This window comes from Bubalus kerabau, chromosome 4, assembly GCF_029407905.1.
Source record: "Bubalus kerabau isolate K-KA32 ecotype Philippines breed swamp buffalo chromosome 4, PCC_UOA_SB_1v2, whole genome shotgun sequence".
NCBI lineage: Eukaryota > Metazoa > Chordata > Mammalia > Artiodactyla > Bovidae > Bubalus > Bubalus kerabau.
This window is the reverse complement of record NC_073627.1, coordinates 113,647,003-113,719,091: the sequence shown is the minus strand read 5'-3', so window position 1 is coordinate 113,719,091 and position 72,089 is coordinate 113,647,003.

The following is a 72,089-nucleotide window of genomic DNA, read 5'->3' as shown; positions in this document are numbered from 1 at the left end:
GGAGAATCCCAGGGATGGGGGAGCCTGGTGGGCTGCAGTCTCTAGGGTCGCACAGAGTCGGACACGACTGAAGTCACTTAGCATTATGGATCTAGATGAGTTTAATACTTTTGTCTTTTAACTTTCTTACTAGCTTTATAAGTGGTTGACCTACTAGCTTTACTATATATATGCCTTTATTAGTGAGATTGTTTTCTTTTGTAATTTTCATATTTCTAGTTGTAACCATTTGCTTTCTGTTTGGAGAAGTCCCTTTAACCTTTCTTGTAAAACCAGTTTAATGGTGCTTAATTCTTTTAGCTTTAGCTTGTCTGTAAGATTCTTTATCTCTCCTTCAAATCTGAATGATAGCCTTGCTGAATAGAGTATTCTTGGCTGTAAGCTTTTTTCCTTTTATTACTGTAAGTATATTCTACCACTGCTTTCTGGCCTGAAAAATTTCTGCTGAAGATTCAGCTGATGGGATTATGGTAGTTCCCCCATGCAGGACTGGTTTCTTTTCTTTTGGTGCTTTGAAGATTCTTTATTTTTAATTTTTCCATTTTAATTATGATATACCTTGGTGTGGCTCTTTGGGTTGATCTTGTTTGGGACTCTCTGTGATTTCTGCACCTGGATGTCTGTTTCCAAGTTAGGAAAGCTTTTATCTATCATCTTTAAATTCATTCTCTGCTCCTTTCTCTCTTTCTTTTCCTTCTGGGACCAGAAGGAAAAGAGTACTGCAAGAATGCAGTATTCTTGCATTCTTCACCATGCAAGAATACTGGAATGGGTTGTCATTTCCTTCTCCAGCGGATCTTCCTGACCCAGGGATTGAACTCGAGTCTCCTGTATCACAGGCAGATTTTTTACTGTCTGAGCCACCAGGGAAGCCCCTAACAATAGTTTGTATCTCTTAACCGCCATCCCTATATTGCCACTCTCCCCTCTCTCTCACTGCCAGTATATATAAACTATACTATAAACTAAACTATAGTATAGTTTATACTATACTGTCTATAGTATAAATATGAGTATATTTCATGTTGTCCCAAAAGTCTGTCCTTATTGAGAAAAATTATTTTTTATTCTTTCGTCTCAGCTTGGGTGATTTCCACTACTCTGTCCGCTAATTCACTGATCTGTTCCTCTGTATCATTTAGTCTATTTGTTTGTTTTGGCCACATGGCTTGTGGGATCTTAAGTTCCCTGACCAGGGATCAAACCCAGACCCCCTGCAGTGGAAGCTTGGAATCCTAACCAATGGACCACAAGGGAATTTCCTCATTTAGCCTATTATTGATTCCTCCTAATACATATTTTAGTTATTATATCCTTCATCACTATCGTTCTTTATATTTTCTAATTCTTTGTTAAAAATCTCACTGTGTTCATCCATTTTTCTGAGTTCATTGAGCATACTTATGATCATTACATTGAACTCTTAATTGGGTAGATTGCTTATCTTTATTTAACTTAGTTCTTTTGGGGTTCTGTTTTATTTCTCTTTTTGCAACATAGATCTCTGTCTCTTCATTTTGCCTGATTCTCTGTGTTTATTTCTTTTAATTATTTAGTTATTATAAAATATGGGCTGTTTTTCTTATGCTTTACAATATGTCCTTGTAGCTTATTTATTTTATACATAACAGTAGTTTGTATCTCTTAGTGAAAAGCTGAAAGTGTTAGTCACTCAAGTCATGTTCGATTCTTTGTGATCCCATGGACTGTAGCCTGCCAGGCTCCTCTGTCCATGGAATTCACCATGCAAGAATACTGGAGTGGGTTGCCATTTCCTTCTCCAGGGGATCTTCCTGACCCAGGGATTGAACTCAAGTCTCCTGCATCACAGGCAGATTTTTTACTGTCTGAGCCACCAGGGAAGCCCCTAACAATAGTTTGTATCCCTTAACTGCCATCCCTATTTTGCCACTCTCCCCTCTCTCTCACACCACTGATAATAGTTTATTCTTTATATCTCCCTCCATTTATTCCTATGTATGTTGTAGGTCAGTTATATTTTCTGATCACTAGAGAGATGGCCTTCTGTACAAAACATCCTATGGGGCCCAGCAACACACTCCCTCTGGTCAACAGAGCTATATGTTCTATGGGTGTCTGTTTTGTGGGCTGAATGAGCTGTTTTGTTGTGGCAGGGATGAATTCTGTGGAAGCATTGGTAGGCAGGGCTAACCCCCAACCCAGTTGACTGCCAGGACCTGCCTCATGTGGTGGTTGCCAGGCCACTGGTGGGTTGGGCATGTCCCTGCATGGCTGGCTGTTTGGCCTGAGGGGTGCTAGGCCTGGTGCTGCCTACTGGTTGATGGGTAATCCTCCAGCATGAATAGGCTAGAAGGAAGAATCCACATTGGCCCTTGTCAGTACCCATATCCTTATGGTAGAATAAGCTCCCTCAGATGGCTGCTGCCAGTGTCTGTGTCCCTAGGCATGTCACAGTTGCCTTCTGCCTCTCTAAGAGGCTCTCCAAGGTCAGCAGGTAGATCTGAACTAGGCTCCTTACAAATTACTGTCTTTGTCCTGGGACTAAGAGGATGTAAAATTGTGCTTGTGCCCTTAAAAGCTGAGTCTGTGTTTCTGTGAGAGAGTCTGTGGCTCTCCCGTATGCAGACCCAGCCATTTTAGTAGCTTATCTTCCTGGTGCAGGACCTCTGGGTTGTGGAGCCTGATGTTGGGCTCAAACCCCTTGTTCCTTGGGGACAACATTTTAAATTGTGATTATCCTCCCATTTGTAGGTCACTTAACTAGTGATGCAAGTCTTGACTGCTCTATCTCTGCCTTTCCTACCTGTCTCAACTGTGGATCCTTTATATCTTTCAGTTCAGTTCAGTCGCTCAGTCGTGTTGGACTCCTTGCAATCCCATGGACTGCAGCACGCCAGGCTTCCCTGTCCATCAAAAACTCACGGAGCTTACTCAAACTCATGTACATAGAGTCGGTGATACCATCCAACCATCTCATCCTCTGTTGCCCCCTTCTCCCGCCTTCAATCTCTCCCATCATCAAGGTCTTTTCCAGTGAGTCAGTTCTTCACATCAGGTGGCCAAAGTATTGGAGTTTTCAGCTTCAGCATCAGTCCTTTCAATGAATATTCAGGACTGATTTCCTTGAGGATGGACTGGTTGGATCTCCTTGCTGTCCAAGGGATTCTCAAGAGTCTTCTCAAACACCACAGTTCAAAAGCATCAATTCTTCAGCGCTCAGCTTTCTTTATAGTCCAACTCTCACATCCATACACGACTACTGGAAAAACCATAGCTTTGACTAGAAGGACCTTTGTCAGCAAAGTAATGTCTCTGCTTTTTAATATGCTGTCTAGATTTGTCATAACTTTTCTTCCAAGGAGCAAGCATCTTTTAATTTCATGGCTACAGTCACCATCTGCAGTGATTTTGGAACCCAAGAAAGTAAAGTCTCTCACTCTTTCCATTATTTCCCCATCTATTTGCCATGAAGTGATGGGACCAGATGCCATGATCTTCGTTTTCTGAATGCTGAGCTTTAAACCAACTTTTTCACTCTCCTCTTTCACTTTGATCAAGAGGCTCTTTAGATCTTCTTCTCTTTCTGCCATAAGGGTGGTGTTATCTGCATATCTGAGGTTATTGATATTTCTCCTGGAAATCTTGATTCCAACTTATGCTTCATCCAGGCCAGAATTTCTCATGATGTACTCTGCATATAAATTAAATATGCAGGGTGACAATATACAGCCTTGATGTACTCCTTTCCCAACTTGGAACCAGTCTGTTGGTTCCATGTCTAGTTTTAACTGTTGCTTCCTGACCTGCATACATATTTCTCAGGAGGCAGGTCAGATGGTCTGGTATTCCCATCTCTTGAAGAATTTTCCACAGTTTGTTGTGATCCACACAGTCAAAGGCTTTGGTGTAGTCAGTAAAGCAGAAGTAGGTGTTTTTCTGGAACTCTCTTGCTTTTTCGATGATCCAATGGATGTTGGCAGTTTGGTTCCTCTGCCTTTTATATCTTTAGTTGTAGAAAACCTTTACTGCTGATATTCAGGTTGTTTTCATAGATATTTTCTCTGAAATAGTTGTAATTTTTGTTTGCCTGTGGGAGGAGGTGAACTCAGGGTCTTCCTACTCTACCATCTAGGCCACCTGGCATTTTCTTTTCTAAGCCTCTGAAACAGTTCTAAGTCTCTTAAGGTTTTCCTTTGTAGGCAAATGTAATGCTCATTTCAGCTACTGATAGTCAAACAATTGCTGGTGAGGTTTAAGGTACCTCATTGAAGTTTAGAATGTATTCAGAAAAAATTTCCTAACCTCTAGGACATACTGATAAACAGAGTTAAAATATTTAAATCTGATTAACCTTGGACCCATTTCCTCTGGACATACGTTAATTGTCCCCACCATTATTAACGTGTTGTCAGAAAGAGCCTCTTGCCTTAACATTTTTTATAATGTTTGAATACTGTGGAATCCTACGTGTAGTGGCCTTATTCCTTTACCTTTTGATTGCACTGTGGTTATGAGATGCTGCAGCTGTCAGCACCGTTTATACTATGGGGGAAGCTTCATAAGTCTTGTTGATTTTTTTCTCTGATTCTTTCTTTAAAAATGTTGTTCAAGGGAAAGAGGATGATCATATTGAGTACATAATGTAGGAGGGTGGCCGGACAAGTGTGATGGGGAAGGTTCGGGGGGTGGGTGCAGTGGGGAGTATGTGAATAGATGAGGGAATATGGGGGCGGGAGTAGAGGGTTTTATGAATTTGGAGTCTGGGATCATTACAGGGCAGTTTGTCCAATCATAGTATTGTGCATCACAGTTTCTGATGTGGTCATAGATAAAGAGTATAATATTTAGGCCTTATGGGGAGAAGAAAAAGAAATATTAAAACTCAACATTCAAAAAACTAAGATCATAGCATCTGGTCCCATCACTTCATGGCAAATAGATGGGGAAATAATGGAAACAGTGAGACTTTATGTTTTTGGCCTCCAAAATCACTGCAGATGGTGACTGCAGCTATGAAGTTAGAAGACATTTGCTCCTTGGAAGAAAAGCTATGACCAACCTAGACAGCATACTAAAAAGCAAAGACATTACTTTACCGACAAAGGTCCATCTAGTCAAAGCTATGGTTTTTCCAGTAGTCGTGTATGGATGTGAGAGTTGGACTATAAAGAAAGCTGAGTGCTGAAGAATTGATACTTTTGAACTGTGGTGTTGGGGAAGACTCTTGAGAGTCCCTTGGACAGCAAGGAGATCCAACCAGTCCATTCTCAAGGAAATCAGTCCTGAATATTCATTGGAAGGACTCATGCTGAAGCTGAATCTCCCAATACTTTGGCCATCTGATGTGAAGAACTGACTCATTGGAAAAGACCCTGATGCTGGGAAAGATTGAGGGCAGGAGGAGAAGGGGATGACAGAGGATGAGATGGTTGGATGGTATCACCGACTCTATGTACATGAGTTTGAGTAAACTCTGGGAGTTGTTGATGGACAGGGAAGCCTGATGTGCTGAAGTCCATGGTATCGCAAAGAGTCCAACATGACTGAGCGACTGAACTGAACTGAATTGATGGGAAGAAGATTGTAATATTTAGCCCTCATGGGGAGAAGGTGCAATTCTTATATTCCATGGATGGATCTGATAAGGAGCTTGAAAAAAAAAAGCCTAATTTCACAAACTTACAATGAGGAAATGGTTTAATATTTTTTTAATATTCAACAAACGTCAAGCAGTTTCTTTTATGTAATGTATTACAGTAGGCAAAGGAATCATAGGCAAAAGGGCCAAGAATGCTATGTAAGTACTGATTTGCTGACAGTTCAGCACCTCTTAAGGGATGGCCAATGGAGAAGATGGTGCAGGATCCTGAATTTTGACTCTTTTCACTTTTTGACAGTCAATGGGGCAATGCCTGATGCCACTTGAGGATAAAAAGTGCCTCAAGCCTCATAACCATTCATAATGGAGCAGTGGTAATTCCAGCTTTCTTTATGTCCAGATGTTATGAGAATTATATTTAGTGGCAGTACTTTGCAATCCATGAGGTACTACATGGATGTCAGTAGTCATTACTGCTATGATTATTCTCTGTAAGGCTGTCTGAGATCTTATCTGGAGGAAAATGTAATTTCATTCTCATAACAATCCTGAGAAGAAGGGAAGAAACTACAGTTGCTTCTTGAACAACGTGGGTTTGTGATGCTTAGGTTCAATTATATGTGGACTTTTTTTGTGTGTATACTACAGTACTACACAATCCATAGTTAATTGAATCCGTATATAAGGAACTGTGAGCACAGAGGGCTGACTGTAAGTTATAACATGGAGTTTTAACTGTGTGGGGGTCAGTGCCCCTAACCCCTGTGGTGTTCAAAAGTCAACTGTATTTTAACTTTGCAAAATGAAAATAGCTTTGTTTGGTTTGATTGTGAAAATAATACCTATATAGCATATCCAGAAAATAATATAAACCAAAGAAAAGTTCTTTAATAAAAGTTCTTGATACATATCGCCAAAGAACTTTTCAAAAAGATTCAACCAGTATGCTTATCAGATATGTATGAGAGAAGCCAAAACACAAAATACTGTGTTTTGCTCATCTTTTAAATTATAGCCGCACTGTTATTTTATTTATATTTCTTTGATTACTAGTGAGACTGAACATCTATTCATATGTTTATTGGTCCTACTTTTTGATGGCTATTTAAATCCTTTACCCATTTTTCTTTCTGTTTTGTGCTGATTTATAAGAAAATTGATGCTTTATGCCTATATACCTTTCCCTGGTACATATGTTGCAAATATTTTACTCTAGGTGTTGTGTTATAGCCTTGATTGAAGTATTTTTGTTATTAAAAAAGCTTTATGTTTTATATAAATAAAGCATAATTAATTATATTTTCATAATTAGCATTTGTATTAATAATTTGAGTTAATAAAACACTATTCATATTAATATCTTCATTTATGGTTTCTGGTTTTGCACCATACATGGAAAGGCTTTCCTCATCTAAAGATGTAAAATTATTCACCTGTATTTCCTTTGAAAATAACATTTATTGGATGTCTACATGTGCTTGGAGCTGTTTTTGCCTTATTACATGTATAATCTCATTAAATTTTCACCAGGATCTTATGAGTTACATTTTATCATCATCCTCATTTTGCAAATGAAAAACTTTCAGGACAGAAAGCATGATTTATTCAAGGTCACTCAGCTGAGAAGTGATAAATTCACAACTAGAGGACAGATATATAACTCCATAAAATATGAACTTTTCAAGTATTTCATATTCTAGAGATGACCCTACCTGAAGATATTTAATTTGAATAAATTCATAAGTTAAAAAGCAGTCATTACAAATATTTCCCTAGAAAAAAATACCCGATTGTGAAAAGAATTACTTTACTAGCTTTATGTAGGCCAGGATAATAATAATAATAATAATAAAGAAAGAGGGATAATGGCTGGGAATTCCAGGAACTAGTTTACAGAGTAAAAGTTATTAATTTCCATAATGTAGATGGATGGGATATTTTGGTTATTCAAATATTCTAGTTAAAATGCAAGGTAGTCTCTGTGAGTCAGTGGATGAATATTCTGAGGTCCTTCCTGGTCAGAAATTGTATTCTTCTGTAATAATCGGGAAGAAATGAATGAATGTTATGTCTCCTTAACAATATGACTAACCACTGGGTAATAAAACTAATTTCTTTTTGGGATGACCCATATGTAATCTTCACGACCAAGACAATCACTCACCTAGAGCAAGACATCCTGGAATGTGCAGTTAAGTGCGCCTTAGAAAGCATCACTACAAACAAAGCTAGTGGAGGTGATGGAATTCCAATTGAGCTGTTTCAAATCCTGAAAGATGATGCTGTGAAAGTGCTGCATTCAATATGCCAGCACATTTGGAAAACTCAGCAGTGGCCACAGGACTGGAAAAGGTCAGTTTTCATTCCAATCCCAAAGAAAGGCAATGCCAAAGAATGCTCAAACTACCACACAATTGCGCTCATCTCACACGCTAGTAAAGTAATGCTCAAAATTCTCCAAGCCAGGCTTCAGCAATAGGTGAACCGTGAACTTCCAGAGGTTTTAGAAAAGGCAGCAGAACCAGAGATCAAATTGCCAACATCTGCTGGATCATGGAAAAAGCAAGAGAGTTCCAGAAAAACATCTATTTCTGCTTTATTGATTATGTCAAAGCCTTTGACTTTGTGGATCACAATAAACTGTGGAAAATTCTGAAAGAGATGGGAATACCAGACCACCTGACTGGCCTCTCGAGAAACCTGTATGCAGATCAGGAAGCAACAGTTAGAACTGAACATGGAACAACAGACTGGTTCTAAACAGGAAAAGGAGTATGTCAAGGCTGTATAGTGTCACCCTGCGTATTTAACTTCTATGCAGAGTACATCATGAGAAACGTGGGGCTGGAAGAAGCACAAGCTGGAATCAAGATTACTGGGAGAAATATCAATAACCTCAGATATGCAGATGACACCACCCTGATGGCAGAAAGTGAAGAGAAACTAAAAAGCCTCTTGATCAAAGTGAAAGAGGAGAGTGAAAAACTTGGCTTAAAGCTCAACATTCAGAAAACTAAGATCGTGGCATCTGGTCCCATCACTTCATGGGAAATAGATGGGGAAACAGTGTCAGACTTTATTTTTTTGGGCTCCAACATGACTGCAGATGGTGACTGCAGCCATGAAATTAAAAGACACTTACTTCTCGGAAGGAGAGTTATGACCAACCTAGATAGCATATAAAAAGCAGAGGCATTACTTTGCCAACAAAGGTGCGTCTAGTCAAGGTTATGGTTTTTCCTGTGGTCATGTATGGATGTGAGAATTGGACTGTGAAGAAAGCTGAGCACCAAAGAATTGATGCTTTTGAACTGTGGTGTTGCAGAAGACTCTTGAGAGTCCCTTGGACTGCAAGGAGATCCAACCAGTTCATTTTAAAGGATATCAGTCCTAGGTTTTCATTGGAAGGACTGATGCTAAAGTTGAAACTCCAATACTTTGGCCACCTCTATGGAGTTGGCTCATTGGAAAAGACTCTGATGCTGGGAGGGATTGGGGGCAGGAGAAGAAGGGGATGACAGAGGATGAGATGGCTGGATGGCATCACCGACTCAATGGACATGAGTTTGGGTAAACTCCGGGAGTTGGTGATGGACAGGGAGGCCTGGCGTGCTGTGATTCATGGGGTCGCAGAGTCGGACACGACTGAGTGACTGAACTGAACTGAACTGAACTGACTGATATGTAATGGGCCTTGACTCAGTGGTAAAGAATTCGCCTGACAATGCAGGAAACCAGAGTTCAATCCCTTGCTTGAGAAGATCCCATGGAGAAGAGGGTCCTCGTGTCCACAATGAGTCGGTGATGCTATCTAATCATCTCATTCTGTGTCGCCCCCTTCTCCTTTTGCCTTCAGTCTTTCAAAAGGAGAAGGGGATGGCAGAGGATGACATGTGGGGTACCTGAACCCTTGGTAGTAAATAGAGGAGACAGAGACAGTATGTAAAAATACAAAAAGAAGGGAAAAGATGACAGAATCCTACAACCCACTCCAGTATTCTTGCCTGTGAAATCTCATGGACAGAGGAGCCTGGCAGGCTACACCATGGGATCACAAAATCAAACATGACTTAGTGACTAACTAACAACAACAAACTTAATGGATAGGGAGTTAAGCAGAGTGAAAGATGATGACTTGAATAATTGCATAGATAATGGTTCCATTTACTAAGATGGGATGGCTATAGGAAGCAAGCCTGAAGGGAATTGGACATAGATACATGTGAAGTTCATGACGAGGATCTGGACTGGAGATACAGATGCAGGAACCATTTATTTATTTGGTCAGCAAATATCTATGGAGTACTTACGATGTGCCAGGCATATATGGGAAGCACTGTTCTTTGTTCACTATAACTGTAGGCCATAGGTAATTGGACCATTTGAGGAAATATTAGGGAGGGTGCTCTGTCTCTTCTTACATCCTTCTGTTCACTCTTTACTAAGGGAGAGAGAAAAGGTTCATCAGTAGCTCAGAACTTGAAGTTAATGGACTGCATTTCACTGTGGGCTGAGCCACTGCATTAATGGTGAGTGTTATTAATGGCGATAATGGTCCTCTTCTTTCATCTGCTTCTGGATCCTTGCTGTTAGCAGTTTAAACTGTCAGAGACTTTCCACTTGTGTGAACTATGGTTATTCCCTTTCTCTGATCTTCCCCCATAGGTCAGACTGGCTGGAAAATCAGTGGGGGCCAGGTTGGAACTACAAAGTCAGGTAAGCTCTGAAAAAAGCTTTGGAGTTGAGCTTGCTCTGTCTATGACCGTCTCTCTTTTCCTCTGTGTTGTGGCCAGTGAGGTATGCCTCTGATTCTTATCCAGGTGAGTAGATATGTGAGTGGATTTGAGGTTGCTGTGCTGTTCTGGCCTTCCTTGCTCACTAACTCCAGGTGTAGCCCAGTCTTAGGTCTGAAGGCTGGGAAGCAGTGGATCTCACTGTGACCTAATTGAGCCTGAGTTGTGTTTCCCATACTAGCTTTTGCTAGAGCTCTGCTCTGCTAATGCCTTAGTTGTGTTTGGCTAGTGAGCTCTTGTGCAAACTCCATTGGCTAGGTTTTAAAGGGAAGGAGGGAAGAGTGGTAATTCCATTCAGTTCAGTGTGACTTGATTCTGAGTGTATTTAAATAACATGTGAGGTTGTTTAGTTGCTAAGGTGTGTCTGACTCTTTGTTATCCCATTGACTGCAGCACTCCAGGCTCCTCTGTCCTCTGCTATCTCCTGGAGTTTGCTCGAATTCATGTTCCCATTGAGCTGGCATTGCTATCTAACCATCTCCTCCTCAGCTGCCCCCTTCTTCTTTTGCCCTCAGTCTTTCAAAAGGAGAAGGGGGTGGCAGAGGATGACATGTGGGATACCTGAAGCTTTGGTAGTAAATGGTAGAGACAGAGACAGTATGTAAAAATATGAAAAGAGGGGAAAATATGACAGAATCCTAAAACTCACAATATGTAAGGGGACAGGTATTACATTATATAACTGTACTGTGAAAGAAGAACTAAAAAGTCAAATAGAAACATGCTAATACTGCCTGTGTGGACATTGGCGCCAGGGAAAGTTTTGGTATTTCTCTTGTTTTCACTTTGTGTGCCTTTTTTCTTCTATCTTAACAATGAGCAGTAGCTACTTTTATAATAATAAAATTAAACTTTAAAAAATTCATATGGAGAAGGAATTTAGCAGTATGATTTAGGCAGTGGAAAAACTGCTTGGAATAATAGTGTTTTAAGATGTTAGTTGATTCTAAAATACTGCTATTTCTCTATGGTCTCAAGGGAAGAAGAATCTTCCTTCCATCTGAGGTTATGATGAACAAATGCGCTCTTTGATTACATGTGCATTATAAGTGTGCATCTATGGCAGTTAACAATTGTATGAAGCAAATATGGATTTTGAGGAAATTCATTTTGTGAGGAGCCATCTGGGGATAGTAAAGTCTAAGGCCGGAAAGCACATACTAAGACTGGAGAAAGTATGCAAAAGGAAAGACGTCTGTTCGAGTAGAAGGAATTTATTCTTCTGTTCAGCTAATCCTCACTGAGGGCCTGTTATGTGTCAGGTTCTGTGAGAGGTGTTGGGAATACAGTGGTTAGTGGTATTAATGTGACTTCTGTCTTTATTAACCTTCCATATTAGCAAGGGTACAGGCAAGTAAGGAGGGAGTTATAACAGAGTGAAAATAGTGTGATGAGGCATTAGGAGCACTTGAAAGCATCTAAAACAGCCCTTGGTGAGAGATGAAGGGGGTGTTGGTGGTGATGTGATGGTCATGGTGGAGAGAAGCAAGTAACTGCTGAGGACCTATGCTTTTCCTAGCTGTATATCTGGAGATTCCTCCCCAGACAAGAAAGTATCATTTTCCTTCGAAAACTAACTATGCAAAGTTGTGATGCTTCAGTATAGATATGCTGATGGTTCTGTAGTTATATAAATATCTATAGATAAATAAATGACCGTTTATTAATCACCAAAATAGTTAAATAGCATGAACACTCAGCCCAGTATCTGAATATACTTTTTAGTTTTCCTTAAGAGGCCTCTTTCACTTAAGCTGTCAGTTTTCCATACCTAAATCCAGCTGAAAAGTTAATTTATCAATAGACGATGTCAAAAGTCAACACAGCCAGGCTGTTCTGTAGCAGCTGTAGAAGATTACAGCCTGTTAAGTTTGTAATGACACATGTCACTGTGCCACTGTGCTTCAGGAAAGCCATATGTTCTGTTCTTGGATGTTTTGGGCCTGAGTTCCCTCATGGTTTCACTCTAGTGCTGGTGTGTCTCATAGATGTGTAGGGAGCCAGGTACATCAAAGCTATATCTTCTAGGTTTAAAAAAGGAAAATTGTATGAGCAGGAGATTGAAACAAAGATCGAGATAAAAATGTGTAGCCCTATGGTTTTATTCTCATTGCCATATGGTTCTGAGCCTATGATCTGCCAAAAATTCCAGCCTAATTTCTGGTAAGCTTTTCATTAATTAAATGTGGGAATTGGTATATGTAAAATGACCATGCTAGCTATAGGGGGAGCTTACCTCTGCCTTTTGGATTTAGAGGTGCAGGGAGGTTTATGGGAAAGCATGGCATTTGACCCTAACCTTTCTGGGCCAGGAGGTGCAGGAAGGGGCATGTCCTGAGAAGTTTTTAAGGTTATGGACCTGTAAGGTTATGAGGATGTGATGAGAGAATGCTAGTGAAAACACAGCGCATGTAATAAACATGTAATTAAACCTCAATAAGTGTTCTTCACTTTTCCTTTCCTATAATTATTTCCCTCTTCTGTCTGGTCCTTAGATTTTATCAACTCTTCTGCCAACTTGTTTGGGGACATAGAACAGGTTTTGTGGAAGCAGAACTGTGGTTGCAGGGCCACTATTTCTACTTAGCTTTCAGGCAAGGACATACTTTTTTTCAAATTATAATAATTCTGGGTCATCCTTGACCTTGAACAGAAGTATCTCTCAAGTTGTCTCAGTGCCCACATCACAGCTGGTCACCCAGTCAGAGCCTGAGGACAGGTGGTTAGAATGCTGGATGCAGAAGAGCAAGGTTCTCGCTTATAGCAGTGCTCCCTTCCTTCCTCCCTTCTTTTCTTCTTCACTCCCACGCTTCCTCCCTCTTTCCTTCTATCCTTTCCCACCAGACGAAGAAAATAAAGCAGAAACAATTAAAAAGGAGTAGAAAAATTCCTAAAGAGTAGAAAAATTCCTAAAAGTTAGGAATCCTAGTTCAGCCGTTTACTAAAGCTATGTACCAAATGTAGCTCTAAAATTCCTAGAAACAAAGCAGAGTAGTTACTCAAGCACAGGAGCCAAAAATAGGCTATTTAACAGTTTGGCAATGATACATTTGTGCATAATCCTAACGTTGGCTTGTTCAGTAGACTGTTTCAGTTCTCATCATATTTATTGCTTCATTCCTTTTTTGCATCTACAACTATTTGTAATTATATAAAATTGCGTATTTTCTGGTTTCTTATCTTCTGACTTGATTAGCCTGTAATCTTCTTGAGGGCAGGGACTATGCCTAAGTTGTTTACTATTGGATACCCATTGCCTGGCAGAATGACTTTTGCACAGTAAATGTTCATAAATTTTGGTGAACATGAGTGAATGAAAGATTTTGAAAGGTATATTTTCTGTTCACTTATACAGATTAAATAAACAAAGTTAAAAAGACTCCACCAAGGATAAGATCAGGGATGAAATTCCCTCAGATGTTTAAATTTAAGGATCAAAGATCAAGAGTAACTTAGTAGTCTATAGTTTTGCATAGCAATTTGTTTCCAGTGGACCCAAGATATTGAAGAGTATTATAATTAAGAAGGAATTATTGGGAGACTGTATACATATATATGTATGGATGAGTTGCTTTGCTGTGCACTTGAGACTATCACAAAATTGTTAATCGTCTATACTCCAATATAAAATTTTTAAAAAATCAATGAGAGCACTGCACTCTCTCCTTTGGGATAATTTTAATCTATTCTTATCCATACAAAATAATAAAGCCCTAATCACTGGTCAAAAAAAAAGAAGGAATTGTCCAATAATGCCTCTCCTGCATACCTAAATTATGGAACTAAGTATCATATTTATGTTGTCTTTCTGCTAGAGTATTTCACAGACAAGCCACACAGATTTTTTTCCTCCTATGTGGGAAAACATGTGTGTGTGCTCAGTTACTCGGTCGTATCCAACTCTTTGTGATCCCATGGACTGCAGCCCACCAGGTTCCTCTGTCCGTGGAATTTTCCAGGGAAGAATTTAGGAGTGGGTTGCCATTTCATACTCCAGGGGACCTTTCTGACCCAGGAATCGAAACAGCATCTATTGTATCTTCTCCATTGGCAGGCAGATTCTTTACGATGAGCTACCAGGGAAGCCAGGAATAACCATATTCTATAAATGAAGAAAGGAAGGGATGACTTGTCCAAATCCAAATAGTGAGCCACTGACAAAGATCCCGGAAATGTCTAATGAGCTATGGGAGCCTCTCTGAGTCACTAATTCCTCTGTGGCTCATCTGGCAAGTGGTATTGTAATAGATGTCCTATAACTTGTCTCACAGGGATATTGAGAGATTTAAACCTCCTACTAGATGTGAAAGCCTTTCTGAGACTCATTATATAAATGTAAGATAAAAAAGTGTTATGTTTTATTTTGCTCGCAGCACGTGGTTCTGTATTACTAGGGGAAAGCTAAACTGCAAAAACAATAGACCCCAAAGTAATGACTCCAAACAGCAAAGTTTCTTTCCTTCTCACATAACAGTCTAGGGTGGTTTTAATGGTGGCAGAGGCAGTGGTCAGGTGGTGGGAGTGGAGTCTCTCCATGTAGTCCTTCGAGGACTTAGACTGACTGTGACTCTGCCATCCTCAACACATTGCTCTGGGTCATGCTCTTGCCACTTATAGGAGTGACAGTATGTTTAATGGGTCAGGCCCGAAAGTGGCAATGTTGACTTGTACTCACTGGAGTACATATCACATTGCCACCCCTAATGGTGAAACAAGCTGGGGAACACTGTGCTGTTGGCCAGCCCTGTGTCTTTTTTGGTGATAGAAATTGAGAATAGATTTTGGTGGGCAGTTGGCAGTAGATGTCACTGCTCTTTTATCTGGATGCTCTTTTATCCTTCTTTCAAATAGGCTTTCATAGCACAGTATAGCTCACATTTTTCATACTGGTCGAACACACAGTTTCATATTTTATATTTATTTGATTCATTTTCCCCTCCTAGACAAGGGTAAGGATCATATATCCCTTGTTCATCATGGATCTCCAGTACTTGACACAGGGCCAGGCTCGTAGTAGACCTTCAATATTTGTTCCATGAGAAGGAATACATGAATGTATCAAGACATTGATTGACCTAAAGAACCTCAGATGAGATGGTTTGGATGTGGCTTGTAAGGTGCTGGGGCCTTGTTCTCATCCAACATCTCTACAACTTTTGATGTACTTGGGGAAAGGAAATATAACGGGCAGAATTCTAAGATGGACCCCAGTGACCCTCACCCTCTTATAATCTCCTTTCCTTGAGAGTAGGTAAAACATTTAGGTGTGATGTTGTTGTTGTTGTTGTTACAGTTGCTCAGTTGTGTCTGACTCTTTTGTGACGTCATGGACTGTAGCCTGCCAAGCTTCTTTGTCCATACAATTTTCCAGGCAAGATTCCTGGAATGGGTTGCCTTTTCCTCCTCCACGGGATCTTTCCTACCCAGGAATTGAACCCGCATCTCCTGCATTGGCAGACAGATTCTTTACTGATGTTACTCCGCAATAGGGTTATGTTATATGGCATGCTTGACTTTGAGAAAGGGAAATCCTGAGTGGACCCCACCTACTTGTGAGCCCTTGGAAGGGGCTAGGTTCTCCCTGAAGAGACTGAAAGTGTGAGAGGAATTTGATGCAAGGGAGACTCCTGTTGGTGGCTTTTAATATAAAGGGGCCACATGGCAAGGAATACAGATTGCTTCTAGGAGTTGACAGTGGCCCTCAACTAACAGCCAGCAAGGAAATGGGGTCCCCGGTCCTACAGCCACAAAGATAATTGAATTTGGCTAACAACCTAAATGAACTGACAAGTGAATTTTCCTCCAGAGCCTTCAGATGGGAGCTTAAGCTAGCTGATGCCTTATTTCCACTACAGAAGACTGAGCAGATATACTCAGATTTCTGATCTATAAAAACCATGAGATAATGAACAGGTTTTGTCTTACACCACTAAGCTCATGGTAATTTGTTAGGCATTAATGGAAAACAAATACAGGTTTGTGTTTGTCTACTGGGAGCAAACAGATGGGATGGGGCTGGGGCAGAAGGAGGTTGAAGAAGAGAGAATGTTGTCTGTTTCTTTGAGGGCTTCATGGATCTGATGCCTGAAACTTAGGATGACTGATGGTTCCTGTTTGCCTATGACTGAGGGTTTCTGGGGTATGTGGGGGTTTCAAAGCCAGTCATAGGACAGTCCTGGAAAAAACAGGTGGTTACCCTGCAAACTGTGGGAGTGACGTTGTAAAGAACAGGTACATTGAAACCAGTAATAGGATGGCCTTCTTTTGCTCAGTAGCAGCAGGATTTCAGTGCTTACTTTGGCCCACGATGGCTTGTTGTTTCCAAAGCGTTGACACCAGTGTGATTGTGGTAGAACCTGCAATAGAGGCTGTTGGGAGGTCCAGCCCTCAGGCGACTTTGCAGGTTGCAGGCTCAAGTGAGAAGTCACTGAGGGACATTGTATGAATGTCAAGTGTAATCACAGGGACGTCTCCAGGATTCCCAGGAATTAACCACACACATCTCTGAAATGAATCCGCAGCGCCTGTGTGTTACAGATTGGCAAGTGCCAGGGAAATCTGCATTCTTATTGGAAATGTGACCTCGTCATAATCACAGGCTCATGATGCTAAAGGGCACATGCATTCATTATGCCAGGCATTGTACTAAATGTTCTCACACGTGCCAGGTCACAGAATCTCACAAAATCTTACAAGATGGATATTATAAGCCCCATTTTGACTATGAGCAATCTGAGGCTTAGTGAATTTACATAATTTGCTTAGGAATAGCCACCTGGGGCTATTTTATATGCATGCTACATCTACAGGAAATACTAAAAACAGCTTTAAGAATCAGTGCATAGATAGCATCTGCAAAACACTCGAAGGACTGTGGGAGAGCATAGTAGTAATTCGTCTTCTCTATTTGTCTCTGCTGACTTAGTTTAGGAGCTGGAAGCTCTGTGGAAAGAGGTAAGGGATACATTGAGTCTGAATGCCATCCACATAGCTCCTGCAGGCAAAATATCTGCATTTATCAAGGAGAGCTTAAACCTAGTATCTGACCATGAATTGCTATTAATTAAAAGACTTTGAGATGGATTAAGTGAATTCAGTAAGCATTAGCACATGATCTACTATGATGCTCCTTCATAAAATAAAGACTATCTGACAAAAAGGTAGAAAAAACATACCACGTTTTGTCCGTTGTTGTTGTTTAGTCGCTTAGTTGTGTCCAGCTCTTTTTGTGATCCCATGGACTGTAGCCCACCAAGCTCTCTGTCCATGGGATTTCCCAGGCGAAAATACTGGAGTGGGTTGCCATTTCCTTCTCCAGGGGATCTTCCTGACCAGGAATCGAACCTGTGCTTCCTGCATTGCAGGCAGATTCCTTACCGCTGAACCACATTTATTTATTTGTAGTACCAAGGTTATACAACCAGACAATGAGCATGTCTCCTTCCAGTTCTTGTTTGTGAAGAAAATAGATTATGGCAACCCACTCCAGTACTCTTACCTGGAAAATCCAATGGACGGAGGAGACTGGTAGGTTACATGCAGTCCATGGGGTCGCAAAGAGTTGGACACAACTGAGCGACTTCACTTCACTCCCTTCACTCACTTCATACTTTATCGAGGGAGAAGGAAATGGCAACCCATTCCGGTGTTCTTGCCTAGAGAGTCCCATGGACAGAGAAGCCTGGTGGGCCATGGTCCATGGGGTCACAGAGAGTCGGACACGACTGAAGTGACTGAGCACACACACACGCACTTCACTTGCTGACCAAGGGCCAGTGTGTACATTTGGGCAGGCTGTTTACTGCACAAGTGTGCCTGGCATAGCAGATTTTTTTCTAATTTGCAAAAAAAAGTGCTTTAGTGGGCTTGAAGCAGCCGTCCTAAACCCACTTGGTGCCATGCCTCTTTCTTTTTCTATTTAGGCAGAACCTAGGGCTTACCTTATGGCTCAGCTGGTAAAGAATCCTCCTGCAATGCGGGAGAGCTGGGTTCGATCCCTGGGTTGGGAAGATCCCCTGGAGAAGAGAAAGGCTACCCTCCCTCTTCAGTATTCTGGCTTGGAGAATTCCATGGATTAAAGTTCATGGGGTCACAAAGAGTCGGACATAACTGAGCGACTTTCACTTTCACTTTGGCTCTAAGAGGTACAGTGTAGGCTGGCAGGTGCAGGGCCTTTCAAATAGTATTGCCAGACTGTGTGTTGGCATGGGTGTGGGTCAGGTGGAAATAACCTAGCTATCCCTGTATATTGGGAGTTTATGTACTATTTCTAGTTAGTATATCACAGACTGTAATATGAGGATAACAGGAAGATATCCTAGAGCCACAGAGACCTGGACCTACCTGAAAAAACTTATGAGGGTGTCTGAATCTTTAGCTAGGGTGTGCAAATAACTCTCCATTTTTTTGGTAACATATCTTGTCTTTATTAGAAGACAATGCCTGTCTAATAATCTCAGTTATTTTTTGCTAATTTCAGTTATTTCAAGTTTCAATCCAGACAATGCTGGTCTTCAAACCTTCCCCTGATTATCAACACCACATATTCAGTGTTTATTTCCTCTCCTCTTTTCTCAATTCCAGGGGCTTAAATTGGTTGATGGTACTACAGAGACAAGGGGGTGTCTGTCTCCTGTCATTGGCAGCTGTCCCTTTGATAGACAGGAGATTCAACTTATCCCATTTAGACTTTGGTCTTTCACATCTGTGTCCACTGACCTTCAGTGTCATTCAGTGAATGTCTTAGTATCAGGACATTCAGGGAACACGTGTTCCTGTTAGCAAGGAACAAACTTGCTCAGTCTGCAAGCCTTTTTAAACCACTTTGACATCCTTTTGGGAATACTGGAAAATTTTAGTTCTGTCATCCCATTACAGACTTGTGCAAGAGCTTTGGAGGAAAGCTTCAGGGTCCTTTCTGCTTTTGAAAACCCACCATATTCTGGGGCTTTACCATCCTACTCTTGAGATCTGTCCCAAGAGAGGTGGGCACTTGTAGGAGACACTTAGTAGGGCCTAACTTTCTTTTCAGTTCAGTTCAATAGCTCAGTCATGTCCGACTCTTTGCGACCCCATGAATCGCAGCACGCCAGGCCTCCCTGTCCATCACCAACCCCCAGAGTCTACCCAAACCCATGTTCATCGAGTCGGTGATGCCATCCAACCATCTCATCCTCTGTCGTCCCCTTCTCCTCCTGCCCTCAATCCTTCACAGCAACAGGGTCTTTTCAAATGAGTCAGCTCTTCGCATGAGGTGGCCAAAGTATTGGAGTTCCAGCTTCAACATGAGTCCTTACAATGAACACCCAGGACTGATCTCCTTTAGGATGGACTGGTTGGATCTCCTTGCAGTCCAAGGGACTCTTAAGAGGCTTCTCCAATAGCACAGTTCAAAAGCATCAATTCTTCGGCGCTCAGCTTTCTTTGTAGTCCAACTCTCACATCCATACATGACCACTGGAAAAACCATAGCCTTGACTAGACAGACCTTTGTTGGCAAAGCAATGTCTCTGCTTTTTATATGCTATCTAAGTTGGTCATAACTTTCCTTCCAAGGAGTAAGCGTCTTTTAATTTCATGGCTGCAATCACCATCAGCAGTGATTTTGGAGCCCCCAAAAATAAAGTCAGCCACTGTTTCCACTGTTTCCCTATCTGTTTGCCATGAAGTGATGGGACTGGATGCCATGATCTTAGTTTTCTGAATGTTGAGCTTTAAGCCAACTTTTTTACTCTCCACTTGCACTTTCATGAAGAGGCTCTTTAGTTCTTCTTCACTTTCTGCCATAAGGGTGGTGTCATCTGCATATCTGAGGTTATTGATATTTCTCCTGGCAATCTTGATTCCAACTTGTGCTTCTTCCAGCCCAGCATTTCTAATGATGCACTCTGCATAGAAGTTAAATAAGCAGGGTGACAATATATAGCCTGATATACTCCTTTTCCTATTTGGAACCAGTCTGTTGTTCCATGTCTAGTTCTAACTGTTGCTTCCTGAGCTGCATACAGGTTTTTCAAGAGGCAGGTCAGGTGGTCTGGTATTCCCATCTCTTTCAGAATTTCTTACTTTTACTTTGTTCTTTTAATCAAATTTGAACCTAAGAACTGGCTTTTAAGTCATCTATTATTTATAAGATTAACTTTGCTTCTAGGTCCTTAAAACATAATTTTTGAGACTTTGAAGCATCTCTCTCACTGTATTCCCTCTACTGAGAGCTTTGGAATGCCATGTGGAGAGATCTGAGACAGAACTCTTTGTTGTTCTCCTGTGGTCATCCTACCTGAAGATATAAACTTGGAGGGCCTGACTGCAGCCTAGAAAGGGAAGCTAAAAGCCCAGAGCAGTTAATACCAAATATTACTTCTTTATGCTTGGTAGAGTGAAATCAGAAACTGAACTGAGGCTGGGCAAGAGTCACTAGAGAGCAGGACCATGAGTCACTGTGTACAACCTCTCCACTGATGACACCAAGCCCATCCTTGGACTGTGGGTGAGTAGAGAGAATTCACATGTGCAGTGTCTAGGAAGAAGCCTTGCAGAATAAGGGAGAGTCATTCACAGATGACAGATTCAGAGGAAGGGCAGAACTTTAAAAATCACCTAGAATAGCATCAGGAGAATCATCCTCAAAATGTGCATGGAGAATAAATTTATAAAGAAGCCCTTGGAGTATTTTTCCCTTACTTAATTGTACATGAAGAAGGCAAATCTGCAAATGACCTTGGCATCATTCTCTTCCTTTAGGTACCAACTATCTTCCTTTTTGGACTCCCCTGTTGGCTTAGACGGTAAAGCGTCTGACTACAATGCAGGAGACCTGGGTTCAATCCCTGGTCTGCTGGAGAAGGAAATGGCAATCCACTCCAATACTCTTGCCTGGAAAATCCCATGGACAGAGGAGCCTGGTAGGCTGCAGTCCATGGGGTCGCAAAGAGTCGGACACGACTGAGTGACTTCACTTTCACTTTCACAATCTTCCTTTTGGTGACATAGCTGGATGGGAGGTTATCTAACGTGTTTGGTCTTACCTTCCAAGCCTCCAAGATTTTCTGTTTCTACATACCAATATGGTCTTTAATCTCTTTTATTAACTATGTGGAGAACACAAATATCTTAGACTTGGTGTTGTGTTATATCGCCTTAGATTTTGGAAATGGATTATGTTCTTATCTTTTTATATTTCCAATGATATTTTGTTCACAAATGTGGAGAGGCTACATTGGGGTCAGCATCCTAAACTAGATTTCACATTGTGAGTTTTTAAAATAATATTTAATAATAGTTCAAATACATCTTTTTATTTTATGATTATTAAGGGGACTTATATTGAAAAGCAAATTAATTATTTTTATAAACAAGTCCTTAACATTATTGGAGTAAAAGGTATCCTAAAAAAAGTATTTTTTTTTTTCAGAATAGTTAAAAGTGATAAAAATGAAATGAATCTGTGAATAGTGTGAGCCTGTGTAGGCTGTGTGTTGCACAGCATGGGATGAGTGATGCCCCTGGAGTTGATGAATTCAGTCCCAGTGAAAACTCTGTCATCTAGTAAATGCCATAAAAATATTTTAAAATGAAAATTTTTATCACACATATATCTAAAACCACATTTGATTAAAAAAAGACATAAAAAAGGTTGGCAAATAATTTTCCTTTCACATAATTGATGATGGTTAGCAGTTGAACTGTGTTAAGAAGGATTCTGGGGACTTCCTTGGTGGTCCAGTGGTTAAGATTCTGCACTTCAATTGTAGAGACTGCAGGTTTGATTCCTGGTTGGGGAGCTAAGATCCCAGAGGCCACTTTGCCAACAACAAAAAGAAGGATTTTGAAGCTACATCCAAACCTACAGGGAATAGGGGAGAGAGGTCAGGATTGATTGATCATGATTGTCAGAGGCACTGACAAAGGAGTGGCAATATATGTGTCATGCTTTTGGTATCTTTGATATGAAATATGAGAAAAACATGAATAAAGACAAAGAAACTAGGAGAAGCAATGATTTAAAAACTAAGTGGATTAGTTTCAAGAAGTCTAAAATGTCTTTTCCCAATTTAACATGTAGTTTGGTTAAAACTATGTACAAAACCCTGTACCATGAGCTCTGGGGAAAAAGAGCTATTAGATAAAGCTGGGATCCCTTCAAATCCATGGATACCCATGGATTAAATTCTGAATCCCAAAAGCTTGACTTTTTAAAAAAATATAAATTTATTTATTTTAATTGAAGGCTAATTACTTTACAATATTGTATTGGTTTTGCCACACATCAATATGAATCCACCACGGCTATACATGTGTTCCCCATCCTGAACCCCCCTCCCTCCTCCCTCCCCGTACCATCCCTCTGGATCGTCCCAGTGCACCAGCCCCAAGCATCCGGTATCATGCATTGAACCTGGACTGGCGATTCGTTTCATATATGATATTATACATGTTTCAATGCCATTCTCTCAAATCATCCCACCCTTTCCCTCTCCCACAGAGTCCAAAAGACTGTTCTATACATCTGTGTCTCTTTGGCTGTCTCCAATACAGGGTTATCGTTAACACTTTTCTAAATTCCATATATATGCGTTAGTATACTGTATTGATGTTTTTCTTTCTGGCTTACTTCACCCAGGCTCCAGTTTCATCCACCTCATTAGAACTGATTCAAATGTATTCTTTTCAATGGCTGAATAATACTCCATTGTGTATATGTACCACAGCTTTCTTATACTTTTGTTCAAGCAGTCTTTTATTCAAGACTGTCAAGAATATTGACATTCCTTACAAAGTGATCTTACTGAGCATTTTGTAGTGTATCAAACTTTGATGACTTCACAGTGATAGAAAGGACATTTCCTTTATTGTGTTCATTTAAATAATATTTTTTCTTGATGTTTGTTTCATGATTGTGTTAGTCTGTTTGGGCTGCCATGTCAAAATACAACAGGCTGGATTGGATGGCTTAAATAACAGAAATTTATTTACCCAAACTTCTACAGGCTGAAAGTCCAAGATCAAGGTGCTAGCAAAATTGGCTTTTGAGGAAGCTTCTCTCCCTCAGTTGTAGGTGGCCACCTTCTAGCTATAGCCTCTCATGACCTTTCCTCCACAAATACACAGACAGAAAAGGAGAGAGAAGAGAGGGAGAGTAAGATAGAGATGGAAGGAGAGAGAGATTGAGTGAATAAGAGGGAGATGGACGGATCTGATGTCTTTTCCTCTTCTTACAAGGAAGAGGATTGGTTTAATGCCTATTGGATATGGACCCACTCTTATTACCTCATTGAACTTTAATTTCCTTCTTAAATACCCTATCTCAAATATAGTCCCACTGGGGGTAAAGGATTTAATGTATAAATTTTAAGGGGGCACAGTTCAATCCATATCAGTAGTCTTCTGCCTTCAGTGGCATGTAGGCTCCTGGAGGGGACGGACATGCTCAGCTTCTTACAACGCAAGAATGAAATCAGTACTGGGAGAGGAATTCAAGAAAGTGCTGAGGGAGTTAGAGGTTACCACTAGTGACAACCACAGCCTTCTCCAAGTTAACCTTTTCCTTATCTCTTTAGCTACTTGTTTCTCCCTAAACATCAATCATATCCGTGTCAATGATGTTTCAAACTGTTCTGCAGAGCCCTAGTGTTCCATGGCTGTGTTTCAGTAATTCCTTAAATGTGTGCTCCAGATTTCACTTAAAAGTATACTTCAACTATCAAAACTGTAATAAAATAACACATAAACAAGCCACATGAAATAATTCGCGTGTGTTATATGCCAAAATTTAATACATTAAGGACCACTTAACAACTTAGAGTGTCAGGTGATCTTGATGCCCTGTAGGCCTTGAAATGAAATCATTGCCATTTCTGACTAATTGAAGAATATCTTTAGAACACAAGACAAGCTGTCAGAAAGATTACCTGTGCAGAGAAGCAAAAATATTATACAGATAAATTGAATGTTGAGGTTAATGTAAAATCTAATTCCCATTTACCTCCCAATTTCTGCTTTTTTCCTTTTCATTAAAACAAACTGACTTAATAAAATTATTACATATATGAATTTATACATCAAATTAATGCTAATGAATTTATGTCAATTAATAACAGCTTTATACTTACATAGTGTAAGATTTCATCTGAAAGTAGGATTGCTGCTAGAGCAAGTTTGAAATCACTGTTCTGTTTGCTTACATGTATCCTTTGCTGCATGTGCTATTAAATAACTAATGGCTGCTGAAGCCTGTCATATGATGTACATTGAGCAGTGAGGTATGATTTGGACCAAATAGTTAAAATCAGGCACATGGAAATCAAGGTGGGTAGACACACATATCATTTACCTGCCCTTGGGTCACTGGTTTTTCTGCCTGATGGTGAGCAGTCACTCATTATAAATCATTAGACTTTTAATTTAAAAAAATTAGTGTAGGGAGCTGAGTTGGGAAGGGACATTAATATGAGTATTTGGTATTAAGATGAGAGCAGCTCAGTAGGAAACTTCCTAATGGAAATGTCACTGATAGTAATTGCCCCTTTCCAGTCAAGCAGCTCTTTGATTTTCCTCCAGCATTAGGGGACCAGGCAGCCTGACAGATACAGTGAAATAAGAAGGGTGATTTAGAAAGCTAGAGAATCTGGAAAGCTGGCTAGGGAATTTGGAGACAGCGTGTGATTTGATATTTGCATTATCTGAAAAGTGCATTGGGTCATGCTTTTTAATTGCTAAGCAGAAATTTAGTGGAGGCAAACTGGTGTGGGACATGAGAATGGAGACAATGAGCAGAATCCCAGGCCCGTGGATGCGTACTGGTGGGCAGGGGATGTGCAGGAGAACCAGTCAAATTCAGGGGAGCGCTAACAGACAGTTGCTCTCACCGACAGTTGCTCTCGCCTTTCTCCCATGAGATCTCTCTTGCTGCCTGAGGGCCCAAGGGTGATGTGTCAAGGACCCTTGAAACATTAGGAAGATGTATAGCATCATCTTGTAGGTGGCATGTGAGATTTTTATCATTACTCAAAGCTTATGAAATCTATTAATTAAACTGAATGTGCGAAAAGCTCTAAATACAGTCTCTGAACTAAAGCAGCTTTTTTTAGCTTTAAAAAATTAATTCTTGGAATTCTTAAACCTAGTATAAGCAACATCCTACTTTCAGAGAAAATGCTTACAGGTTTAAGAGTGAAATTTTCTGATGCTTACACAGCTTCTTGCCAATGGATTATGTTTGCCTTCCATTCTTTAGACTTCCAGTGTTGGTATCCCCTGTGTTTTTTTTAATCATTTTCTCCTTTATAAAAACAGCTTTGTGATCTACTTAAAATGAAGAGATGGAATGAAAATTCTGATCCTGGATATTTCTTTTCTTTTTCAATGATCAAAACTTCCTTTATAAAGTACATTAAGGGAAACATATCAGAGGGCAGAAATTATTCTATATTTTCATGTGACAAGTTAATAATAAGATTGAGTTCTTTTGTCTGTCTCTGAGGTGACTCTCATTTCTCTGAGAATAGATAATACACAGAGAAATACACATTTAGATGACAGTGTGTAAAGATGGCAAGTATGCTTAAGGATTTCTATAATGAAGTTAGATGAATGTTATCAATATTCAATTTTTTTTTCTCAAGAATGGAAATACTACAGCTGTCCTGTAAAGCTAACCTGAATCTGTATTAACTGGCTGATGTAATGTTCAGAGTTTTTTTCTGGTTGATTTCCTAGCAGTCAAGAGATACCATGACGATTCATTGTGTCTGATTTTTGTGGGTTGGTAATGGTTCAAACACATGGGAGTAATTCAAAGCTTTGCTTTTGCGGGTTTAATAATTCCATCTCCACTTAGAAATGAAGTGATAGATTTTTTTAAAGCAACTAAATAATGCATGGTGTGATGGGATAAGGAGAGTATTGCTAAAATTCACTTCAAAAAGCATTCTCTATCACTCTGCTCGGTTCTCAGAGCTGTTCCATTAGTGCCCCTTTAACATGTAATATTTCCCAATTAAATGTGTTGGTAAGAATTATTCATTTTAATAATTAAAGAGCTTCCCCAGCTCCCTGAAGAGCGTTACCATGGAGGCCCAGCTCCACTGCTGGGAATAATCACAGCATGCTAATGTAAGGAGAGGATGACAGTTGAATGCTGGTATTGCCATTGGGTGAAACTAACTTTGAGCTTATTTCAGTGGCTGAGCCCTGAGACACCCATGAAGTGACCTTTTGCTATGGCAGGCTGTGATATGGGTTTGTTTTGTGACTATTATGGAGTGAAAATTTATCAGCTGTTATGTATATAGATTATGCTTTGAGACAGTCTAGGATAATGTGACAAAGCTTTCTGATTGTCTTCAATATTACTTGTTAGCCCAATTGGGTTTTGTAATGCTTCAAGAGCTGCCATGAAATTCTGCAAAGAAAATTTTCTTTCATTTTAATTTAAAGAAATGTATGACCTTGAGGCTTTTAACAGAGCCTGATGTAAAAGTAAACTTTGAGAAAGAGTCTTAACCAAATGCAACTATAGTTATTGGTCTATTGGTAGCAGCTGTATTGAATCTTGGTGTCAGGGCAGTAGTGAGACAGTTCCCTCTTGGGTATAAAATGCCAGTAAAGATAATTATAGCTGACAGCTTTAGGGTATTGATAATTGCCAAACACTTCAGTTACTATTATAAGAAAATTATAGAGTACCATAAAGCCAAAGACCCCATCCCATTACTTCATTATTTTTGAATTATGGTAAGAATCAAGATAACCATTACCACTACAACTCATCCTAATAGTTCATGCTTAGAGAGTACTTACCATGGAACACTGTTCTAAGTGCATTACATAAATGGAATCATTTAATTATGATTTGCAATGATCTACAAAGGTCCTAGATTCTGATAATTTGATAAAGATATCAATAGTGCTGACTATGTTTACAAATATTAACAGTGCCCATGCGATGATGATGCTTTGTGACTGTTTAGTACTACATATCTTTCAAACCATTCTCACACTTACTCATTTGATTCTTGCAACAAACCATTAAGGTAAACAGAGCTATTTTTGTGTTAGTTGTACAGAGACATTATGGACTTTCCCACAATATTAACAGTTAATATTGGAAAATTCCCAAATCTCCAAGTTGGAAGTATTTTTACTGATTTTTACCAGTGAGGAAAAAAACTGACTTACAGAGATTTGCAGTTTGCTCAGGCTTTAGGTCTTGTCACTGTCATTCTTATGAATTTCCCATAGCATCAGTATTTTTGCTCTGATTTTCAAAATGGAATTACCTTTCTTTAGCTTTCCTTGATAAGAGCTTTGCTTAAGGTCACTCAGGAGCACTCCAAGAATAAGAAGAGCAAAGTGGCCTCTCAGAAGGCTTTTCATCAGTTCCCAACTTGGTTAACCTAGAAAATGAATAAAAGATGAGAAGGCAGAAAAGGGTCAGAAGGCAGCGGGGGAGAGCAGATGACCTGTCTTTGATTTCTGACACCCTCCCTGGAAGAGGACAAAATTGAGCACTTTCTGGGTTCCCAGGCAGTGAGTGTACTGAAGTATGGTCTCCCACAGGATTCTAAGCTGCAGTCAGCCCATCTTGGGTAGCTTGCTCAAAGTTTTTTGTCCACGTTTGGGAATAGTCATAATGTAGTCGTGATGTGTGAGGGATGGCCAGAAGCCTGGGCTGTAGGAACCAGCTGTCCACGTTTCTCCTAGGGTGGATCTGATTCTCCATCTGTCAGCAGGCCTTGCCACCATCTTCTCTATAATTCAGAGCCTATCTTGACAGATGGTTCTTACATGATGTTATCATTGTTTTTGTTTGGAGGGACGTTTTATCAGTCCTCAATTTATAGTTAATGTTTTCGTTAAATCTTTCTTTGTTATCTTGGGCTGTGTATAGACATAGCCTAGTAATTTTCATGTGTGCTGAGTAGTGTAAAAAACCTGCTAATCATAAGTTTGAATACAGCAATACATGCATGTGATGTTTGCATCACCCTGAACTGAAGAGAGAATCATCACTAATTATTTTGAGTAGAAAGGGAGAAAGATGCCTCTCATAGTTTGTCCCCTAAGTTCCTCCATGTCCCAGTTGTGCTGCTTTTCATATTGGTTCTTGCCTGGAGAATCCCAGGGATGGGGGAGCCTGGTGGGCTGCCGTCTATGGGGTCGCACAGAGTCGGACACGACTGAAGCGACTTAGCAGCAGCAGCAGATAATTATGATCTACTACTTATCTGGCGAACTTAATTAGGGCACATTTGGTTGTAAGGAATAAAACTCTGTGTCAAATGAATCAGGTTAAAAGAATGAAGGATTCATTTTGGGGTACAATAGTGGATTTTTAAGACCGTTTACAGCTACGAAATGAAGTGTGGCCTGTTCTTATGGGATTGGGGCTTGGAAATATTGTCAGAGTGCTAACTCTTTCCTTCTTTCCAATGCTTCATTGTATTTGTTGTCTGCTTTTCTTGGAGTGTCTATAAGACAGTCTTCTGTGCCGGCATAGCCTCTCATGGCCGTCTCCAAATGGTAGCTTCAGCTCTCAGATTTCCTCTGTTCTATAGTCTCATCTTGGCAGCTGATTGACCTAGACTCTGTATATCAGTCTCTCTTCTTAATTGTAAGCATCAGAAATCACCATGGCTAATTTAAGAAAAAAAGGAATTTACTAGGGATACTGGAGAGCTCACAGAATTGTGGGAAAGTGTTGGAAAATGGGGAAGAAACCGAGAGACTTCATAGTCAGAACCACAGCCACAGAATAGTCCTCTGAGGACAACACTGCTCCCAAGTATCTGACTAGTACTTGGGACAGTGACACTAGGGACACAGGATTCAGTATTGCTACTTCTACTGCTGCCCATCTCAGTCCCCTCAAAATGATTCTTTAGTGTCCCTACAATTGTGCATCACTAGGTTCGAATTCAAAGTCCAGGGTAGGTATTTCTGATTAGTCAAGTGTAGGTCATTTGCCAGTTCTTTGGCTGCAGAAGAAGCTGGGAAAGCAAGTATCAGGCACTTTCAGGTTCTGTGGTTGAAAAAGAACTATCCTTTCTACCATGTCTCATAAGGTGAGAAATTCCTCAAACCAAGGAAGGGTATTTATATTCTGCTGCTGCTGCTGCTAAGTCGCTTCAGTCGTGTCCGACTTTGTGCAATCCCAGAGAGGGCAGCCCACCAGGCTCCCCCATCCCTGGGATTCTCCAGGCAAGAACACTGGAGTGGGTTGCCATTTCCTTCTCCAATGCATGAAAGTGAAAAGTGAAAATGAAGCCACTCAGTCGTGTCTGACTCTTAGCGACCCCATGGACTGCAGCCTACCGGGCACCTCTGTCTATGGGATTTTCCAGGCAAGAGTACTGGAGTGGGTTGCCATTGTTTTACATTCTAGCCAGCCCCAAATCAAATGGTCACTATACTCAATGTCGCAGTTCCTCATGTTTGAGTGAATATGAACAATCCATTTTGAATCAGATATCATAATCAGATATGGGCAACTGTAAAGCAGTTGCCCATAACCAGTGAAACAAAATGGTCTTCCCTGGTGGCTCAGTTGGTGAAGAATCTGCCTGTGATGCAGGAGACCTAGGTTCAATCCCTGGATGGGGAAGATCCCCTGGAGAAGGAAATAGCAACCTACTCCTACTCTAGGATTCTTGCCCGGAAAATTCCATGGACAGAGAATCCTGGTGGGCTACTATCCATGGGGTCACAGAGTCTGACATGACTGAGCAACTAAACCACCACCACCAGTGAAACAAGATACCTTTATACATAGGGCTGCATTTTGCAGGATTTAGGTGGCAGATTCTTCTCTAAGAAGCTAGATGAAGTGTGTGGAAATCATGGGTAGGTGATCGTGGCTACCTCTATTTCTGATACTGGCTCAAGATCAGTATATTGAGATGACTAGTATATTACTTCCTGACTTTCCTTCTGTTGCATTAATGTTTATTTAGTTTCTCTAGAATAAAAATGATACTTTGGGGCATTTAGTAGCTTCATGGACCCAACCTCTTCCAGAAAGCCCTATTCCTTTTCATGCTTAGCTAATTGACAAATTCGAGCCTCCTCCTTCACTAGACACTTGAAATTGTAGCTTCTAATAGTCTCCAGACTGTGTCTAATGAAATATCCCTGTGGGGCTTTGACAAAGGTCTGGCAAATATATCTTACATTTTTGAGGTATCTACCTGTGTAATCTTTGAGAATGCATACCTGTGTATCTCTCAGAGATTGGTTAAGTGTAAAAATGGAAAAATGCTTTGGAGAGGTGACACTACTAAATAATAATGTATTATAATGACTTTTGCTCATTCAGAAATGAATATTGCATGCCGTTATATCCTAGGAACTGTGCCAAATTTCATTCAGCTTTTTCTTATTTTAAAAAGAAATGCTCATGATAAATTGAAATAAATCTCTCTTAACTGTAGCCAAGTAAATAACCAGTGAGAGCCACATGTAGACATACATAGTAAAAGCTTTACATTTCTATAGTAATTTGGATATTTGGGATTAAATTATAGGGAGACTGGATATGTGGCTCAATATTATAGTTTCCCCTCGAGAGAGTTTGAATTTTTTTTCATTAATAAAGAATTCTGAAACTCTTCCTGGAGTTTTTGTTTGGGGCCTGAATTTTTAAAGTACAACTGGGTATTTGTTTTGAAATAGCTAAATGGTGCCAGGAGCAACAATTATCATTAATGTTTACTGTTATTTGAGCTTTAGAGGAGGAAAAATAAAGCTTATGGGAAACACTGAAATTTATAGGTAATAAAAGGAGTCTATAAGAAGAAAACAAGTAAGAATGAATATTATATGAAAATTTTATCATACTGAAGGGCAAGAGTAGTAAAAAGATTTTCTTAATTATATAGTCTAGTCAGATGTTTAAAGTACGAGGCTGTCATATTAAATTTGGTGAAAATATTTGGTCTTTTGGAAGAAAGATGTGGAAGTTTAAACATGGGCATATATTTAAGAATATTAGGGATCTATCCCATCTTTTTTTTTTTTTTTAAACTAATTCACCTCATGATCTACATGCACATCTGTCTTTGTTCTGAAGGTCTGTTATATCCCAGAAAGATGCTATAGTTGTGTTTCAGAAGTAATGACACATAATTTTGTGACACAGTTTTGTCACAAAAATGATTGGCAGGGCAGTTTGTTTGATAACATGATTGTGCAATATATAAAAATAAGCCATGCTCTTTTATACTATTTAAAAAAAAGAAGAAACATGAAGACATGTGAAACAGTAATTTGTATACTCAGTAGAATTAAGACAAATCACTGTAAAATAATCTCTTTAGCTGTTAGGGGGACTAAGTTTGTGTTAAAAGGGCAAATACACATATAGCAGCAGGCATGGCCATAACTTAGAACCGCTTGCTATAGACTAGTCTGCTGGAATGAGATCCTTCTTCAGCCACTCCTGTTCAGCCAAAGTATGGATGGAAAAAACCCTTGTTATGGGTTTTTTCTATTCTAAACAGAATCAAGCAAACTTACCATCTAACTGAATTCTGTAAAATAACACTCAGTCAACTTTCTATAAAGGGCCAGATAGTGAATATTTTTGGTTTTGTGGTTCCTACAGTCTCTATCACAACTACTCAACTCTGCTGTTTGAGTTTAAAAGCATCCTCGACAATATGTAAATGAATAAGTGTGGCTGTGTTCCCAAAGGATTTTATTTACAAGCACTGAAATGTGAATCTCACATAATTTTGTGTGTCACAAAACATTCTTCTTCTTTTTATTTTTTTAGCCATCTAAAAATGTGAAAACCATACCTTAGTGTATGGGCCATGTGAAAACAGGTGAAGGTGCAAATTTGGCCTGTGGGCAATAATTTACCAGCCCTGCTTTAAAGTGCTCTGGCCATTTCCTTCTCTCATAGCTTCCAAACTAATTAGGATTAAATAGACTTTCAGGAGGCACACTGCATCTGTTGCATCACAACTTTGTTTTAAAATACTGTGACCTGAATATTAAATGTAGATAAAAGTGGCTAGAATTTATAGGTTCAGTATTTAACTACTCTCTTCCACATTATGCAATTCATCTTTTATTTCATAACATAGTTTCTAATCCTTTTCCCTTCAAATCTAATTTGTATGTGACATATATAATCTTCTTTGGAAAAGATATTTGCCTTGACTCAAACAATCCCTTTGTTCACTCTTAGTTTTTACTCTTGAAATGAGAGAACACACATTTTGGTTCTGGATGAATAAGAGAAAAAAAGTAAATGGAGTTGAACATCAGCCAAAATACAGTCTTTGCATAAGATGCCCAACTAATTTTCCTCAGCTTTGTCTGCTCTATTAATTTTCTGCCAGTTGCTTATTTTCTCTCAAATCTTACACATCCACTGGATGCAAAAGCAACTGCAGTGAAATCCATATTTGAGCCAGATTAGTGGAAAGAACTCAGCCATTTACACTATTAAAACCAAAAATAATTTCTTAATTCAATTTAACTAATAATGAGAGTGTGAGCATGTTTTTCCAGAGACAGTATTGTTTACAGTGAGAGATGATAAAAGCCCATGCAGTAGAGAAGAAAGAATATGCTCAACTATATTCCAATAAAAATAAATAACAATAAATATGTCACCTGGTTACCCAAGAGGGTAACAGCATCAGAGGACAAAACTCTTCTGTAGGGTCCTTTTACTTTCCTCCTCCAAGTGTAATATCATTGAGAAGGTGTTGGCCCCTCTGAAATTCTACAATGCTGAATAATTTCTCACATTGCTTCTTTTTGTAGTACCATCATAATATGAAGGTTTTGTTATACAGCTTCTTGAGCACATCTAAGATCATAGCACTGAAGATTCCTGCTAGCCTGAGTTCCCCACCTGGATGGTGCCCACCACTTGGGAATATCTGGTTGTTAATCCTCTGTTGTTTCTAGCCGGGTACCCTGAAAATCATGTTCCTGATGTGGGAAATGTCTTTCGCCCATTTTTGTTACTCTGTGCTGCAAAGCTCTGCTGTCTCCACTCAGTGTTTCTTATCAAATAGAGAACACACTTTTAATGTTTTAAATGTCATGTTTGTTGTTGGCCGCTTTCCCCACCTCAGGATTCAGGAACTGCTCCTTGAAGGTGGTGATGTGAATAAATTGAGGACCAGACACCAAAATATGATCATTTTTTCCCTTAGTAAGAACCCAGTGACCTCAAAGCAAGTGTATACATTTTAGTTCTCTCTTTTCAGCATGAATTTCTCCCCCTGAGCTTTCTCAGACACTCACTTGTCTAGATCCTTGGCCAGGTAAATTCCATAAGCCCCACTAAAATGCTCAGAGGCCACACACAGCTTGGATTTCCATTCTGGAATTTCCATAAATGAATATAATAGAGTGAGTCACACAAGTGGCAAAAGTTGTAGGTAAGTGTTCAGGGAGACTAAAGATTATGCTTGAGCTAGAGCTGTCCAGGGAAGAGTCTAACAGAATCTAGAATTTGAGCTGGACTTTGAAAAATGGACATGAATAGAAATTAAAGTCAACAGACATAGTGTCTTTTTCCTTTGGTACTCTGATACACGTTTTAGGAGTTGATAGTCAAAGGCCACTTGTGTAGACAGATCATTAGGAGACAGACAATAGACTAGGTGTTTAAAAAATCATGAAATAAATAAACAAATATTTAGGAGAAGAAATCAATGGGAGAAGGGATTTCTTACGTTAGTCAGTGCATCAATGTTAGCTACAGATCAGAGCGTGTACTATGCCCTGCAGCAGGTTGCAATCATATCTGCATAATATATAAACAAACTTGTGGGCAGGAAAGACTTTATGTGACAGATGGGATTTCAGAAGTTTTTGAGTACTTCCTGAAGATTTAGGAGGCTCTGACCAATACTAGTTATAATACTTGTAGGATAAAGTTTCTTGGAATACCACCAAAATGAAACCCAGTGTGAAATATTTTTGTTTTTGCTTTAATTGCTTTTCTATTGAATAGAGTTTTAAAAATACATCAGACAGGTTGATTTTTGATTGAAAAAGATTCATTTCTGTGTAAATCACCTAAAATAGCAAAAAAGAAACTATTAGTGTTGGATTCTCTGGAATTAAAAAAAATTTTTTTTATTGAAATATAGTTGATTTCCAAGTTGTGTTAGTTTCAGATGTACAGCAAGCTAACATATATATATATATATATATATATATATATATATATATATGCATTTTTTATTTTTCTGGAGAAATGGCAACCCACTCTAATATTCTTGCCTGGAAAATTCCATGGACAGAGGAATCTGACAGGCTATAGTCCATGGGGTTGTAAAGAGTCAGACACAACTGAATGACAGCACACACATTCTCTGTTTTAGATTCTTTTCCATTATGGGTTATTATAAGATACTGACTATGGTTCCCTGTGCTATACAGTAGGGCCTTGTTGTTTATCTATTTTATATATAGTATATGTAAATGTTAATCTCATATATGTGTGTAGGTTAATCTCAACCTCCTAATTTATCTCTGCCACCCATTTCCCCTTTGGTAACCATACATTTGTTTACTATCTCTGTGAATCTATTTCTATTTTGTAAATAAACTCATTTGTCTCATTTCTTAAAAATTGCACATATAAGTGATATCATATGATATTTGTCATTCTCTGTCTTACTTTACTGAGTATGATCATCTCTCTAGGTCCGTCCATGTTGTCACAAATGACATTACTTAATTCTTTTTTATGGCTGAGTAATATTCCATTGGATATTGAGTAATATTCCACTGGATCATCAAAAAGCAAGAGAGTTCCAGAAAAAACATCTATTTCTGCTTTATTGACTATGCCAAAGCCTTTGACTGTGTGGATCACAATAAACTGTGGAAAATTCTGAAAGAGATGGGAATACCAGAGCATCTGACCTGCCTTTTGAGAAACCTATATGCAGGTCAGGAAGCAACAGTTAAAACTGGACATGGAAAAACAGACTGGTTCCAAATAGGAAAAGGAGTACGTCAAGGCTGTACATTGTCACCCTGCTTATTTAACTTCTATGCAGAGTACATCATGAGAAATGCTGGGCTGGAAGAAGCACAAGCTGGAATCAAGATTGCCGGGAGAAATATCAGTAACCTCAGATATGCAGATGACACCACCCTTATGGCAGAAAGTGAGAGGAACTAAAAAGCCTCTTGATGAAAGTGAAAGAGGAGAGTGAAAAAATTGGCTTAAAGCTCAACATTCAGAAAACTAAGATCATGGCATCTGGTCCCATCACTTCATGGGAAATAGATGGGGAAACAGTGGAAACGGTGTCAGACTTTATTTTTTGGGGCTCCAAAATCACTGCAAATGGTGACCGCAGCCATGAAATTAAAAGACGCTTACTCCTTGGAAGAAAAGTTATGAGCAACCTAGACAGCATATTGAAAAGCAGAGACATTACTTTGCCAACAAAGGTCTGTCTAGTCAAGGCTATGGTTTTTCCAGTGGTCATGTATGGATGTGAGAATTGGACTGTGAAGAAAGCTGAGCGCCGAAGAATTGATGCTTTTGAACTGTGGTGTTGGAGAAGACTCTTGAGAGTCCCTTGGACTGCAAGGAGATCCAACCAGTCCATTCTGAAGGAGATCAGCCCTGGGATTTCTTTTGAGGGAATGATTCTGAAGCTGAAACTCCAGTACTTTGGCCACCTCATGCGAAGAGTTGACTCATTGGAAAAGACTGATGCTGGGAGGGATTGGGGGCAGGAGGAGAAGGGGATGACAGAGGATGAGAGGGCTGGATGGCATCACTGACTCGATGGACGTGAGTTTGAGTGAACTCCGGGAGTTGGTGATGGACAGGGAGGCCTGGTGTGCTGCGATTCATGGGGTGGCAAAGAGTTGGACACGACTGAGGACTGAACTGAACTGAATATTCCATTGTGTACATATACTACATGCTCTTTTTCTATTCATCTGTTGATGGACCTTTATAATTACATAATATTTTTCTATGGTGGGACATGATAACTAGACTTATCACAGTGAGTGATCTTTTTGAAATGCATAGGAATATTGAATCGATATGTTGTATACCAGGAGCAAACATAGCATTATATGTAGGTCAATTATACTTCAAAAACAAACAAACAAACAAAAAAAACTCATGGGAAAAGAGATCAGATTTGTGGTTACCAGAAGTGCAGAGTGGGATCAATTGAATGAAAATAGTCAAAAGGTACAGACTTCCAATTATAAGATAAGTAAATGCTAGGGATGTAAAGTACAACATGATAAATATAATTAGTGCTGTTGTATGTTGTGCATAAAAGTAGTTAAGAGAGTAAATCCCAAATTCTCCTGACAAGGAAATTTTTTCTCTATTTCTTTATTTTTGTATCTATAGGAGATGGTAGATATTTATTAAACTTATTATGGCAATCATTTCATGATGCATGTAAGTCAAATCGTTATGCTGTACACCCTAAACCTATACAGTGCTGAATGTCAATTATAGTTCAATAAAACAAAAGAAAAATAGGTTTAGTATACTAAGTCCAACATCTGGACCCAATCAACGTTTATTTCTTTTTCACTGTTCTTTTTCTGCCCTAAGTATGGGCCCTACTTTCCTTTGTGTTCGCATGTTTTATAATCTTTTGTTGAAATGGACTTTTTGGATAACATTTTGAAGCACCTCTTCATTTTAATTTTTTTCATTGACAAAAAACTTTGTTTTCAATTTTGTAACTTACTTGGACTTGATCTGCAGAATCTTTTCTGTGGTGTGTGACCACTGATGTGTCAGCTCAGTTTTTAGTTTTTAATTTTATTTCTGGTCTAGCTTCCTAATGGCTTTTGCTGTGTCTTCTACCTCAGTTGTTAGCCAATGATTTGGGCTGATGTTGTACTCAAACACCTCAACCCCATAATCTTTCCCCCTCTGCTATGGATCAGTATGTATGTTTGGTAGCATGTTCAATGTTCAGACAATTCTTACCTGCCTTGAATTTTATTTACTACCAGACCATCTCAAATTTTCATTGCACACATGTTTAGCTTTGTAGTCACACAGGGATGTGTAGAGAGCTTATCTATCTCTTGTATGCCTGTGTGAGTGCTCAGTTGTGTCTGACTCTTTGTGACCCCATGGACTGAAGCCAGTCAGGCTTCTCTGTTCATGGAATTTTCCAGGCAAAAGTACTGAAGTGGGCTGCCAGGGGATCTTCCCAACCAGGGAATCTTCCCAACCCAGGCTCAAATCCTTATCTCCTGCATTGGCAGATGGATTCTTTACTACTGTGCCACCTGGAAAGCCCCAGCTCTTGTATGGTTCTCATTTTTAGGTTTTCCCTATTAACATTCTGGTTCATCCACAACTTGCCCCAGCTATACTTTAATCTCAAGCTAGCAGAGCTGTGGATTTGCCCCATTCTTTTTCTACTGCATTTGCCTCTTCTACTGACAGTCTGGGTATGGATTTTTACCTTCTGTCCCAAATCAAGTCTTCCAATACTGGCAGAAAGCTGCTAGTTTTCATGGTCAATTTTGCTTTTGTAATCCTCCTGCACTGACAAACTGGGGGATTCAGAAGTAGAATGGGAGCAGCCCTAGGCAAAAAGCCTGCAGAATCCCATACCTCTTACCCAAAGTTCAGTTGATTTTCATGAGTAAATGCTTCTTAATTTGTTCTCTACCTTTAGTTAATTTCTAGAGCCCTGAAGTGATTGTTTTGTAAATGGTTGTTTTTAATGGAGTGGGTAGGAGGCTTTACACCTCTTTAGGGTCCTTTAGACAATTAAATGTTTTTAAAACATCAGAGTGCAGGTGTCTTGTTTTACTTATGAGTCTAGTTTATGGCCAGAGGAAGAAGGATCTGCTCCCTCAGGTGATTATTTTCCCCTTTTCAGAAGTATCACATCAGAAGTGATACTTTGATGTTGCAAAATATAATCTATTTAAAGATGGCAGTAACTTATGGTTTTAATTTAATTTTTTCTTGTCACATATGGATAACCTGTGGCATGCTAACAGTGAGATTATTTGTGTAAATGATGTGGCTTGGTGTGGCTCATCATATTGATGAGTGGGATGCATACTGTTAAGTTCCTTATTTTAAAGAAGATTTAAAAATGACACATTTTTACAACTTTTAAACTTTAAATTTCTTAATTATCACTATTAATGGAGATGAGCAAAAGTGTAATAATATTTAAATATTGTGCAATATGAAAATCATATGTGCTGCTGCATATTTTGAAATAGTTTTGTTTATTGTACAAACAGTTTTTAGCTACCAGGTTAAACACTGTATATGTAGTCTTTAATTTAGTCTTGCCTTATCCTTGACGGGATTGTTATCAGAATATATTGTTATTATATTATCATCGTTATATATATCATCATTTTACAGACGTGGAAATTGTGAGTGAGAGAAGTTAAGTAAATTGTTCAAGGACAGACGTATAAAAATTGGTATATGCATATCAGAAACCCAGTTGGTCTGCCTCTCATGTCTTGCTTGGATAATATATGGTCATGTGATGTGGAAACTCATAGTATTATTTCCAATTGGGGGTAATATGAATTTTAGAGGTTAGGGTTTTTAAATTCCTTATCCTTTATTTCTGCTGAACTTTTAGCATTGCTTCTGAGGCTGATTAAAAAGTGTCCACTTAGAGCAGTTCTGGACTCTTCGGCAGTACCTTAATGACACATGAATTCCCTAGGGCAGGGTGGTAATTGCTTTTATATACCTTATCTTACAGCTCTTGCTTTACATAAGGCAACAAAACCAATAAGTACAATTTTTTTTTAAACCATCATTTAAATACAGACAATCTTCTCTTTGCTTTCCAAGTATTGGAAAAACTTAGATAAACAGCTGAGATCTTAAAATTAGTGTCTCTAAAATTCACAACGTTAAACCCTAATGCATTAAATAGAATGGTGCTCTAAGTTCAATATGTTTTCTATTGCCTTTCTTAAATGCAGAATACATGATGATAGCATAAGGAATATGAAAGCAATTATAATTTTTGCCACTTGAAAGAACTTTGGGATAAAGAAAAATACTATAACCATCCTTGAGTTTCATTTGTTTATTTCCAGCATGTGATTCTCCCTTAAGGATATCATGCTTGGTCTCTATACTTAGAAAAAATATGTTAAATTAGAGTAACACCTCATATATGTGAGGAACTACTTATTTGCTACAATTTACTGTTTTCTTATCTGTTTGTTTGAGAGTACCTTTGAAGAGTGTGAGCAAAGTGTTCCTCTTTTCCTGGGAGCCAGCCTGGAATGGAAACATAGCCAAATGGACTAATGCTGCTGATGTTTACCTTTTGAGAATGAATGTAGCCCAAATCATTTCAGTCTCTTTGATGCTCACAAGAGAGGGAGAAAAAAATCTCATGATCAAGTAACATAAACTAGTTAGTCTTCACTTTTGCTGAGGTCCTGCTGCTAGCTGTGGGCTTTCTAAAATGCTGAGGGAGATTCTGAATCCCGAGTGGCCAAAAGCACACAAATTCTACTAGAAGCTATTCTTATTGAAAAATGAGCAATAATAGAGGTGTGGAAACAACTCATTTTACCTTTCTGAGTTTTCTGAGGTTTGATTCATGTCCTCTTATTACTAGAGGCTGTTTTGCCCACAGCTTATTTTGTTCTTAGGCGGCTCAGCATTTGAATATATCAGAGCATCACTTTGCACTCAGTGTGGCTCAGTGACAAGGCATGACTGTTACGTAAAGGGGGAAAATGATAGGGGGTTCTTTGCTTCCAGGGTTTGTCCACAAATACCCTACACCTAAAGATACTCTCAAAGCCCTGAGATGTATAAATTGTCCTAAAAAATCACCACCACAACTGCCACCTACTCTTCAGAATCCTCCAATTCTGTCTGCCCTCCCCAAACATACAGTTTCCACCAACTATTATATATACAGGCCTATAGAACCAAGAATGTAGTCTGGTGGCCTCTATGATAAAATGCAAACAGATAATTATAGAGGAATTAGTTTCTAGTGCAAAAAGTATGTCTTAATTTTTGCTGTAAACTTTTGGGCAAAGTATGATTTTTTTTATGCCATTTCTCCTCAGACATGGGGTTTTAAGACAGATTACTTCAGGAAAGGAAATTATTTGATAAGCAGCAGAAGTTTAAGTACTCTGTGATAGGAAGGAAAGACTGAGGAAACTTTCTAATTGTGGCCCCCCTGCATGAGTAATCAGAGAAGGCAATGGCAACCCACTCCAGTACTCTTGCCTGGAAAATCCCATGGACGGAGGAGCCTGGTAGGCTGCAGTCCATGGGGTCCCTGAGGGTCGGACACGACTGAGCGACTTCGCTTTCACTTTTCACTTTCATGCATTGGAGAAGGAAATGGCAACCCACTCCAGTGTTCTTGCCTGGAGAATCCCAGGGACAGAGGAGCCTGGTGGGCTGCCATCTATGGGGTCGCACAGAGTTGGACACAACTGAAGTGACTTTGCAGCAGCAGCATGAGTAAAACAATATTCTGGTTTGTAGTCAGACTTCTCAGGAATTGAAGCACTGAGGAAATGAACAAAAGTGATCATGAGCAGATCATAGACTATAGAAATATTTCAAAAAGTGATACACTGATGTGCAGAGGCCCTGTGCAAACTACCAGACATAAGGATTTTGAAGAGGAGATAAATGTCCCTCAATACCTTTTGGGTGAATAATACAGACAAAATAAAATCATTTTCTTCTTTATTTCAAATCTTTGGGAAACCTGCTAAGTAGAAACCACTATTCTGGAAAACAAGGGAATTGGATTTGGCATTAAGTTATAATGTTTCTATTAAGATCTTTGGAATTCAGAATTGACGTGTGGAATGCCAGCTATTGTTTATGACTACATAGCTGTGACAGTACATACATAATAAATGTTTGCTTCATCTTATATCCAAGAGCCTAGGATGCTGGGATGACCTTAGAAATGTTGCCTCTTTCTCACTGGCAGTTATTTGAAGATGTTTTTGGTGAATCAAGGTGGAAATTAACATTCTTCCCCATGAAACACACAGGCCTTTGGCTACACACAAAAAAGCTAGGTCTGTTGTGTTCTGATTTATAGGAAGTCTCATTAAAATTCTCAGATGAAGCTTACCTTTGTATGTATAAAATAAATATGAATACTGTTCAGCAGCTATATTATTTGTGTATGTCAGAATGTGTGATATTGTGTATAAGTATCAGCCAGACTCCAAATAGAAACTACTCTGAGTTTAAAACAGGAGATGTAATACCAGATTGGCTAAACAGGTGATAGAAAAGCTGAGAAACCAAATGGGACACAATTAAGTTGATCTCACTGACTCATTGGGCACGAGTTTGAGCAAACTCTGGGAGTTGGTGATGGACTGGGAAACCTGGTGTGCTGCAGTCCATGGGGTTGCAAAGTCGGACACGACCGAGCGACTGAACTGAACTGAGGAATTAATAGCAGCAGGAAGTCATTACCATCCTATGTTAATTATCTATTGCTGTGTAACAAATTATCCCTAGTCACTGGTTTAAAACAACAAAATATGATTATTTCATACAGTTTTGAAAGTTGGGAATATTAGTGTGGTTTAAATGGCTACCTCTGGCTCAAAGTCCCCCATGAAGTTGTAGTCAAGCTGTTAGCTGGGGTTGCTGTCTTACCTATGGCTGCTTGACCAAGGTGAGGCATTTACTTCCAGGTTCACTCAGGTGATGATTGGTAGACTCTGGTCTCTTGCCATGTGAGTCTCTCTACAGAGTAACTTTACATCATGGCAGCTGGCTTCCCCTAAAACAAGTGGACCATGAGAGAGAGAGTATACTCAAGATAGAGCCCTAGTCTTTTTTAAAAAATTATTAAAGTATAATTGACCTACAACAGTATGTTAGTTCCAGGCACACATCATAGTTATTTAATATTTATATACATTAAAAAATCATCACCATGATAAATCTAGTTACCATCTTTTACCATATAAAGATATTACAAGGTTATTGACTATATTTCCCATGCTGTACATTTCATCTCCCTAACTTCTCTTGTATTGAAAGTTGGTACATTTTACTCTTCCTCACCTGTTTCACTCATGCCCCAGTCTTTTTATATCTAAAATGATATCCCATTACTTCTGCTGTTTTCTATTTATTATGAGTCACAAAGTCCAGCCCACACGTAAAGGGGGAGGATTACACGAGTGTGAGCACACCAGAAGTTATGTATATTGGTTTGCTAGGACTGCTATAACAAAGTGCTGCAAACGGGGTGGTTTAACAGAAGCTTATGGTCTCGGTTCTGGAGTCTAGAGGTCTGAGATGAAGGTGTCAGCGGGGTGCTTCCTTCTGGGGGCTGTGAGGGACTCAGTCCCACGCCTTTTCTGTGCTTTTGATGATTTGCTGGCATCTTTGACATTCCTTGTCTTGTAGATGAATTACTTCAGTCTCTGCCTTCATCTTCACATGATGTTCTCCCTGCATCTGTGTTTGTCTCTCTCTAAATTTTTCCTTTTTATGAGGATGGCAGTGGTACTGGATTAGGGCCTACTCTAATGATCTCAACTTGACTTCATCTGTAAAACCTTATCTTCAAATAAGGGTTAGAAATTCACCGACTCTGAGGGTTAGAAATTCGGTATATCTTTTTTTACTGGGGACACAATTCAACCCATAACAGTGAACATCACTGGAGGCTCTTTTAGAAATGACCCACCACATGTTGGTAGCTTGGAAGCCAAAGGGAGGAGACAATTTTACAGGAGCCTGCTGGGATCAGCTTCACCTGATAGAAGCTGGAACCATGGTAGACTGTCTGGCCAGAGATGGAGCTGTGAAGAAGACTCTTGCTGCCAGACTCTCGATACATGAGCATGGAGGGAATGGGAGAATAACCTGGTTCTTCCCCATTCTGCCCCATTCCAAGTCAGTTGACAAGGGCACCTACAAAAGTCAGCCCTCCTGAAAGAGCTGAGCTGGAGAAAGGCAAGCAGTGGATTTGAGGCACATATGTGCCTCATATGTGTTAGATCTGCAGCAAGGCATCCCAGAGTGATGCAGCAAACTCATGGAGACATCACAGGATATTTTTAAAAAATTTAAGGTTAACACAGCAATGTTGATACTTGTTGGAACCACGTGCAATACTAGCTCAAGGTAGTTCACAGATGCAACATTAGATTGTACTACATTTCTTTTTGATATATTGGCAGTTTCTGTGTCCTAATTACTTTAGTAAGTAGAACTTTTAGATATATCTATGCCTAGAGAAGCCATGATAAAAATTCCCAAGACACTAAGGACTCCGTGAATTGAGAACATTTTGGAATGGCTGACATTAGGCATTATTTCTATTATTATTCACCATGGCCATATTATAGACCAGTCCTGGGAAGGTTGATTCTTTAATGTCTTGGCAGCTAACTTTCTGTTCTCCATTATCCCATCTTGATCTTAGAGTGACTGAAGTCAAAGTTGGGCTATGAGGACTGTGGAGTTGAGTTAATCCAAGAGAATAGGAGAAGTCTTATGTAAGAAAACCAAGGTAACATTTATGGATCCCAGGGAGTGGGGCTTTAGAATTTTAGTGATTCATCTGCGAAGGATGCCATTTGAAAGAAAGGAAAATCTGGACACATATGTATGTTCTAGCTAAACTGAGTATCACATGTCTGCATGCAGCTTCAGCCCTTGCACCTGCTGTTCTTATTGCCAGAGAAGTCTCCCCACCCCTACTCCTGTCTCACCTCCTATCAAGGGATGAATTTTCCTTCTTGGGCTCAGCCAAGAGCTCCCTTACTCCCTTATACCTATCCTGTACTCTCTCATAGCTGCTGGTGCTGTCCCATTATAATAGTTACTGCCAGGAGCCGGCATATTGCATATTGAGTGCATATTGCATATTGAGTGCAGCACTTTCCACAGCATCATCTTTCAGGATCTGGAATAGCTCAACTGGAATTCTATCACTGCCGGGAGCCAGCGTGAGGAGCTCCACCCATGACAAAAGTCATGAGGAAGGAGGCTCGGCATACGCAAAGGCGGGATCGAGCCTCAGGAGTCCCCCTGGAAATTCTCGAGCATCTACCCCCCAAAACCAGAGTCTGCCTACTTTCTGCTTTGTGCTTTCACCCACACCTCTGACTTTATGGGGGGCTGTCCCCCACTACCTCTCTCTGGAAAAAGAGTTAGCTTACAGCTCCAGTTAATAATTCCTGGGTGTGACAGTGTTTAACCTACAAACTCCTTTGGAAATCCTCTAGCCTGCCTGAATAGGTTTTTCCGGCCACATGTGATTGTTCAGAGCCTCCCAACTGTGAGAGGCAGGAGATGTTCTAAACTGCCTAAACACAGATTCCTTTGAGTAGTTAAAAGATTGATTAGAAATTGTATTGGTGAAGGGTTTTTCACTTTTCTCTCACCCTTCCTTTTTCGCTACCCTTCTCTTTCCTTCGTTTCTTTCCCTTTACCCTCTTCTCTTCCCTAATCTTTTTTTTTTATCTTTTTCTCTGTATCTCCTTTTTTTAACTGCCTTTCTCTATCTTGCTGCATTCCTTGATTCCTTCCTTCTCCGTTCCTCTCCTTTTCAGTCTTTAGCTCTTTCTCTATCTTTACATCTTTCTCTACTTTCTTTCCTTTTTCACTTTTTTTTTCTTTTCTTTTTCTCTTTTTTTTGTTTTGTTTTTTTTTGCTTGGGTGAGGGCCCCCCTGAGGGGTTTTTCTGCAATGAGTGGGTTCTGTATATTGTGTATTCTTTAAAACCTCCTTTGTTTAAAAGAAAAAAAATTTTTTTTTAAATCTTTTTCAGCCTTAGGCAATGCTCTGGGAGGCTTTGGATGTAAACTGGGGAATTCTTAGGCCCTGGGAGATGCAAGCGGAGGTGGGGTAGTTGTCTTAAATCAGAAATTGTTGGATAAATTTTTAAAGGTGTGTGTAGAGGGGGAGGGGGCTCGCCAGGGCGCCTGGCCGCAGCGTCCTGTAAGCCCTCTCCTTCCTCGGGAGGTAGAGCACAGTCTCCCTCCTTTCCTTTGTCAATGGCAGAAAAAATGATCTGCGCAGAAGGTGGAGACCCACTACCATCCACCGCTATAGCCTCTCCCATAGGCTATTCCACAGCCTCATGACGAGGGTCCAGAACATTTTTAATCATATTTATAGGATAAGTTTTTAGTTGTTTTTTACCTTCACCCAAGTATCTAAATTAACAGTAGCCTCTTTAACAGTTTCAAGATTACTTGTATAAAGAGTTGCCATTTTTAGTTTCAGTGTTACCCATGTCAGAAAATTAAGTATAATAGAAGATAAAGCTTTTAGCTTTTAAAAGATCAGGCTTTTCTTTGGCCTTTTAACTTCAGAAACCGTTTTCTCTCTCTAAGTCTTCAACACTTTCAACACTTCCCACTCCTCTGCCCTGTCTATCCTACAGGGGGGTCCGCGGCACCCTTGAGTGGGGTCCTAGCCGTCCCAAACATTGGAAGAACAATAGGGCTGATGACCCAGATTGTTCCGGGGGAGGAACAGTAGGCTGATGACCCAAACTGTTCCGAGGGAGGAGCAGTAGGGCTGATGACCCAAACTGTTCCGAGGGAGGAGCAGTAGGGCTGATGACCCAAACTGCTCTGTGGGGGAACAAGAGGGCTGATGAAACAAAATTTGACCCCTGAAATCTATCAGGGCAACTTGCCAATCATCACTATTTTGTAAAAGACTTGCAGTTGATCCTTATTGAGTGAAATTATTATATTTGCTACTTGTTTTCTAAAAAGTTCTACACTTCTTTTTTCCTCCTTTTATAATTAATTGTGCCACCAAGCTGGGATAAGATAAAACTATTTTTCTTGGCAAGAAAGCGAGGTAGCCCTAGCACAAGTCCTACAATGCCCTCAGGCAGGGGGCCAGCCACTCCCATTGGAATCGGAGCAGCCGGCTTGTCAGGGGTTAATATTGTTGCGAAATCCCCTTAGCCTGGGTGAGACCCCCCTGAGGGGGTTTTCTCCTAGGAGCACGCTTGGCATATTGTGCAGTCTGTTTTAAAAGCTCCACTGTTCAAAAACTTTTTATCTTCTTCAGGCTTAGGCAACACTTTGAGAGGCTTTGGGGGCAAAGTGGGGAACTCTTGAGCCCTGGAAGGCGCAAACGGAGGTGGCGGCGATGGCCTTAAATCAGAAAGTGGTGGATAAGTTTTTTGTTTTTTGTTTTTTAAAGGTTTGCGCAGAGCGGGAGGGAGCTCGCCAGGGCACCTGGTCACAGCGTCTCTTACTGTCTCTGTATAAATTTAAATAATAAATGTATAACCTCTATCTCATTTTAGTATACAGATATACCTAAATGCAAAATGTATTTATATATGTATTTATATATGTCAATAAGTTACCACACTGAGCCACTAAGCATCTTTAGGTATTTCTTTCTGCGGGTTTGTAGGCTCCATGAGGGAATCAGTTATTTCTGTCTTGCCATCACTGTATCTTTAGTATACAGAGCCTGGCACATAGACACTGAATAAATATTTAAGAAATGAGTAATTTTTTTGGAATTAGATTGAAAAGAGAGATTACAGCTTTTATTACAGTGAGTCAAAGGTGGATGTTTCCATTGGTGACAGAGTATCTTCTGTTATAGTCCTCAAAGTCACTAGAACAGGAAATGGTTCTGTAACAGGAAATGTAATTTAATCAGATTTGAATATTCACATTGTGACTCAAATATGCATAAGTGATGCTTTATTTATAGTGGACTGTTGTGCCTGACTTGTCCTTTAAAGATCACTCAGCAGTTTTCCGTTCACAGCTTAATCTCTTCCATGTTAACTCAGTCTCTTTAAGAAAAGAAAGCTTTTCCATGGAAAGGGTTGTCTATCTTTGGGTGGTTTGAATGATGTTTGTTATGAGGAAGGGGGCATCTGTTCTGCAACCATCTTCTGACCCCTGGATCCTACTGCAGTGCAGCTTGTCCTGCCTGGCCGTGGGTCCTGTTTGGCATCTGCCTGGTTATTCAGCATCAGCTGGCAGCCTTGATGATGTCTAAGTTCTGCCATGCTTGTGATCTTGAGGATCTTACATTTTATATCTTCCTTAACTCAGACTTGGGTCTCTTCTGGTTCACAAAACATACTGATCTCTACAAAGCCCAGAAAACTTTGGCTGCCTCTCTGCATCCCATCAGATTGTGAACATCCCCCAGGCTCCCATGAGTCAAAACACAAGTGCTGTGGTTTTTTTTTTTTTTAATCACCTAAGCACCATGTCCCTGCGTTGGCAGGCTGAATGTCAGGCTCCCTTGAGGCAGCTTATACTCTTTCCAGGATATTCCCTGGAAAGTCAGGCCCAGCTGACTTTCTTTGTTATTCTGCCAAACCTCCTTGGGGGTCCTATTATTTCACACTCCCTGCAGTTAAGGCTCAGAGAAATAGGGTGTTGAAAACAGTGACCCACCCCAATTCTCAAATTACCTAAATCCTTCTCTTCCTTCTCTGCTTTATGACCTAATTTTACAAACTCTTTGAGCTCAGTCCTCTAAACTTGGTCTTTTTTGGCAATTCAAAATATAACTTCTCTCACTTTAGTGCCTAACTCTAACTAATCAAAAGCACTTTGACTTTTGGAGGATTATTTTTCCTCTGGGTATAAAAATATTTTATTTGAAACTCAAAGCCAAGCAATGACTTTTTGGTTATAGGAGATATCTGCCTTCCCTTTATCCAGGGAGCTTAGCCTTGTGTTCGGGGCTCAGCTTTACTGGTGAAAAGGATGATACATTCAAAGAAGAGAGGTGGGTGAGGGCAGGCAGGGGAGATTTAATACAAAAAATATTATATGACTACATTTGTAGTTACAACTTATATTGCATTTGTGTTATATAAAGCTTTATTGCTTACAAAATGCTTTTGTGTTTATCATCTTGAAGAAGTAGAGAAAAATGGGTAAAAGCCCACACTTTAAATCTGGGTTTTGATCATAATTCAGCCATGCACCAGTAGTGTGATATTGGATGAGCTAATATAAATTTCTTCACTTGTAAAATAAAAATGAGAAGAACATATTCACAGTGTTATCACCATTAAATAATACTTCATTTATGTGAAGAACTTGGCATATATCCAGAAATGAAAGAGTATAAGGACTTCCCCGGTGGTCTGGTTGCTAGGACTCTGTGATCCCAATGCAGGTCAAGGAGCTGGATCCCACATGCTGCAACTAAGAGTTCACATGCTGTGACTGAAAGATCCTTCACGCCAGCACTAAGCCCCGGCACAGCCAAATTAATTAATTAATTAAAAAAAAAAAGAAATTGAAGAGTACAATAAGGGCCACAGCTTAATTTTTCAGCTGATATTAATCTCTTTGGAGCTTTCTTCTTCAGTCAGATTTGTTCCAACTGCAACCTTAGTCATGGATTTCCTTCAGTTTGCCTAGAGTAAAGAAAATGGAGGCCCTTAATTTCTAAAATATTTGGAAGTTCATGTGTGCCACTCTCAAATGGCCATTTCACATGACTTTTTGCTGCTTCTATGCTTGGGGACCTTCTTGACTGATACTGAGAACTTGGGGCTTCCAGCCCAGATTCCCCACATGGGAGGCAGGGGGCAGGGAGTGGTTCTAGTCTCAGTAAAACCTCAGCCTTGCAAATGAAGCCCCTCCTCTTTCACACCCAGTGATTCTCCTTCTCCCCCAGCCCCTATCCTCCTCTGGGCCAACCCAATGTAATCTCAAGAAGTTCACATTTTAGCAACAAAAGCCAGGAATGGAGATTTATACCATAATATTTGTACTTTCTGTGGGGCACCTCTTGTGTTCTGCTGCAGCAAGAACAAAGCACATGTTAATATCTCAATATACTATCCTTCTATGCACTGAATAAATGAAAGGAGTTGTTATATTTATGCCATGGTATAATGGAAAGATAAAAAATTTTGAAATATACTTTAAACCCAAACCCAGTGAAAGAGTTTTAGGAATGATTATTTCAAGAATATTGAAAATGAAGATAAAGCATCGAACAATCAGAATTCTAAGATTTCTATCAGACTTGTAGGAAGGAGAAAAAGGACTCAGACCAACACTGAATATTGGGCTTTGGGAATTTGTCCTTGTTATCAGAATGAATTTAGAAATCAGAAGCTAGGTATCTATAATGATTAAAGATGGGAATGCAAATATGCACACTACAAACAAAGCTCGCGGAGGTGATGGAATTCCAGCTGAGCTATTCCAAATCCTGAAAGGACACTGTTAAGTGTTACATTCAGTATGCCAGCAAATTTGGAAAACTCAGCAGTGGCCTCAGGACTGGAAAAGGTAACTTTTCATTCCAATCCCAAAGAAGGGCAATGCCAAAGAATGTTCAAACTACCACACTATTGAGCTCATTTCACATGCTAGCAAGGTAATGCTCAAAACCCTTGAATTTAGGCTTCAACTGAAAACTTCCAGATGTACAAGCTGGATTTAGAAAAGGCAGAGGAACCAGAGATAAAATTGCCAACATCTGTAGATCGTGGAAAAAGTAAGAGAACTCCAGAAAAACATCTAGTTTTGTTTTATGACTACACTAAAGCCTTTGACTGTGTGGATCACAGCAAACTGTGGAAAATTCGTAAAGAGATGGGAATACCAGACCACCTTATCTGTCTCCTGAGAAACCTGTATTCAGGTCAAGAAGCAACAGTTAGAATCGGACATGGAACAATGGACTGGTCCAAAATTGGGAAAGGAGTACATCAAGGCTGTATATTGTCACCCTGCTTATTTAATTTATATGCAGAGTATATCATAGGAAATGCTGGACTGGATGAAGCACAAGCCGGAATCAAGATTGCTGGGAGAAATACCAACAGCCTCAGATATGCAGATGACACCACCCTAATGACAGAAAGTGAGGAGGAACTAAAGAGCCTCATGATGAAGGTGAAAGAGAAGAGTGAAAAAGCTGGTTTAAAACTCAGTATTCAAAAAACTAAGATTATGGCATCTGGTCCCATCACTTCATGGCAAATAGATGGAGAAAAATGGAAATAGTGAAAAACTTTATTTTCTTGGGCTCCAAAATCACTGTGAATGGTGACTGCCATGACATCAAAAGATACTTGTTCCTTAGAAGAAGCTATAACAAACCTAGACAATGTATTGAAAAGCAAAAATATCACTTTACCGACAAAGGTCCATGTAGTCAAAGCTATGATTTTCCCAATAGCCATGTATGGATGTGAGAGTTGGACCATTAAGAAGGCTGAGCGCTGAAGAATCGATGCTTTCAAACTGTAGTATTGGAGAAGACTCTTGAGAGTCCCTTGGACTGCAAGGATAGCCAACCAGTCAATCCTAAAGGAAATCAACCCTGAACATTCATTGGAAGGACTGATGCTGAAGCTGAAACTCCAGTACTTTGGCCACCTGATGTGAAAAACTGACTCACTTGGAAAGACCCTGATGCTGGGAAAGGTTGAGGGCAGGAGGAGAAGGGGATGACAGAGGATGAGATGGTTGGATGGCATCACCGACTCGATGGACATGAGTTTGAGCAAGCTCTGAGAGTTGGTGATGGACAGGGAAGCCTGGTGTGCTATAGTCCATGGGCTCGCAAAAAGTCGGACTCGACTAAGCGACTGAACTGAACTGATTGAGTGAGACAGTCCCATCTTGTAACCAACACGCCTATTAGACAGAAGTCCCAGCTTTTTTCTGCCTCAGGATGCTGATTACCAAGAGTGCAACTAGTCCATTCTAGCACCTTTCTGTGCGTTAGTAAAGGGCACCCCCTACAGAGGCAGACTGTGGACACCAGAGTGCCTGGCTTGGTGACTCATTGGAAAAGACCCTGATGCTGGGAAAGATTGAAGGCAGGAGGAGAAGGGAATGACAGAAGATGAGATGGTTGGGTGGCATCACTGACTGGATGGACATAAGTTTGAGCAAGCTCCGGGAGTTGGTGATGGACAGGGAAGCCTGATGTGCTGCAGTTAGTGAGGCTGCAAAGAGCTGGACACAACTGAGTGTCCTTTGAACGACAACAAAGTCTCTTCAGTAAATGGTGCTGGGAAAACTGGACAGCTGCACATAAAACAATGAAGCTGGAGTACTCTCTAACACCATACATAAAAATAAACTCAAAGTGGATTAAAGACCTAAATGTAAGGCCAGAAACTTAAAATTCTTAGAGGGAAACATAGGCAGAACACTTTTTGACATAAATCACAGCAAGTTCTTTTTTGAACCCACCTCCTAGAATCATGATGATAAAAGCAAAAATAAAGAAATGGGACCTAATGTGTTAGTGTTAGTTGCTCAGTTGTGTCCGACTCCTTGCGATCCCATGGATTGTAGCCCCCCAGGGCCCTCTGTCCATGGAATTCTCCAGGCAAGAATACTAGAGTGTGTAGCTGTTCCCTTCTCCAGGGGATTTTCCTGATCCAGGAATCAAACCCGGGTCTCCTGCATTGCAGGAAGATTCTTTATCATCTGAGCCACCAGGAAAGCCCACCTTTTGCATAGCAAAGGATACCATAAAAAAATGAAAAGACAACTCTCAGAATGGGAGAAAATATTTGCAAATGAAGCAAGTAACAAAGAATTAATCTCCAAAATATACAAACAGCTTATGCATCTCAATATTAAACAAATGAATGACTTAGTGAAAAAAATGGGTGGAAGTTCTAAATAGACATTTCTCTAAAGAACACATACAGATGGCCAAAAAACGCATGAAAAGATGCTCAAAATCACTAATTATTAGAGAAATGCAAATCAAAACTACAATGAGGTATCACCTCACACCAGTCAGAATGTGCTGTGCTTAGGTGCTCAGTTGTGTCTGACTCTTTGTGACCCCATGGACTGTTAGAATGGCCCAGTCAAAATGGCCATCATCAAGAAAATCTACAAACAATAAATGCTGGAGAAGCTGTGGAGAAAAGGGAACCCTTCTACACTGTAGGTGGGAATGTAAATTGGTACAGCCACAATGGAGAACAGTGTGGAGGTTCCTTAAAAAACTAAAAATAGAACTAGCATATGACCCAGCAGTACCACTCCTGGGCATGTATATGGAGAAAACCATATTTTGAAAAGATACGTGCTCCCCAGTGTTCACTGCAGCACTATTTACAGTAACCAGGACATGGAAGCAACCTAAATGTCTATCAACAGAGGAGTGGATAGAGAAGATGTGGTACATATATACAATGGAATATTACTCAAACATAAAAAGAATGAAATAATGCCATTTACAGCAACATGGATGAACCTAGAGATTGTCATAGTGAATGAAGTAAGTCAGACACAGAAAGACAAATATATAATACTGCTTATATGTGGAATCTAAAAAAGGGTACAGATGAACCTATATACAAAACAGAAATAGAGTCACAGATGTAGAAAACAAACTCAGTTACCAGGGAGTAAAGGAGGGGACTTGTCTTCATATTTGATCCAGTCTCAGCAGGACATCTAGACACATCCTACTGAATCAAGGCTCCTGTACACTTTGTCACTCTCACTCACTTCATGGATGAGGGAGTTGAGGTTCTGAGGAGGTGGCTTAGATTTGGTGAAGGCCACAAGGCCACTTGTCTTGTGGCCAGGCCTGGGACTATGTCTCCCTCACTAGAAACCTCAATGTCTTCAGAAATGACTATGCCAAGAGCACCTGTTGGACAAATGGGTTTCCTCATGCATGCCCTTTAGTCTAGTTTCTGATGACCTGCACCAGGCTGGTCCGAGGGCCCATAGGCAGCTGTCCTGAAACTCACACTGCCAATGATGTTGCCGACGAAGTCAATGAGGATGACAGTGCTTCCTTCTGGCTGTCACCTAGTGGATACACTCTAGCACACAAAGTGCTGGCACACAACGTCTCACTGCAGCATCTCAATAACCGTGCCTGGAAGGCGTCATTATTATGCGTCTTTTAGAGATGAGACCATTGGAGCTCAGTTAAGAGACTCCCCAGAGTCACTCAACTAATGCCTGGAAGAATCAAAACTAGAATCCAAGACTCCTGACTTCCCATCCTGGGTTTTTTCCTCTGCACTACAGAAAAAGATACAAAAGATGAATTAAATAGCCATCCACATTCATATGTAATTCTACCATGTTTCCAGCTGAGATTTTCTAGGAGAAGACTCTTGAGAGTCCCTTGGACTGCAAGGAGATCCAACCAGTCTATCCAAAAGGATATCAGTCCTGTATGTTCATTGGAAGGACTGATGCTGAAGCTGAAACTCCAATACTTTGGCCACCTCATGCAAAGAGTTGACTCATTGGAAAAGACTCTGATGCTGGGAGGGATTGGGGGCAGGAGGAGAAAGGGACGACAGAGGATGAGATGGCTGGATGGCATCACCGACTTGATGGACATGAGTTAGGGTAAATTCCAGGAGTTGGTGATGGACAGGGAAGCCTGGCGTGCTGTGATTCATGGGGTCGCAAACAGTCAGACATGATTGAGCGACTGAACTGAACTGAACTGAAGGGAGGGGAAAGGTCAAGTTGGAAGACTGATTGACATATATACACACTACTATATATAAAATAGATAATTAATAAGGACCTGCTGTATAGTACTGGAGTAGGAAATGGCAACCCACTCCAGTATTCTGCCCAGGAAATCCCATGGCCAGAGGAGCCTGGTGGGCTAGTCTCTGGGGTCCCAAAGAGTCGAACATGACTAAGCAACTGAGCATGCAGACACACAAGACATTTAGGAAAACATGTGATAACATTTTTGAAAAGTGAAGAAAATATGAGATGCCTTCATGAGGCTTGGAGACAGAAGACTGATGTTATAGTCCAGATCCAGGCAGGATATCAGGTCACTTGACTCTTTAGTGTCCCTTATTTCCTTATATGGATTTCCCTGGTGGCTCAGCTGGTAAAGAATCTGCTGCAGTGTGGGAGACCTGGGTTTGATCCCTGGGTTGGGAAGATCCCCTGGAGGAGGGCATGGCAACCCACTCCAGTATTCTTACCTGGAGAATTCCATGGACAGAGGAGCCTGGCAGGCTGCAGTCCATGAGGTCGCAAAGAGTCAAACATGACTAAGCACAGCACAGCACAGCACAGCAGAGCTGTCTAGTACAAAGAACTCTACTCAATACTCTGTAATAGCCTATATGGGAAAATAATCTAAAAAATAATAGATATATGTATAACAGATACACTGCTATACACTTAAAACTAATACAACATTGTAAATCAACTATACTCCAATAAAATATTAAAAAGTAAAATAAAATAAAAAACCCTGGGAAAATAAAAATCTACTTGAAAAAAAAATTCTACTGAGATATTTTGGGCCTCAGTTAGTTACTTTAACTTTTCTCTTGGAAAAAAGTTCCAAAGTTTAGCCAAAAATACTGCCCCTGATAAACATTGAAACCCAACCTATATTTCTTGAAAAAAAAGTTTTTCAAGAAAATCTAGACTACATAGAGCAGTGGGAAAGAAATGCATAAACAAAACCAGAAATTCAGACCTATAAAAGAAAAACGTTATATTTATTAAAAGTTGAAAACAGTTATGATATGTGATGCCATAGTCAAAATAACAAATGATAAATTTAGAAAACATATTAGTATTACAAAAGACAAAGGGTTTATACCGATAATTATACACATGGCACTTAAAACTTGGCTAAGACAAATAAACCAGTAGAAAAATGGAAAAAGTATGTGCTAAGAAAATACATGAAAAGTTGACATATCAATTTACTGATGTTAGACTGATAAACAAACATCAACCCTGGCCTGTGGTCAGCATTACCTAAACAAATTCTGATCCTATCCCAAAGTGAATTTATTCTCCTTATGTTAAGCGATTGCTAAAATGATATTTTCTCATTCATATTCTCATCTCCTTCTCATCAGTATCCTGAGAAGATATTATTGTCCCTATTTTTACAAACAGTATATGGAAGAAGGAATCAGAGGTCTTCTTTGACTTGCCAAAGGTCATAGAACTAGTTGGGACCTAAATTCAGATCTCAATCTCCATTTTTTCCTTTGTATTGTATCACAAATGCTCCTAAGCAAATGTTTTCCTAACTCCTTCCAAAAACTCAACACTCATCCAAGTCCTAGCCATGGATGACTGTAAAGCTGCTCACACCGAATACTGAAACTTTCTCCTCTGGTTGTCAAGGTACCATTTATTTCTTTCCAATCTCTGCTTGGCTAAATGCCATCCATTTGTGAAATCATTTGAGTATCTCTCAAATGCATGGTATCAAAAGAAGACTCAGCTCTGTTAGTTGCCTTCTGTCTCAAGTAAAATAGGCTGGTCCTTGAGATAGTCCACGATCAAGATTTTCTCAGCCTGTGTGCTAAAGAAGTAAGACAACCGGCACACAGAAAAAGATCTCACAGCTTCAGGCTACTCTGGGGAAAGAAACGGAGAAAGAACCAAAATACATGGTTGCTATAGGCTGAGTGTGTCCTCTCAAATTTGTATCATTTGGCAGTGGGGTTTTTGAGAGGTAATTAGATTAGGTTATGAGAGTGGGGCCTTCATGATGTAATTAATGCTCTCATAAAAAGATGAAGAGACACAGCATTCTTTCTCCACTGTGAGAGTATAGCTAGAAGCCTGGAAAAGAGCCCTAACTAAACACTAAATCTGCTGGCACTTTGATCTTGGACTCCTCAGCCTCCAAAACTGTGAGAAATAAATGTTTGCTGTTTATAAGTCACCCAGTCTGTGATATTTGGTTACAGCAGCCTGGGCAGACTAAGACAGAGGTGCAAACAATGAACAGAAATTTGATGCAACTAGTCTTGTAACATTAGCTTAATATGTCAGTGTTTTTATTTCTTAAATTGTACTTGTAGTTGGCAAGATTCTAAAGTGGCCCTCAGTGAGTCATGGCTTTGCATAATCCTGTCCTCTTGAATGAAGGCAAAACTTGGGATTTGCTTCTAGCTAGATTATGGCAAAGATGATGGGATAGTCAGTCCCAGGATTGCATTACATTACCTAAGACTCTCTCTTAGTGGATCGGAGATGGAGTCTCCTGCTGGTCTATATGAAGGGAATGTAAGCTGCCAAATTGTGAGAGGGCCACAGCTGTGGGTGGCCTCTAGTTGCTAAGAGTGGTCCTCAGCTACAGTTAGCAAGAAAAAAGGGGCCTTCAGTTCTGCAACCACAGGAGATAAATTCTGCCAACAACCACATACACTTGGAAGAAAAACCTGAGCTCCGAAAAGAAACGCAGGCCAGCTGACATCTTGATTGCAGTACTCTTGAGACTCTGGGTTGAGGACCCAGCTAGGCATTGCTTGGACTCCAGACCCATGGAAACTATGAGATAAGAAATGTCTGTTGTTTAAGCCACTACCTTTGTGGTAACTTCTTAGGCAGCTAAAGAAAATAAATATAATACTTAACAGGTACAAACCATAATGTTATGGAAAAAAACACAGCTCTGGAATATAGGAGACCTGGGTTCATTCCTGTTGAATCAATGAGCTTGCTCTGGGGCATTAAGCAAGTCATACAATATTTGGGGGCATAGGTGACCCCATATGTGAACTGATGGCCTGTTCAAGATCTCTTTAAGGTCTTGATACTAATGCCTCCTAGCTAATATTGACATTAATTCGTATAGGATTTTTATCCATATCAAATATACTGTATATTATCATCATAGATTTTAATGTGGCCTGTTTGTTTCACTTATTTAGTTTTAGTATTATCATCCTCCCCCTGCCCTGCCAAAAGTCCATTAAAATCAGCACCCTCAGATTTTGATTTAAAAAGGCAAGAAGAAGTCCTAGTTGAGAAAGGTGCTTAAGATGATTATCATTAACCTTTCAGAAATTTCTTTGTAAAGCTGAGAAGAAATACATAGCTAAGGTCACAAAAGAGGAAATGAGAATTTTATGTTCTGAAACATTTCAGGAATGTGAAAGTTGGGTTATATGTGAGTTCTGTCTATTTCTGGAGCATTGCACAATGTAGGAAAATAGAACAAACTTATAGCATCTCTAGAGAGAACTGTACCCACTCCCTAGGTAAGACTCTTAACGCCAGAAGGCAGTACTTTCTCATCAGCATCAGGATGCTGGTGGTTCCAGCATCAGCATGTGGTGGGGGCACATGTGAATGGTGTGCATTCACTCATGCATAAAAGAGAAGAGTGAACAGCAGGGCAGCCACCATTCATTTTATTGAACTTTGTCACTATTATGAAGCATCATGGTTCATATTTATATTTAGTGTAAGTGATGAGCCTTCGTGAAGCAAAGCCCCATGCTCTGCAGGGTAAATGGTATATTCCCTCCTGATCCCACAAGGCACTGTAAACAAAGGAGACTTCTGCTATAAATAGGACCTGGGTCAGGAAACCTTTGTGGGGTTATTAATAATCAATGCACTACTACACAGACAGTGCAAGGTGAGGGCCAGAGTCATTATCATCCAGTTAGGAAAACCAACAAAATCTTGAGAAAACAAATACATATTTCCTTTGCTCGAGAAGGCAGTTGATGTGACCGAATGAAGGATTCTTGATTAGTTCCGTTTTCTTTCTTTGCATTTATGCAGCTCCACAGTGGACACAGGAGCACTGGGGTTTCCTCTAGGAGTCAGCCCTCGGAGCACAGGCGTTAACTGTCATTTACAAACTCACCAGGCCACAGGAGGCAAACCTAGAAGTACAGAGCCGCCCAAAGCCAATCGCTGCCCCAACCTGTGGCAGGCTCCTGCCCCGGCTTTCCCCCGCCCCCTGGCGGCTCCCGCCCCCTCAGATCTGATCCTCAGAGTGCCGGCTGCGCTCTCCTGCACCTGTCGCACCTCCTGGATTTGGCAGAAGGAAATGAGGAGACAGCTGGAGTCACTGTAGTTCCTCTGTTTGAAGGTTGCCCAAATGAAAAACAAACAAACAAATCTGGTGAGTTTCGTGTTTCTTTTAAGTGTACAGAAATGCAGCTGCTAAGTGATGTAGGAGATCAAAGGAGCCTTTTAAATAGGATACCAAAGTGTTCTTCCTGGCTTGATCCTTGATGGAGATTTGTTAGAAAACTTTAGAAGGAAGTTGCAAAAGAGGATTAGGTCTATTAGACTCGTCTGAATTGTGAAAAGTTCTTTATAAAGCTCATTAAGTGTCCTCATTGCTGATCCTGTGGAGAATATGTTAGTGCAGTGAGCCCTGAGGTTGTCTTTCTGTTTTTTGTGGTAGGAGTCAAGGGCAGAGTTGAAAATATTTAATAGAGGGATAAGGTGATACAATTGATTGCCTATTAATTGTCAAGTTTCTTAGAAACAAAGATATGTTCTAAAATATTCAGTAATTTCAGTACTTGGTGTCAATGAAGATTAATCTTAGTTTCCAAATTTGAGGTTATATCTTAAAATATAAAGACATTGTGTAGGAAAAATACCTGGTGCATTCTTTTTGGTGTACCTTGCAATATTTTAAATAGCTTAGACTCCAATAATAGGGGCAAAAATGTTAATTGTTATTTCCTATCAGTACCTTAGTGGTTGTTAATTTTCCTAAAATTTCTATTTGTTTGTAAAATAATGTAAAATTACTTGTCATTGTAGATTGCAATAGAAAAAGTAAGTGATAGTATTTGAATATTTCAATTTTCTGAACACAAAATCATAAACATTCTTTAAAGTTGCAGTTTTTATTTTATTCTGACCAGAATTGGTTAAATGGCTGGTTTGTAAATGGTTTATACTTTAAAGTTGTTTTTCTTTAATTTGACATGCTTTAAATAAGTTCCTGATCCCTCTCACATTTCTCTTTAGCAGCAGAAGATCTTTAAAAGTGCTACAGAGATAGAACTAACATGGGAAATGTGTTCTATAGTACATTTTGGTGGTGGTTGTTGATGTTTGTGTGAAGGAAATACCTTGGTTGTTCTGAGTTTTTTGGGGTTTTTTGCCTATTTGGTCTCTAAATCAACTAGCTGCTTTCAGTTAACTATTTTTTCTGGTTAAAATAATATATCTAAAAATTAATTTCCACCTGCAATTGTTTTAATCTACAAATTGAGAACTAATTAATAATTCATTATTTTGGTCAAATTTGAATCTTCCTTTGACAGCTTTAAGGGGCTTGCTTAGGAGGGGAAAGAGAAAGTGAGTGTGGAAGAAGCTCTTGAATTAAATAATGTATAAAGGTTAAACATCAAGCATTCTTGACTGTCATCATCATAATTCTAAATCATAGTTGACCATAGATATTGATCTCTTCCTCCGATAAGTCCTAACCTCCTTGATGTATTTTTTTCTTCTGTTGATCAAATTTTCATTTTCTTAGCCTCTAAAGTTAGCTCCATAAAAGGTAGGTTTGAGGACAGGATCCCCGAAAGGTAGGTTTTTCATTTCATATTCATAGTAGACAGTTTGCTTTCATGGTGGTCCTGAAAAGTACTGAGCTGTAGCATTGGTTGCTTCTCCAGCAGAAGGCAAGTGAATATGTGTACACATCTAATTGCAAGAGAAACTCTAGTTTTTAAATGATGTGAATAGAATTTCTCGAAATGAAACTTTAAAAACAGTTTATAGCTATTTATTGAAAAGTTGTTTTATTTATTTCTCCTCAAATTTGAAGATTAATTCACAACATTTTAATTTGGCAATTGGAATATGATTTGACTGTTGGATAGAAACTATGATTGTCCATCTTTTGCCTTCTATGTAAAATGCCACCATTTTTCTTGTTTCAGTGAGTGAAAGTGAAAGTTGCTCAGTTGTGTCCGACTCTTTGCAACCCCATGGGCTATACAGTCCATGGAATTCTTCAGGCCAGAATACTGGAGTGGGTAGCCTTTCCCTTCTCCAGATCTTCCCAACCCAGGGATCGAACCCAGCTCTCCCGCATGGCAGGCAGATTCTTTACCAGCTGAGCCACCAGGGAAGCCCATATTCACTTGCCTTATTTCAGTACCCAGTGGTATATCTTTTTGTCTTTATAAAGTAAAGCCATGAAGTTTGTAAAATAAAGCCTCTATTTAATTTCATTAGACATTACCTAGAGTATGTGTTTCACAAGGTATATTGGAGTTGGAAACTTCATTGTGTTGTCTTTTAATTCAAAGTAGTATGCATGTTACTTTTGGAAAAAATATTTTAAACATGGTACATGTTCATTGTAGTTGTTAGAAGGTGAAGAAAAGTACAAAAACAATTATAAAGACCAGTTAGTCTCAATAGGTAGAGACTATTAAGTATTATGTATTAATATAACTATTAAGTATTATGGTGTATTTATTAGTATAGAGCATGCACATTTTTAAAAGTGAAGTTATACTGTGTACAAACTATATTCTGATTTTACCCATAAAATGTTATTTTCAAGCGTTTTTTGCTATTTTTAAGTTGCTACATGATATTCTGTTAAATGGATAAGCCATAATTCTTTAAGATATTTGTTTGTTGACATTTAAAGTTCCATTTTATAGTAATTAGATACAACAAGATTTGCTTGGTACAATGCAATGTTGAAAACACTGGCTCTTCCCTATTCCACAAATGTGTTTTCACTTCTCAAAATGGAATGTTTCATTTGGAAATGGATAAAAGAGGCTCTTTGACTGATTTCAACACCTTCATTTTAATTTTAATGATAAGCATTGGAAACACCTTTTACTATAGCTAATATTGATAGAGTTCTACAAAGATTCATTTAAAAGACTTACTAGGCCATTAATACATTAAAGAAGCACCTTGTGAAGAGTCTCCTTTACAAATAATTCAGAACACTTTTCTCTCACTTGTGTATTTGCAAGAAAGCAGGATATTTGTCTTTATTAAAATTCACAAGGTACTTCTGATACTATGATCTCTAAAATAGCAGTATGTCAGCTGAGGTGTAGTTTTTGGTGGGTTATAAAATCAGTAGGGGATGATGGATTTTTAAATACTATCAGCTGCTAGCTTATAATTTGACTAGTAGTCCCTGATTCAACAGTTTCCTATGTTTCACTAAAATTCTTAGGAAGACATTTTAAAAGATGAATTCATTATACTTTCAAAGACCAATACTGCTAGTATTTGGGAAAATTTTCACTGGGCTAGAAAATATCTGTAACACAAAGTTCATTGTGACCAGAAAATAGGAAGAAGTCCACTATTTATCCTTTTTCTCATGTTTGACTCCTGATTCACAACTGTCTGTACCAAATAGGGAATGGGATTTCCATTTCTTTACTGGGTACTGCTTTTGAGGAAGTCCAAGTACTCTATTCATGTGTCTCTGAGATATTAGCATTTCTCTTTCTAAAACTGTCAGAGGTGGCAGACCACATAAACAACTGTGGAGAAGGAGAACGGAAGACTGACAGTGGTGCCCTGCATTTCCTCGGTAAAGCTTTGCAGGCAGGCTGAGAGACTAGGAGGAGCCTTGGAGTTGTACTTGTGGAGTTGAGGGTTTTAAGGTACTCCATCTCTTTGGCCAGGGCTGCCAGAGCTGGGCAGTGCAGTTTGTGCCCTGCCCCAAATGAGCAGGGCAGATGGAGGTTGTCTCAAGTAGGAATGGTGCCTTTTTGAAATTGTGTAGTGTGTGTCATACAAAGTCCATGCATGTCCTAGTGGTGGCCTTGTCTTTAGGGCATCAGAAACTCAGGCTGTTTAGGTAGGAGACATACCACAGCCAGCAGAACCATGGTGCAAGTATGACGAGACCCTGGGACTTGGGATGGGAGCTATGTGAATCAGTCTACCTCCCAGCAGCAGTTCTGAGACAGGAATGCGATCAGAGCCCAACTGACCAAGAGTGAGGTCAAGGGCAATTCTCCTGGACTTCTTGTTTGTTGGCAAACACCTGCCTGTATTCTCTTTTTATGAAAATAGAGTGCAATTCTGTTAGATAACAGATATATTTAAAAAATACTTGAAGGAAAATAATCTGGCCATCATGAGATCATGGGATTATGAGTGATTTTTCTTAAAAACAATCTGTACATAATATTTAATAATTATAAAAATGAAAATTATCTTTAACTTAGAAAACAACTAAAATAAGTTTTGTATTCATTTGTATGCCAGCAATATCCAGATCTTTCTTACCTTTCCTTTTATTTGCTCTAGTTAGTGAAGATACCTAATAAGATGTCAGTAGTTCTATTTTCTTTTTGAATTGAAGTCTCAGTGACAGTCACCTTTTAGTTCATCACACACAGGTCGGTTAGGTATTATGGTAAAGAGACAAGGATTGCTTAATCACCCAGATTTTCTTCCTTCTTGTAATTGCCACACCAAAAACCACACCTGAAACAACTCATAATCTCAACAATTTCCCCCCTTGCTCTGGTTAGAGAATGTCAGAGTGTGCTGGGCAACCAAGGTTATGTGATCTGGTGGGCCAGATCCGATTAATGTTTTTAATTGTGTTTTCAAGATGTAACACACCCAGGGAGATTTGTTCCAGATGGATGCAGTACAAAATGAAAAATAAAATAAAACCCCCTCCAAACACAATATTGTTCTGAATATTTCTTTGAGGCATCAGCAGATTTTAAATCATTGGAAGATGAGCTGAAGGCATTCTCTACATTATTGTGCCTTACCCAGTAATTTAAACAAATTTTTAGTCTTAAAGGCTTTTCTGTGTAGCCCCTTTCTCTGCCTGTCATTGGTGATATCACTGATTATATTTTTTTTAAAAAATCAGAAAAAAGTATATAACAAGTCATAATGGGAGTAATTATGACTAAGAGTATTTTCTATGACATACCCAATATTTTGTCTTAGTGGATGAACATTTCTGCATATGTTTCTGTGTGAATGTGCATACTTTAAAAGGTCAAAGACAGCACAAAAGCTTTATCCTTAGAGAATATTAATGCCAAATGTATATGTAATGAAGAAACCATTATGTGAAGACTAATGAAACAAATACATCTGACTCTTATTTGTGTAAATACACAAGTTGGGATATTTAAAATATCAAATCAGAAAATTTATTTATGTGGAAATTTCTGATAGTTACTAGATTCCTTATTTGATACATGCCATATAAACTAGAATTTAATAATATCTTAAATGGCTCTTAGAATCTACAAGAAAAAGCAAATTTGGTGGGGAGGATGCTTTTGAAAGTATTTAATAAGTTAATTTGGATCTGGGTATAAAGTTCTCACACACATATATTAGGCTTACAGACTAGTTTTATTTTGATGCTCTTAGATTAATAACTAGTTCTTACACCTGACAACTTTGTATTAAACTGAACTAACTAGTGATACTGATACATTTGTGTATTAAAAGTGATATTCCATATTTAATGCCATTTTACCTTGTTTTTGTTGGGAGCTCTCCAGATTTATCTCTAGGATATTTTAATTGTGAAAGCACATTTAAAAACAGGTTTTTATACTCTTTGAAGTAAGTACTTCTCTTTTACAATAAGTTTGCCTTTTCTCTTTGGATTTAAGTAGTCTTAGAAAAATAAAACCATCTTAAACTCTCTCTTTCTTACAATTTAGAGAAAAAAGAAATATATCATAATCAGAGGTACTAGATGTTTAAGGAACAAAACTTAGGAGATCAATTTCATATTAAGTCAGTCACCCAGAATATAAAAAATTAATTGTGTTGAGTATGGAATAGGAGATGTGATGTTTGTCCTAAATCAGATCATAGGGACAATTTGCACACAGGTAGGAGATGAAAACTTGTCAGTTATTAAGTAATATGTTTAAAGTATGCACGCCTGTAAACCTCAAGCAGTTTAAAACAGGCCTCTGTACTGAAACCTTAAGTTCCATTTTTAGGTAAGTCAATGAAGCAGTTTGCTATGAAATTCTTCCCACTGGAGATTCCATAATTTCTAAAACAAAAGAAATAGTATAAAACCATTTCAAATATTTAGGCTATGGTCATTACCACTGAGATTTTTTTTCTCAATTTAGATTTCTTTATGAAGTTAAAATTACATAAACGTAACAAATAGCATGAATGTCTTTGGCTAAATACTGTAACTGTTTGAGCCTTATATGAGTAATTGCCTTAAGTTTTTTAAAGTATTAGGAGAATTAGTTTTTTTAAAAAAATAATTATTTTATTGAAGTGTAGTTGATTTGCAGTATGTTAATTTACACTATACAGCAAAGTGATTAGGTTATACACACACACACACATTCTTTTTTATATTCTTTTCCATTAGATTTATTACAGGATATTGAATATAGTTCCTTATGCTATACAGTGGGACCTTGTTGTTTATCCATTCTCTATATAATAATTTGCATCTGCTAAACTCCTAGTCCCAATCCATTCTTTCTCCACCTCCCTTCTTCCTGGTCAGCCACAAGTCTGTTCTCTCTGTGAGACTGTTTCTGTTTCATAGATAAATTCATTTGTGTCTTATTTTAGATTCCATATGTGAGTAATATCATGTGGTATTTGTCTTTCTGACTTACTTCTCTTAGTATTCTAGTATCTAAGTCCATCCATATAGCTGTAAATGGCATTATTTCACTTTTTTTTAATGACTGAGTAGTGTTCCATTATACATGTGCCACATCTTCTTTATCCATTCCTCTGTTGATGGACATTTAGGTTATTTCCATGTCTTGGCTATTGTGAATAGTGCCACCATGAACATGTATTTTTTTGAGTTATAGTTTTGTCTGGATATATGCCCAGGAGTGAGATTACTGAATCATATGGCAACTCTATTTTTAGTTCTTTGAGGAAGCATCATACTGTTTTCCAAAATGGCTGCACCAATTTACATTCCACCGACAATGTAGGATGATTCCCTGCTCTCCACACACTCTCCAGCATTGGTTATTTATAGGCTTTTTATTGATGGCCATTCCGAGCAGTGCAATGTGGTACTTCATTGTAGTTTTAAGAGAATAAGTTGTTGTTAGTGGGCATGGAGTAAATGTGGAAAGCTAGAGATCTCTGCAGCCTGAACACTAGCGCATAATTATTTTCATAGCATATTCATACCTTATAGACACAAGTATCTGAGTGTGCTGCTTATTTACCTTGAAGTTACTAAGCATCTCTTTGAAAGCAAAATTTTCAGATATGTAGCTATCCAAAGAACAGATATTTGGAAGTGATATAATTTAGGAAGTTATGTGATGATGATTTAAGAAGCATATAGAATATAAAGTGATTTAGATTGTTCTTTCAATCTGAAAACAGTTGCTAAATAGCAATGTAGTTTTGTTTTAGTACAGGAAAATAAAGTATATGCCAGGAATATCTTTTCCTTTTAATAAGTTTCCAAAGAACTGGAGAAAAGTCCCTGACTTGCATACTTAAAAGGATATGAATTGTGTAGAACCCTGGGTTATGCATAGATTTGCATTGGAAATTTTGTGAGGAAATGTCCAAATTAGTTTCTAATTCCTGTATTCTATGTAAGTCAATTGCATTTCTGTTAGTGTCTTTGGATGCAGTAGATATATGCAAAAATTCACTAGTAAAACCTTTTCTGTAAACTTTGGGAGACATTGCCAGTTCTAAATTGACAGTTTGGCAAATGTGGAAATCGACATTGTTGCAGAGAGGCTAAAATTTCACAGGCAAACTTTTCTGAGTGCCATTTGATCTAGTGGCATTTGAAGAGAAAATCACTTTGAAATTACTGATTTACTGCAAACTCTGTTGGGTAGTGTTGCATAATCTGCCAAACTATGGCTATTGTTTTCTCCAGACCAGATTTTCATTTCTCACCATTTGTCTGTCATGACTTTACTATTTGTAGAATTTATTTCAAATAGGAATAAATATTTATTTCAAATAAATAAATAAATTTATTCCAAATAGGAAAGTTAAATTTGATTATGGGATTGAACCATCTTTTCACTTTTTTTTTAAGGTGGCTAATTTAGTTCATAACTTATGTAGGTCCCCACCTGCCTAAATCTCATTTTTCAGCTTGTCTTTATCAATAAGTATTTATCAAAATGGGAGCAAAGTAATAATAACTGGAGATCCCTATGACCTGCCTTTCCAAGAGGCATCTCCAGGTGAACTTGGAGAATCATTGCTTTAGGTATTTCAGGAGTCATCACTTTGTGCTTCAGATACTTTGAAAGGTGATGAAATACACCTCCCTCCCACTCCTCACCTTCATTTTAACAGAGAAGTTCACCTGGAAGAAATTAGCCTGGATAGCTAAGATTGGATTGTCTAGGGGTTTAGTTTATCCTGTACACCCAGGTTAATGCAGAGCTGACATGTAGTATGATCGGTCTAATAATCCTAAATGATGAATGTAGATATAATAGCTATGGAGGGAAAATTTTATGACATTTCCTGAGTTTTAAAAATAAGAGGTCGTCAATTCTTCAATATTATTGTCAGTTGTTGTCATTATTGTCATTGTTAGCAATGTCAGTTCAAAACATTGTGTTTTTAAAATTGAGCTAAGAGGTTTAGATTCCCCAGACTGTGGGGAAGATCTTGACCTAGAGCTGATCAGATCAGATCGGATCAGATCAGTCGCTCAGTTGTGTCCGACTCTTTGTGACCCCATGAATCGCAGCACGCCAGGCCTCCCTGTCCATCACCAACTCCTGGAGTTCACTCAGACTCATGTCCATCGAGTCAGTGATGCCATCCAGCCATCTCATCCTCTGTCGTCCCCTTCTCCTCTTGCCCCCAGTCCCTCCCAGCATCAGAGTCTTTTCCAATGAGTCGACTCTTTGCATGAGGTGGCCAAAGTACTAGAGTTTCAGCTTTAGCATCATTCCTTCCAAAGAAATCCCAGGGCTGATCTCCTTTAGAATGGACTGGTTGGATCTCCTTGCAGTCCAAGGGACTCTCAAGAGTCTTCTCCAACACCACAGTTCAAAAGCATCAATTCTTCGGCACTCAGCTTTCTTGACAGTCCAACTCTCACATCCATACATGACCACAGGAAAAACCATAGCCTTGACTAGATGAACCTTTGTTGGCAAAGTAATGTCTCTGCTTTTGAATATGCTATCTAGGTTGGTCATAACTTTGCTTCCAAGGAGTAAGCGTCTTTTAATTTCATGGCTGCAGTCACCATCTGCAGTGATTTTGGAGCCCAAAAAAAGAAAGTCTGACACTGTTTCCACTGGTTCCCCATCTATTTCCCATGAAGTGATGGGACCAGAGCCATGATCTTCGTTTTCTGAATGTTAAGCTTTAAGCCAACTTTTTCACTCTCTACTTTCACCTTCATCAAGAGGCTTTTTAGTTCCTCTTCACTTTCTGCTTATAAGGGTGGTGTCATCTGCATATCTGAGGTTATTGATATTTCTCCCGGCGATCTTGATTCCAGCTTGTGTTTCTTCCAGTCCAGCGTTTCTCATGATGTACTCTGCATATAAGTTAATAATTTATAGCAAAAAAATTCGTATCTAAATAAGTCAGTGCTAAAATCTAATAATATAAAATTTAATCATGTATACCTTTGTTGATGTTTTTCAACTAAAATTTTGGCTCTTTACAAACCAAAAGAATGTTGGAATATATTGATACCCGAAAGTAAACATGACACACACAGTCTTAACATGCTGCAGAAAATTAAAAAATGAGGTAAATGATAGCTAGGAGGAGAGTTGTAATGTGTTAAAATTTTATTTGAGAATTTAAAAATACGTAAATTTATGGATAAAATAAACTGTATGAATTAAGTTGTATGTATGTCTAGAGAAGTGAGTGACTTTCAAGGCAAACAATATTTATTAGTGTTCCAAGAGGGCAGAGAAGGGAAACTTATGATCTTGGGGTTCCTAACACCAAGTAGCTAACAACTATTAGTAACCCCACAATAACAGTGGTGTGCTTCTGTGCTCATTTGCTCAGTTGTATCCAACTCTTTGTGACTCATGGAGTAGCCTGCCAGACTCCTCTGTCCATGGGATACTCCTGCTAAGAATACTGGAGTGGGGTGCCATTTCCTCTTCCAAGGTATCCCTTGACCCAGGATCAAACCCACATCTCTTCCATTTTCTGCATTGGCAGGCAGATTCTTTACCACTAGCACCACCCGGGAAGCCCACAGTTAACAGTGCCACATGTTGGAAAAGAAGATAGGCAGGGTTCTAAACTTTGCCTGGGGAGGTTCTGGAAGATTTGCCAGAACAGATGATGCTAGAGAAGCTTATGCATACTATTAATACATGTTTAAGAAATGTTTGCCTAACATCATTATTGTTAATCCTAGTGACAACTGACCTTGGAATCAGATATTTTTTAAGATTGTTTTTTCACTGGGTTTAGTATGACTTTGGTCTCTGGCTTTGGATATCTTAGTTTTTGCACTTTCTTCATGTCTGTAACTACTACAGAAGTAGCAGATAAAAAGCCTTTTTCAATGCTGTTTAACATGCATGCAAGTTTTGGAATTCAGAGTCTTTATGTAAAAACTCTGGAAATGATGTTGAAAGCAGTCGAGTTGTAGATTTCGCAAGTGAAAAAGGATGTCACAGAAGTACCTCTGTTATACTTGGATAGTTTGAGATTTATTTGAAAAGTCTAGTATATAATGGATGTGGCTGCTAAAATATTATGTGTCCTTTATGTGTCAGGAAAGCTGGTGGTATCAAGGAGGCTGGTTGGTTAGGTTCTTTTTAATTATTTCCCTCATGGCACAAACAGAGGAAAGGTAAGTAAGGTTTTACATTTTCAGTAAGTAACCAAGGTGAGGTGTTTAGACTTTTTAACTGCTCACTGAAGAGAAACTTGGCTAAGAATGAGAGGCAGCTTGAGGCCAACTCATATTAAACCACACTAAAAGTTTAGGACCAAATTCCTGGAAGAGCATTTCCCTACAAGGTAAGAAAAGCTCTGAGTGTGTGGTTAAAGGAAACCTTATATCAATGAGAAATATATTAAACTTCTTTATTAAAAATGTATTTCATTTTGGTTTTTTATTGAAGTATAGTTGATTTACAATATTAGTTTCAGATGTACAATGTAGTGATTCAATATTTTAAGAGGTTATACTCCATTTAAAGTTATTATAATATATTGTCAATATTCCCTGTGGTGTACAATATATCCTTGTAGTTTTTGTATGTAGTAGTTTGTACCTCTAAATCCTCTACCCCTATCTTGCCCCTCCATTTCCCTACTGGTGACTAGTTTGCTCCTATATCTTTAAGTCTGTTTTGGTTTTGTTATATTTATTCATTTGTTTTATATTTTGAATTCCACATGTGAGTGGTAACATGCATTATTTGTCTTTTCTTGTTTGACTTATTTCACTAAGCAGAATACCTTCTAGGTTAATCCATGTTGCAAATGACAGGATTTCATTTTTAATGGCTGAGTAATATTCCATTATTTATATACATCTTCTTTATCCATTCATCTGTTGATGGATAATTAGGTTGCTTCCATATCTTGGCTATTGTAAATAATGCTGCTGTGAACACTGGGGTGCATGTATCTCTTCAAGTTAGTGTTTCCTTTTCCTTTGGGTATATACCCAGGAGTAGAATTGCTGGATCATATGGTAGTTCTACTTTTAGTTTTTCGAGGAGTCTCCATCCTGTTTTCCATAGTGGCTGCACCAGTTTACATTCCTGCCAACAGTGTACCAAGGTTTCCTTTTCTCCACATCCTTGCCAGCATTATTTGTTGACTTTTTGATTGATAGCCATTCTGACAGGTGTAGAGTAGATAGCTCATTGTGGTTTGGGTTTACATTTTTCTAATAATTAAACTTCTTTAAAAACTGCTTTCTAATACCAATTTTAAAATGATGCTCACTTAATAAAAATTTTGCTTTAATTTGCAAAATACTAAATTTTAACAACTAAAAATCCTATCCTTTTATGAGGAAGAACTGACTAGAGTCATATTTCTGACAGGGCTCTTACCATGTGATTTAAATTATATATTAGAGGCAGCCTTGCCTAATGGTGGCATATTAAAATTGCAAGTTTAATTTCCGTTCAAGTTGAGGTAGGAAATTTCAAAAATGATAAATACTAAACAGTGCAATATAGAAGTGATGCGAAATATCATTTTACTTTTTCTTAAAAAGATATTGTATGAAGCATATGGTTAAAGAGACCATAGAAATCTCTGGAAAGAAGAAGGTATAAAACAGTCTTTTAATTGGCAGAATCTCCTTCACTTATAAGATCTTTCTTATTAAATGTAGAGCATAGAATACTAAGAAAAAAATTGAATATCTTTGTTGAAAGATAAGTGAGTAGAACATGGTCAAAGCCTTGCATATGACATTTATCAAGCTTCAGAGAGGGGGAAAAAGACATTGTCAGTTCTCTGTCAGTCACTGGGACAATACTTTTTATAGTTATTAAGTCAGTGATATGCAGTACACAGAACCATAAAGCAGGCTAATTTCTAAAGGTAAAAAAAAAAATGATGTCTAATATTTTAGCAAGAAATGAGTAACTCTGTGGCTGCTCTCTTTATTTCTTTCCTTAGCTATTGTGGCTGTTTCTATTTTTAGTGCCCTTTTCCATCTACATTATTTTTAGTGTTGAGAATGAAGAGTCTAATCAGACAGACCATGAGAATCTATCGATAAAATTACTGCTTTGGCATTATGTTTGTAGAAACTGAGTTTTCTGGAATTGACACAAAGGTAGTATAAGCAAAAGCAAAATATATCCTTTTAAGTGTGGATCTTTGCATAAATCTTTAGCCATTGAGCCATAAAATCACATAGTTCTGTTATCTTTTTCATTTGCCTCATTATGAGAATTCCCTTATGAAAGAACTGACAACTCTTGATGAATTCAGTGGTGCCATTTAGGCATCTTGTGGAAAAATTTCTTCTGAGAGGTGAGCAACCAAATGTCACTCTGAACTTCTGATATATTAATAGTGATTTCCTGAGAGTCATAAATTATACTCACCCAGGTTTGTATTCTTCTCCTTTGTCTTTTGTGTACAAACCATCCCCCCACCCGCTGCCCCAACATTTCCACAATTTAGCTTCCTCATGGCCTGCTTCCACCTACAAGGTGCTACATTGCTGACTTCTCAACTTATTCAAGTGGCTAAGGACCTGAACACTGGGGAGTTCTTTGTGGCACAGCATGCTGCTGCTGCTGCTGCTAAGTTGCTTCAGTCATGTCCGACTCTGTGTGACCCCATAGACGCAGCCCACCAGGCTCCGCCGTCCCTGGGATTCTCCAGGCAAGAACACTGGAATGGGTTGCCATTTCCTTCTCCAATGCATGAAAGTGAAAAGTGAAAGTGAAGTCGCTCAGTAAGTGTCCGACTCTTCGTGACTCCATGGACTGCAGCCTACCAGGCTCCTCCGTCCATGGGATTTTCCAGGCAAGAGTACTGGAGTGGGGTGCCATTGTGGCACAGCATAGTAATGATAAAACAGACTTAGAATTATTAAACATATCTTTGGAATTCATTCACACACTATCTGATATGAGGTTATATTATAAACAAGTGGTTTATATGCAATGCTGTGTGTGCATGCTCAGTCGTGTCTGATTTTCTGTGACCCCATTGACTATTGCTTGTCAGGCTTCTTTGTCCATGGAATTTTCCAAACAAGAATACTGAAGCAGGTTGCCATTTCTTTCTCCACAGGATCTTCCTGACTCAGGGATTGAACTTGTGTTTTTTGTATCCCCTGCAACTGGTAGCAGCAACCAAAGGTAGAAGAAAACTTATGAGGTTGACTTAGTAATGATTTCCTTATTAACCCATTGTTTCCCTTTGAAAATTGGGAAAAAATATTTTGGTTGAAAACTGTACTATCCCATCTTTTGAAAACCAGTGTTTTGAAACATAGTTAAAAGAGCAGTATGCTAAGGTCAGTGTGTCTCAGCCTTGGATACGATTAGAATTACTGGAAC